This window comes from Anomaloglossus baeobatrachus, chromosome 5, assembly GCF_048569485.1.
Source record: "Anomaloglossus baeobatrachus isolate aAnoBae1 chromosome 5, aAnoBae1.hap1, whole genome shotgun sequence".
In the NCBI taxonomy this organism is placed as follows: Eukaryota; Metazoa; Chordata; class Amphibia; order Anura; family Aromobatidae; genus Anomaloglossus; species Anomaloglossus baeobatrachus.
In genome coordinates, this window is record NC_134357.1 from 541078768 (window position 1) to 541139514 (window position 60747).

The window sequence follows — 60747 nt, forward strand, 5'->3', positions numbered from 1 at the left end:
AAAGTGTATATTTTATAGAAAAGTGGAAACTAGTAAATCGTGTATAAAATGTATATGTTTTGTTTTCTTTTCGTAATAAACAGGTCTTTATGTAAGATGTTTTTGGTTTAGCAAAGACATGTATATTTTTATATAATTGACTGAATAGTGTGATAAACAGGTGTATTCTTCAATTCCAGATCTTAAATCAGAGCTATTAGCATATGGTTTTCGGTCAGGAGACTGATTGATCCTAAACGACAAGCGAGAAAGAGCCATGCGTCAACACTAGATGAGCTGATCCAATCCGCAGAAAAATCTATGGATCCACACCTCGCATTGCAGAAGGGTTGATCAACCAGAGCTGCACTGAGCGTTTTGCTCATACTTATCCTTTTCAGAAAACCCTGTACAGTCTCAGACCATTATTGCAGAAGAGAGGACTTAGAGAACCTTGAGACATGGGAAAGTCCAACTACAAAGGGTGAGGACTCGCCTAGGAGTCCTTGGTCTCAAACCGGTGAAGAAAACCACTTCCCCTTTCCGCCCATGTTTCAACGTTCAGTTAGGCAGGTTTTTCAACAGATCTTTCTACCTCTCTTACTAAGGGAACATAGTACCCTTAGAATTCAGAAATGGCAGAAGTAAGTCTTTAGGGGGGACTGTTGAGGACAAGAATTGAGTATACAAAAATACTTAATTCAGCCATTTCATAGACTCAGGTATATAGTTTAGCAGATGTGAACTAACACACATATTTGTGAATGCTTTTGTTTCTTACTAACATGTATATATGTATATTAAATATTCAGTGATTTTTCCTTAGACACAGTGTATATATATATATATATATATATATATATATATAGCTTGAAGATGGCTGCCGCTTCCTGTTTTGCACATGGGACGAAGGACAAAGAAATTCCTGGAGCCTGGACTGACCAATCCAAGAAGGATGTGCAGTTCTCTCTACGTCATGAAGCCCTGCCCTGCGATACTTGATTGGACTAAAACTTTTGTTTACACCCCCTCACTGTTCGGTCTAGGGTTTTTTCAAAGAATAAAGTTCAGTCTTGCCTCAGCTTCTGTCGTGAGAGGAAGAGTCATAATTGATTCAATTATTATTCTTTTTCGATGTGCACACACGATATTTCAATTTGGAACAACGGTTAGATCGAAAAGGGATCACTTGTATCCCATCCCTTAACAGTTTCTTCCTATTTGTGTTCTCCTTTGTGGTCAACAAATTATAATTTTCAAGTAAATATTTTTCACCTTTTAAGTATGATAATGGTTTCTCCCTTGGTAACATATTTGATGATTAATAAGATTCCTTTTGTTAGTAAAACATTTCCCACATTCTGAACATGAAAATGGCTTTTCCCCTGTGTGAGTTTTCTGATGTGTAAAAAGATGTGCTTTCTGTGTAAAACATTTCCCACAATCTGAACATGAAAATGGCTTTTCCCCTGTGTGAGTTCTCTGGTGTGCAATAAGTATTGATTGCTGTGCAAAACATTTATCACAATCTGAACATGAAAATGTCTTTTCCCCTGTATGAGTTCTCTGATGGGTAAAAAGAAGTGATTTATGTATAAAACATTTGCCACATTCTGAACATGAAAATGGTTTTTCTCCTGTATGAGTGCTTTGATGTGTAACAAGTTTTGATTTATGTGGAAAACATTTATTACACTCTGAACATGAAAATGGCTTCTCCCCTGTGTGAGTTCTTCGATGAGTAACAAAATTTGATTTCTTTGCAAAACATTTCCCACACTCTGAACATGAAAATGGCTTTTCCACTGTGTGACTTTGCTGATGTATAGCAAGATATGATTTATATACAAAACACTTACCACATTCTGAACATGAAAATGGCTTTTTCCCTGCGTGAACTCTTTTTTGTCTAACAAGTTCTAATTTCTGGTTAACATATTTCCCATACCCTGAAGAAGAAAATCTTTTCTCATCTATGTGAATTTTTGGATGTGTAACAAAAGAGGTTTTAGGGGAAAAACTTGTTTTGTATTCTGCACTTGAAAATTGCTTGTTGCCTATAGGAGAAGTTTTATTTTTTATGCCTCTTTTGTTACTATTATTTTTTTTAATACTCTGAGATAAATCAATAGATAGGATCTGATTACAAGGATCAGATGATAGATCAAGGGATGATGGTATTTCTGGAATAGTAGCATAGATGTCAGTTATATGTTGTGTGACATCAAGGTCATCAGATTTAAAAATATAAGATGTCAGATGTCCTTCTGATCTCCTGGTACAGTCATCTGCCAAAAATAAAAATTACTTTTTAATAAAATAATTTCTAATATATGCAAAGAGATTGCAATTATGTAGCAAAATACAATTATTTACTAAGACAAAAACAGTTAACAATCAAGTAGACCTCTGAGCACAGACAAGTAGATCACAATATTTGACCCTCTTTGTTCATTCTGTCTCCTAAATATTAGAATAATAAGCCACAAAAAATGCTATGTAGGCCAAAATTATATCAAGAAGGACTTCCGGAGTCAAAACTGTCACTACTCTTAGAGATGAATTCACTGATGGAATTGAGTCAACTTTAAGCTGTTTTCTACTGTTCTACTTCTCTGCCTTTCTGGCACCTTGGGTTGTCTGCATATGGTGCCCGCAAACTATTCCAACAAAATCTGAATTCCCAGACCCAATTGGCACTCGTTCCCTTCCATGCTCTGCCATGTGCCCAAACAATATATTAACCAATTTAGGAAAATTTGCAAAATACAGTACAGACCAAACGTTTGGACACACCTTCTGATTCAAAGAGTTTTCTTTATTTCCATGACTCTAAAAATTGTAGATTCACATTGAAGACATCAAAACTATGAATAAAAACATGTGTAATGAAATACTTAAAAATGTGTGAAACAACTGAAAATATGTCTTATATTCTAGGTTCTTCAAAATAGCCCCCTTTTGCTTTGATTATTGCTTTACACACTCTTGGCATTCTCTTGATGAGCTTCAAGAGGTAGTCACCGGAAATGGTTTTCCAACAGTCTTGAAGGAGTTCCCAGAAATGCTTAGCACTTGTTGGCCCTTTTGCCTTCACTCTGCGGTCCAGCTCACCCCAAACCATCTCGATTGGGTTCAGGTCTGGTGACTATGGAGGCCAGGTCATCTGGCGTAGCACCCCATCACTCTCCTTCTTAGTCAAATAGCCCTTAAACAGCCTGGAGGTGTGTTTGGGGTCATTGTCCTGTTGAAAAATAAATGATGGTCCAACTAAACGCAAACCGGATAGAATAGCATGCTGCTGCAAGATGCTGTGGTAGCCATGCTGGTTTAGTATGTCTTCAATTTTGAATAAATCCCCAAGAGTGTCACCAGCAAAGCACCCCCACACCATCACACCTCCTCCTCCATGCTTCACGGTGGGAACCAGCCATGTAGAGTCCATCCGTTCACCTTTTCTACAAAGACACGGTGGTTGGATCCAAAGATTTCAAATTTGGACTCATCAGACCAAAGCACAGATTTCCACTGGTCTAATGTCCATTCCTTGTGTTCTTTAGCTCAAACAAGTCTCTTCTGCTTGTTGCCTGTCCTTAGCAGTGGTTCCCTAGCAGCTATTTTACTATGAAGGGCTGCTGCACAAAGTCTCCTCTTAATAGTAAAATTGAAAAAATTGGGGTTACATCAACACTATAGTGAATATATATATTTTTATATATGAGAAAAATATTAAGTCGCACACTGCAAAACCACAATAAATTCTACCTAATAAATATTTTTGTAGTATTTATAATATTAAAATGGCCATTGTAATACTAGCCCAGAACCCCTTCACGGCACCCTCCTTTGCTGAGTGATTTGGTCCCCAATAAATAGTTTTTTAAGTGCCATGCAGTGTTCTGCTCCTCACTCACTAGGTGTCATGGCGACTTCAGAATCTGTTCACATTGCAGAGTCTGGCAGTCAACTTGATGCTCCTTTGTTGCTCAGCCAGAGTCAGGCATTGGCTGTTTAGTGCTCACTAGCCATTGGTGTAGCAGGAGTTAATTCCTGCTGGCTGGTGAACTGCTGCTGGGGTGACAGGTTGCTGATATCCTATTCCAGCCATCTCCACCATATAAAAAATTGGAGGAGCTTAGCCACACATGCCAATTGTAGCTCTAGCTTTGCTTCTGTGTAGCGATCCAGTTATTGGTGAACAGTTGTATGCTATTGGGTGTGTGGTGGAAATATCCTTGTCATTAGTTTATTTTATCCCTGCACTTTGTTTCTCCCTGAACATTTATTGTCTTCTCCCCTATGTGTACATGCAGTGAGTTTGAACTTTGGTTTTCCCGTCTGTTGGTTGTTGTGGGGTTCATTTCTTCTGTCCTGGCCCTACACTTGGGTGGGCCAGAAGGGGTATTAAACCAGGGCTACACAGGAGTCAATGTTATGTTGGTGGTCCAGACCTCGCCACCATTAGACATACCTCTGGGAGGAGAGACAACGTGGGTCTCTAGTCTGAGGCCCAATCTAGGCACTCCTACTTCTAGTTTTCATGTTATACCCATGACAGCAAGTTTCCTTGAACAATTGGTTAACTCCTTCGACCCCAAACCTGTTTTCACCTTCTTGACGAGGCCAAATTTTTCAATTCTGACCAGTGCAACTTTTTGAGACAATAACTCTGGAATGTTTCCATATACTCCAGTGATTTTGAGACTGTGTTTTGTGACATGTTGTACTTTGTTAGTGGAAAATTTTGATCGACATAATTTGCGTTTATGTATTAAACTATCAGAAAATTGCCAATTTTTTTTAAATTTCACAATTTTCAAACTTTGAATTTTTATGCCCTTAACCCCTTCACCCCCGGCCACTAAAACACCCTAATGACAGGGCCATTTTTTGCAATTCTGACCAGTGTCACTTTGATAGGTTATAACTCTGAAACACTTCAACGGATCCCAGCGATTCTGACATTGTTTTTTCATGACATATTGTACTTCATGATAATGGTAAATTTAGGCCGATATTTTTGCGTTTATTTGTGAAAATTTCGGAAATTTTGCGAAAATTTCGCAATTTTCAAACTTTGAAAATTTATGGCCATATATCCGAGAATTATGTGACACAAAATAGTTACTAAATAAAATTTCCCACATGTATACTTTACATCAGCGCAATTTTCAAAACAACATTTTTTTTTCGTTAGGAAGTTGGAAGGGGTCAAAGTTAATCAGCAATTTCTCATTTTTCCAACAAAATTTACAAAATCATGTTTTTAGGGACCACAACACATTTGAGGTGAGTTTGAGAGACCTAGGTGACAGAAAATACCCAAAAGTGACCTCATTCTAAAAACTACACCCCTCACACTGCTGAAAACCACATCCAAGAAGTTTATTAACCCTTCAGGTGTTTCACAGAAACCAAAGCAATGTAGAAGGAAAAAATGAACATTTTACTTTTTAACACAAAAATGTTACTTTAGCCATAAAATTTTGCATTTTTACAAGGGAGAAAAGAGAAAATGCACCATACAATTTATTGTGCAATTTCTCCTGAGTACGCTGATACCCCATATGTGGTAAAAATCAATTGTTTGGCCGCACGACGGAGCTCAGAAAGGAAGGCGTGCCATTTGAATTTTTGAACGCAAAATTAGCTGCGCTCATTAGCGGACCCCATGTCGGGTTTGAAGACCCCCTGAGATGCCTAAACAATGGAGCTCCCCCACAAGTGACCCCATTTTGGAAACTAGAGCCCTCAAATATTTTTTCTAGATGTTGGTGAGCACTTTGAACCCCTGGGGGCTTCACAGAAGTTTATAACGTTGAGCCGTGAAAATATTTTTTTTTTTGCCACAAAACTGTTGCTTCAACAAGGTAGCTTTTTTTTCACAAGGGTATCAGGAAAAAACGCACCATAAAACGTATTGTGCGATTTCTCCTGAAGACGCAGATACCTCATATGTGGTGGAAAGTAATTGTTTGGCCGCACAGCGGGGCTCAGAAGGGAAGGAGCACCATTTGACAGCAAAATTGGTTGGAATCATTAGCTGACGTGATGTTGCATTTAGAGACCCCCTGAGGTGCCTAAACAATGGAGCTCCCCCACAAGTGACCCCATTTTGGAAACTAAACCCCTCAAGGAATTTATCTAGATGTTTAGTGAGCCCAAAGGGGCTCCACAGAAGTTGATAATGTTGAGCCAAAAATACATTTTTTTTTAACCACAAAACTGTTACTTGAACCAGGTAGCTTTTGTTCACAAGGGTATCAAGAAAAACTGCACTATGAAACGTATTGTGCAATTTTTCCTGAGTACGCAGATACCTCATATGTGGTGGAAAGTAATTGTTTGGGTGCACGGTGGGGCTCAGAAGAGAAGGAGCGCCATTTCACAGCAAAATTGGTTGGAATCATTAGCAGACGCCATGTCATGTTTGGAGACCCCCTATGGTGCCTAAACAGTAGAGCTCCCCCACAAGTGACCCAATTTTGGAATTAGACCCCTCAAGGAATTTATCTAGATGTTTGGTGAGCCCCTTCTACCCCAGGGGCTCCACAGAAGTTGATAACGTTGAACCGTGAAAATTATTTTTTTTTTTTTTACCACAAAATATTTGCTTCAACCAGGTAGGTTTTTTTTACAACGGTATCAGGAAAAACAGCACCATAAAATGTATTGTGCAATTTTTCCTGAGTACGCAGATACCCCATATGTGGTGGAAATCAATTGTTTGGGTGCACAGCAGGGCTTGGAAGAAAAGGGGCGCCATTTGTCTTTTCAAATGCACAGATGCCGTGCTTCACTGATCGGCCGCTGGAGGACGCAGGGTCAGATGAGATATAAAAAGTGTCGGGGATATGGAAAAAAAAAAAAGTCATGCCAAAAATTGAGCAAGGATGCCGATACGCACATCTCTGATCAGCGCTTGGCCGCTGCAGGACGCACACACGAATGAGATGCAAAAAAACGACGCAAGATACGGACAAAAAAAAAAAGTCCTGCCGAAAATTGACCCCGGATGCCGATACATTATCTGCATCACTGATTAGCGCGCGGCGGGACGGATGCGGTGTAAAAACGGAGAGGGGATAAAAAAAAAAAATTATACTCACAGTACCCAGAAGATTTGCAGGAGGATCACTGACCAGAGGAAATGCAGGAGGAATAGAAGGCAGAAAATGGACAGCTTCTTACAGGAGCAGCAGGCAGGAAGTTGGACAGCTCATCAGAAGACCCAGGGATGGAGGCAGATGTGATCGGGCCAGTGAAGACCTCGGACGACCCGGTGGAGGCAGGTAGGGAACATCGGAGAGGGAGAACAGATGGGGAGTGGGAGGGGGAGACCGGAAAAGCAGAGGCAGGAAAATGGAAGCAGAGTAGAGATCGTGGCGGGGGGGCACATCGGCACAGGCAAGGGACATTGCGGGAGCGAGCAGGGGACATCTCGGGAACGCGCAGGGGACATTGCAGGAACGCACAGGGGACATCGCGGGAATGCGCAGGGGACATCGCGGGAGCGCGCAGGGGCTACAAGGAGAGCACGCAATATTTACAACGGGAGCAGGAGCGGTGGCATCAGCAGCGGCGGGGTGGTACTACAAGTACCAGCCAGTGCACGCTGCAGACATGTTGGGGGAGGGCTTCCCAGGCCAACACAGACCTGGGGAAGGCGGTCACATGCAGATCAGACCGCCCCACTGCACGCGGATTAGAGCGATTGTGCGTCATAGCACGATCGCTCCAATCAGTGTTGCAGGGGCTGGGGGGCACCATGCTTGATCTCCTGCTATGATCTACTGCAGCTGCTGCAGCACCTCATAGCAGGTTCTCACAGTATCACACTGGTTCAGGCATTGTTTTAGCTGAAACCAGTGCAAACGATGTGGTTGGCGGTTCAGATTTGAACAGCCAATCACAACGATCGTCGATGGTGGGGTGGCGATGCCACCCCCCTGGGGTCAAGCAAAGGTCCCCTGCTGTAAGAAACAGCAGGGGACATCATTTGAAAGCCATTGCTATGGCCACGGCAATCAAATGAACTTTAGCCAGTAAAGTTATGTCTCTGGTCGTTAAGTCACGTAAAAATAGGACGTAACTTTACTGCCCGCGATCGTGAAGGGGTTAAACCTTATATCACACAAAATCGTTAATAAATAACATTTACCACATATCCACTATACATCAGTGCCATTTAGAAACGACAATTTTTCTTTTTTTTTTTAACAAAATTTACAAAACTAATTATTGTAGAGACCACATGACATTTCAAGTGACTTTGAGGGGCCTATGTAACAGAAAATACCCAAAAGTGACACCATTCTAAAAACTGCACTCCTCAAACTGCTCAAAACCGCATTTAAAGTTAATTAACCATTTAGGTGCTTCACAGAAATTAAAACTATGTGGAAGGAAAAAAAATTTAATTTTTCCCACAAAATGTTGTCCACCCAAAAAATGGAGCATTCATTTTTTTGTGCAATTTCTACTGAGTACACCAATACCCCATATGTGGTCCAAAACTACCGATTGGGCATACGCCACTGTTAGAAAGGAAAGGAACATCATTTTGGCTGGAATAGATTTTGGAAGCCAAGTCACAGATGAAGAGCCCCAGACATGCCAAAAAAGCAGAAACCTCCACATGTGACTAACATTGGAAACAACACCTCTCAGGGAATTCATCTAGGGGAACAGTGAGAATTTTTATCCCTCAGGCAATATATTCACAGACAGAATTCTATCATTTTAGGCTGGGTATATGAAAAATTATCATTTTTCCCACTAAAATGCTGCTTTGGCCTCATGTCTGTAATTTTCAAAAGAGTTAATAGGATAAATTGCGTAACATTGTACCTCTCATTTGTTTTCCTGAGTATGCCAATACCCCATATGTGGTCAAAAACTACTTTTGAGGCACAGTGCAAAGTGAAGAGGGGAAGGAGCACCATATTATAGCGCAGATTCTGCTTTCATTGTTTGCAAATACCATGTCACATTGGCAGAGCACGAGAGGTGCCAGAACAGCAGGATCCCCCATAAGTGACCCCCACTTTCTAAATTATGCATCTCAGTAAATTCATCGAGAGGTGCAGTGATCATATTGACACTATAGCTGTGACACAGAATTTTATATAATTATGCAGTGAACAGAGAATAATTACATTTTTACCACAAAAAAATGTTTTAGCCCCAGATTTTACATTCCAAAGGGAAAATGGGTAAAAATAGCACCAAAATTTGTCACACAAGATCTGCTGAAGGTAGCAACACACCATATGTGGCTGTACAGTGCTGCTTACCACTTGGTGAGACTCAGGAAATAAGGAGTGTTGCTTGATAGTTGGAGAAGACAATTTCATAGAATATTTAGCAAAGTCCATATGTAGAGCCACTAAATGCCAGAAGAATAGAATCCCCTCTGAAGTGACCCCATTTTCGAAATTACACCCCTATGGGAATTTATCTACAGGTGTTGTGATAATTTTGACTCCATGGGTGTTTTCCAGAAACAAGCAGCAATGAGTGTTGCTGAGTAAAAATCTGCCATTGTAGAGCCCATACATTGTACTGCCAGTACAATGTCATCTCAAGTACATTGTAGTGCTTCTGGAGCCACGTACCTATAACTTAAGTGGGCTTTCATCGCTACACTACTAACAAACAAGTGTTTGCTAAATGTGGTTTAGGCACACCGTAGGGCTCAGAAGAGAGGGAATCATTTGGATTTTGGAATCCAAGTTTTGCTGGATTTCTTCCCATATTTCCATTAACAGATAACTGACCTGAATGTGAGCTTCTTTTTCATGTATTCAGTTGAAGTTTTTATTGGGAACATTTTACATAAAATTTTAGATCACATTTATCCTGTGCTATATGCTCTGAATAACCTGATTCAGATGAAACCCACGAGGGATCCATTCACTATAATGAGGCTTTAGGCTTACTCTGGACTCCAAAAAATCGAGCCGGAGCGTAAGTTGGTACACATGCAAGTTATAAGAGCATGTTCACACTGGCCATGAGACAAAGAAAACAAAAATAATATGGATATATACCCTGCTGTAACTAAATAAAAGCAAAGTGCATATAAATAAACATAGGATACTTAGTAAGCACTATTTTTGATCAAAAAAGCGTCAAGCCATCCCACCACAACAAGGTGTACCAAAATCCAGACGGTACCTAACACTCTCTAGTATTAAAACCTTACCATGTGTCAGAATTGACCTCAATCTGTATAAGGGCAGAGTGACTGGGTCACACAGCCATGGGAAGCAATGGATGTAATGTTCAGTTTAGAGAAAAGTGGGCCACACCCTATTTGTACTGAGTACAAGAACACTAAAGAAAAAACAAAAAAAGTGAGCCAGAGAGTGAGTTGGTACACATTTCTTTAGCGTTGTGTACTCAGTACAAATAGGGTGTGGCCCCCTTTTCTCTGAGCATTACCGTATTTTTTGGACTATTAGACGCACTTTTTTTCCCCCAAATGTTGGGGGAAAGTGGGGGTTGCGTCTTATGGTCTGAATATAGGGCTGCGGGGAATGAGGGTGCTGCGGTGGAGCGGGTCATCTGGGGCACGAGCAGGCTGCAGCAGCGCCTGCAGTGATCACGTGGGCCCACTCATTCCATATGCACGCCCATCCTCCCGCCCATCCCTCAGCGCTGAAGCTGGCGCTAGAGGTGGGCGGGGTGATGGGCGGGGATGCGCGCATAGAAAACAGCCATCTCGCGTGATCACCCCTGGCAACTACAGCCTGGATTGATCATGTGCGGCTGTATTCACTGCTCCCCGTGCATCATCATCATCAGCGCGGGGTGCAGTGAATCAATGTACTCACCGTTCCCCTGCAGCACTGCGATGTCCTCCTGTCTGCCGGCGCGGCTGTATGGAAACTAGCGGTTCTCACAGCAATGACGTCATCGCTGTGCGCACGTGTCCACACAGCCGCGCTGGCAGACAGGAGGACATCGCGATGCTGCAGGGATCGTGGCCGGCTCAACACAGAGCTGCCGGCAGACAGGAAGAGGAGCAACGCTGCGTGGAGCAAAGAAAGGTGAGTGTAAACGTTTATTTATTCTTTTTGTGTGCCACAGGATGCAGGACATAGCAGGATGATGGGGGTATATGATCAGGATGATGGGGGTATATGATCAGGATGATGGGGGTATATGATCAGGATGATGGGGGTATATGAGCAGGATAATGGGGGTATATGAGCAGGATGATGGGGGTATATGAGCAGGATGATGGGGGTATATGAGCAGGATGATGGGGGTATATGAGCAGGATAATGGGGTATATGAGCAGGATAATGGGGTATATGAGAAGGATGATGGGGGTATATGAGCAGGACGATGGGGGTATATGAGCAGGACGATGGGGGTATATGAGCAGGACGATGGGGGTATATGAGCAGGACGATGGGGGTATATGAGCAGGACGATGGGGGTATATGAGCAGGACGATGGGGGTATATGAGCAGGACGATGGGGGTATATGAGCAGGACGATGGGGGTATATGAGCAGGACGATGGGGGTATATGAGCAGGCTGATGGGGGTATATGAGCAGGACGATGGGGGTATATGAGCAGGATGATGGGGGTATATGAGCAGGATGATCGGGGTATATGAGCAGGATGATGGGGGTATATGAGCAGGATGATGGGGGTATATGAGCAGGATGTTGGGGGTATATGAGCAGGATGATGGGGGTATATGAGCAGGATGATGGGGGTATATGAGCAGGATGGGGCCATATAGCAGGATGATGGGAGTATATGAAACAGGATGATGGCATATAGCAGGATGATGGGGGTATATGAGCAGGATGATGGGGGTATATAGCAGGATGATGGGGGTATATAAGCAGATGATGGGGGTATATAAGCAGGATGATGGGGGTATATGAGCAAGATAATGGGGGTATATGAGCAGGATGATGGGGGTGTATGAGCAGGATGATGGCGTATATAGCAGGATGGGAGCACATACCAGGATGGCAGTATATAGCAAGATGGTGCTATACCAGGATGAGGGACATATATATACACAAGGCAGGAAGATCATTACCAGGATAGGGTACCTTAGTAGAGAATTTGGGGACATTACCCCCATAATAGTGTCAGCAGCAGATACTCGCCCCATAACAACGTGCCATGACCACATTTTTTGCTTAAAATTTTATTTTCCTATTTTCCTTCTCTAAAACCAGGGTGCGTCTTATGGTCCGGTGCGTCTTATAGTCCGAAAAATACGGTACATCCATGGTAAGGTTTTAATACTAGAGAGTGTTAGGTACTGTCCCGATTTGGGTACACCTTGTCGAGGTAGGATGGCTTTACGATATTTTTGATCAAAAACAATGTTTACTAAGTACTCTAAGTTCATTTATATGCACTATGCTTTTATTTAGTTACAGTAAGGTATATGTCCATATTATTTTGATTTTGGGTTTTCTCTTACTCTGTACTTTGTCTGGCCTCTTTTAATTGATGTCCTAATTTCCAAAAGTGCACAAAACTATGACTGACCGTGTTTTTATGTATGCTTAAAAAGATGGATACTGACAGATTATAGGCCAGATAGAGTCTGAAGTAACTCCATTTGTCTCATTATAGGGAATATTTCCTCAGCGGTTCGGTCTGAGTCACGTATTTCAGAGATTTACATAGCAACCCCGATGTAAGCACTCAGCGTGAAGCGCAGGATAAATGTGAGCCAAGCCTAATTGCGATTTTTGGGAGGAAGAATGAACAAATCAACAGTAGTTAAATCTTTATAAAATAAATAAATCTTTATTTTTATATAGTGCTAACATATTCCGCAGCGCTTTACATACATCAGGAACACTGTCCCCATTGGGGCTCACAATCTAAATTTCCTCTCAGTATGTCTTTGGAATGTGGGAGAAAACCGGAGTACCCGGAGGAAACCCATGCAAACACGGGGAGAACATACAAACTCCTTGCAGATGTTGTCTTTGGTGGGATTCGAACCCAGCGCTGCAAGTCTGCAGTGCTAACCACGGAGCCAAAATTGTTTTTTATTTTTTATGAATTTAGACAGCTTTTTGCCTAGATTTGTATTAATTTATTTTACAGAGTTTTGTGGATGAGTTACATAATGTGAGTTTTATAGATTGAACCAATCAGCTATACAAAATGAGTACTTTTTTTGATTATTTTTGTTTTTATATAAATGTACTTATTTATTGGTAAAAAAAAAAGTTTATTTTTTTATTCATTTTCTGATTTTTTAAATATATTTTTAGATAATTTAACTTTTCCTTTACTTAATCTTTTTATACGACTAACGTTTATTACTCTGATCACAGGTATAATACATTGCAATGCACATGCACTGCATTACACCTTTCAGTGTTACACTAACAAAACACCTTTTAGGCCATGGTCTAACAGGCCACTAAAGCTGGCAAATACAGAGGTCATTATTTGACTTCAGTTTGCCATGACTACCATCAATAGCCCGTGATTATGTTGCGGGTGGTGCCAGTTGAGTGGGAGAGGGAGCCCCCTCTCCTAGTCTTTTAAATCCTGTGATCGCTATTGGAGGCGGCATATGGCATTTAGGAGTAAACAGCCCTGATTGTCAGAGGTGATTGTGAGGGCACACAGGTTATGTGACAGTATGATCGCCTGTCTGCAGTAGAAAGAGATTACATGAGAGTATGTCGTGCAATAACTATTGTGACATCTCTGGAGTAAGTAGACTGTGACATGGTAGCTCTTGGCAAAGCCAAATTATCATAGAGGACAATGTTTTTTCTCAGATGAGTGTCTCTAAAAAATATTAGACATTTGCACAGAACTTTTCAACATAGTGCACTAAACCAGAGTTACACTCATTTATAACACTAGAAGTCCCAGAAAGGGGTCATATAACATTTCTACCTTTGGAACCCAGAGACGGGTCGAATGACCTGAAGGATTTTAGCTAACATCCTATAATCACCGTCTTTTGTTCTGTAATTAAGGCCATTACTGTCGCACCACAAGAGGTTGTTGTTTTCCATTGAGTTTAGCCATTTAGTTTCTAGTTAGTTCTATTCAGTTTGGACTAAGGGTCATTTGACCCTCTTTCGGGACTTCAGGGGGGAGCTCGAAATTTCTGGGACTTCTAGTGATAATGGACCACTGGGACTAGTCCTCACTAAAAAGGTAGAAAAAGTATTAGTGCTCCCAATATCATGAGATAGTTCAGGCACTTTCCGTACTTTCCTTCTTTAGGTTCATAAACATCATAGATTTCATCACATAGAGTCAATAAAGCCATCAACTATACACAGCTTAGAAATATATCATGGCATAAGTATAATTTTTTTCAGGTAGTTTATCGTGAAACTCTTTCAAGTTAGTTCTTTTCTCACATAAACTAAAATGTCAGGATAAAATGATACTCTGCTCTTACTGTACAGAAATTCTGATTTGGCCAAAATTAAAAATTATCAGTAGAGTAAATTACATTTAAGAAGATGAGTTTTTTATTTTCTGGACCCTCCAATTCAACACTGGATGACTCCAGTAAAAGTTCATTTAAAAGTGCTCAAACTAATAGAACCAGTTTTCGGTGGGAGAATGCTGCGGTCTAGCAGCAGAATGGAGACCTTTAATTGTGATATGACCGGACAACACCATCGATAAAGCAGCCACAGCCGGTGACTGAGAAGAATCTGTGATTTCTCTGTATTTAGTGGTCACTACTCACCTGGGTAGCCATATGTAGGAATCTCCTCCTTGCACCACTCATCTCCCCTCACATATGTCTCTGTAGTATTAATATGGGTCAGATCTTCACCCTGAAACAAATATTGTACAAGTCACAGACAAATGGAGAAGACACATCTATGATCCGCTCTAATCCTGCCATCTCCACCGTTCTCATTACACAAGTATAAAACATATAATACTGGAGGATAAAACAAGACTGAGCACAAGACCTTCACAGCTGACTTCACATCATAGGGAGATTTCATGGCTCCTTCTCTCCATCTACCTGATGATCCTGAGGAACATTGGGATCTTCTTGTTTACAGTCCTGTGGAAGAAGAGGATGGGGACATGTCTCTGGTGTTGGCCTCTCACTGGATAGAACTGGAGGAGACACATACAGGGACTGAATTCATTCCTTACATACAGATAATTATAGGCCGTGTGTATTTAGTCCTGTCTGTTACCTGGTGATGTGAGGGGCTGGGGAACCTCCATCATGACGTCCTTGTACAAATCTTTGTGTCCTTCTAAATACTCCCACTCCTCCATGGAGAAATAGACGGTGACGTCCTGACACCTTATAGGAACCTGACACATACAATTATACTGTCATCCCCCGATCCCTTCATAGCGTTATTGTATAATGTCCCAGCATTCCCAGCAGTGTCACCTCTCCAGTCAGCAGCTCAATCATCTTGTAGGTGAGTTCTAGGATCTTCTGGTCATTGATGTCCTCATGTATCGGGGGGTGAGGTGGTAGCCCTGTGATTGGGCTCAGGGGTCTTCCCCATCCCTCAGGCACAGGGTCCTGACAGCGCTCACTAGAGGTTTTCTTCACTACTGTGTAATCCTGGTTATGGAGAGACACATAATAATAATAAATCTCACTACAGACATTTCCAGAGTCCTCACCTCTCCAGTTCTGTCCATCTATTATTCCCATAGATAAGAATGATGTAATGTGACGTCAACAGAATCTCTCACCTCTCCAGTAAGCCGGAAGAGGATCTCTAGGGTGAGGTGTAATATCCTCTCCGCTGTCTTGTCCCTGTCCATATTCATCCTTCACGGGACAACCAGGAGAAGATCTCTTGTATAGAAGATCTCCACTGAGATATTGTAGGGATCTGAATGAGAAGATGACAATGTAACATCATAAAGAATCCCAGGAGATGTGACCAGAAGATTTTGTATTTTTAATTTCTCAATTTTTTGCAAAATCTTTTTCTTCCCTTCATGAACTTTGCCATTACTGTGCATCACAATGCAGTTTGTTCTTGTCAAACACTATTACATCACTCCAATTGCTCAAGTTGTTTAACTCCTTAGATGCTGTAGTCAATAGAGACCAACTCATCCAGGTGGTTAAACACTGCATTAGTATTTCACTGTGTGATCACAGGGTGTTGAGTGTTGCCATTGCCCCAAGCCCCGTGTCCAATTACTGTTGAATTCTGACATCACACCTTATAATCAAATGAGCAATTGTCAGGAAGTGAGGGGGGCAGCAGCATCATTTGGTCCAAAAGTGCGGACAGAGAAGCCGGAAGTTATTGGACACGATGCTCCTGCAACGTCACAGTGTCGTAGGAGCCCTGAACCACAATTACCGACAACACTGGAACCGCACCAGAACGGGAAGTGAGTACAGGGTCTTTTATTTTAACTGGGGGAAACAATTGAAATCAAAACGGTTTGTCCTAGTAATGGACAACCCCTTTAAATCTCTGATTGTGGTGATGAATATAATATAAATATTCATATATTAATAACATTGAGAACAAATACAGTATGTTGTTTTAAATGTAATAGCTTCAGCTAAACAAAATAACAGTGATCAAATGGTTAATGATTAAAAACGTTTAGAGAAACAGTGAGGGAGAGTTCACACATGCCATTTTTCTTTAACCGTAATGTGACTAGAGAATTCAATCAGTGTTATGACACTGTAATACATAGAAAAAAAGAGACAATGGGATCTAGATTTTACTATGAGCTCAAAATATGTTATAAAACTTTTCCTTTGATTTTCTTTATTCTAATATGGGACTTTGGATTTAGGCTGCGACAGGGCCGACACTGGAACTCCTGAAAGAAGGGGTTTATTATAATGATGAGCTGGACTTCATACTAGCTACACCTGATTAATGTGATATTATTGTGGAAAAGTCGGTCAAGAAATATTCACTGTATGTATTTATCACTGTTATTATTTTACATTTAAAGGGACTCTGACAGCAGGTTTTTGGCATATAATATGAGGGCAGCATGCTGTGAGAGTTAAAACAGAGCATTATCTGCATCTCTTATCACAAGGTTTGTTTATGTTTACCTGCAATCTTAGCTGAAGCTTCCTAGCAAGTCCCAGCAGCAGGTGAGCTCAGGTCCGAGTCTGCCCCCCTCTGAGATTAGCTGCTTCTGTCTATAGAAATGTGCACAGAAATGTGCACTGAAAGGGCTGGTGTGGGCGGGGGCAGCTGTATGGGCTTTGCTGCATGCAAACTCTAAAATCTTTGACTCTGTCAGAAGGGCTGCAGCCAGTAATCTAAGTGTTACATCGTTAGATTCAGAATCTCTTTGCCTACATCATGCTGCTCTCAGATAAGGGAGCAAAAGCATGCTGACAGATTCCCTTTAATACTAGAAATGATAGAGGAGTTGCTGTCTGTCTTCTATTCACCAAAAATATGTTAAAGTTATCGGTGCATAATGGGGAATCTCCACATACCTCCTCCTGCAGAGCCGCACACTAGATATATGGCTGCTCTGTGCTTCCAGGACCTGTGATGATGTCACATGGAGGGAGGAGTCAGGGGTCACATGATCAGCTCCTCAGTGTATGCAGGACTCTGCTGTGCTGGGTGTCATGGTGCTGGATGAGGGGAAGGTTATGTGTGGGGTCAGGAGGGGTTTACAGTGTGGATGGAGCAGAGCCGAGTGTACGAGGTGTACGGAGCGGAGCCGTGTGTGCACGAGGTGTACGGAGCAAAGCCGTGTGTGTACGAGGTGTACGGAGCATAGCTGTGTGTGTACAACGTATGAGAAGCGGAGCCGTGTGTGTACGAGGTGTGCAGAGCGGAGCCGTGTGTGTACAAGGTGTGCAGAGCGGAGCCGTGTGTGTACAAGGTGTGCAGAGCGGAGCCATGTGTACGACGTGTGTGGAGCTGTGTGAATGACAACTGTACAAGTTCTTACAGAAATACTCAAACTAATAGAGAGAGTTTTGGGTGGAGGAGCATGGAGTTATGGTGACCTTTAATTGAGATAATTAATTGGTGACTGAGAAGAATCTGTGACTTCTCTGCATTTAGTGGTCACTACTCACCTGGGTAGCCATATGTAGGAATTTCCTCTTTACAGCGCTCATCCTCCCTCATATATGTCTCTATAGTATTAATATGGGTCAGATCTTCAGCCTGAAACAAATATTGTAAAAGTCACAGACAGATGGAGAAGTCACATCTATGATCAGCTCTAATCCTGCCATCTCCACCGCTCTCATTACACAAGTATAAAACATATAATACTGGTGGATAAAACAAGAATGAGCACAAGACCTTCACAGCCGTCTACACATCATAGGGAGATTTCATGGCTCCTTCTCTCCATCTACCTGATGATCCTGAGGAACATCGGGATCTTCTTGTTTACAGTCCTGTGGGAGAAGAGGACGGGGACATCTCTCTGGTGTTGGCTTCTCACTGGATAGAACTGGAGGAAACACATACAGGGACTGAAGTCATTCCTTTCATCAGATAATTATAGGCCGTGTGTATTTAGTCCTGTCTATTACCTGGTGATGTAAGGGGCTGGTGATCCTCCATCATGACGTCCTTGTACAGATCTTTGTGTCCTTCTAAATACTCCCACTCCTCCATGGAGAAATAGATGGTGACGTCCTGACACCTTATAGGAACCTGACACATACAATCATACCGTCACCCCCGATCCCTTCATAGCGTTACTGTATAATGTCCCAGCATTCCCAGCAGGGTCACCTCTCCAGTCAGCAGCTCAATCATCTTGTAGGTGAGTTCTAGGATCTTCTGGTCATTGATGTCCTCATGTATCGGGGGGTGAGGTGGAGGCCCCATGATTGGGCTCAGGGGTCTTCCCCATCCCTCAGACACAGGGTCCTGACAGCGGTCACTAGAGGTCTTCTTCACTACTGTGTAATCCTGGTTATGGAGAGACACATTAATAAATCTCACTACAGACATTTCCAGAGTCCTCACCTCTCCAGTTCTGTCCATCTGTTATTCCCATAGATAAGAATGATGTAATGTGACGTCATCAGAATCTCTCACCTCTCCAGTAAGCCGGAAGAGGATCTCTAGGGTGAGGTGTAATATCCTCTCCGCTGTCTTGTCCCTGTCTCTTTCCATCCTTGACGGATCAATCATGAAAATCTTTTATATTGATGATCTCTACTAAAAGGATCCGATATTGTAGGAACCTAAATGGGAAGAAGATGATGTGACACCCCAGGAGATGTGACCTGTAGATTTTGTATTTTTCATTTTTTGATTGTTGGAAAAACCCTTTCTTCTCTTCTAGAACTTTGCAGTTACTGTACATCATGATGCAGTTTGCTCGCTGTCACATACTGTTAGGCTATGTCCACACACTGCATTTTTTATGCAGATTTGTCACAAAACCTGACTAAAACCTGAGAGCAGCAAAGTCAATGAGAATCCCGAAGTGTCATGCACACGTGGCTCATCAGTGATAGCAGAAATAATTTGCAACATGACAATTCTTTCAGCATTTTTTCACCAATTTACTTCAAAAGTCAGTCAAAAACGCTATAAAAACCATGGGTATAATAATGATTGTGGATTTGCTGCATTTTTGTAGTGTTTTTAGTTGCTTTTTCAATGTGTTTTAGACAGATGTGATTGCTATACAGATAGATAATAAAAAACTATTTTGCATCAGTTTCAATATGAGTGTCAAAAGTCCCCCGGGCGTCACTGGGGCACATTAATCTGGTAACTATTCTCCTGCAAGTGTATTCACATATTATAATGGTTATGTATGGTTGCTATTTGATTTTGCACCTTGATTTGCTCATTTATTTGCACTGGATTAGTTCTCTCTTTGTGCGACTCCTATACTTTCACACCATGAAGCAATTATTTACACACTCCCTTTTTACTTTATTTTGTCTTCATATATACATGTTTACCTAGTGACCCTGTGCATCACACCACCATCCACTGGTGGGAATGGCTGCTGTTCAAAGCATACGGAGCTTCATTCTAAGTCTCTTTCATCGTCTTTGATCCAGGTAATCAAGGAACGAAATGGAAACTGCAGGACTTGGATTTCTAATAAACACGTGACCAAAGAAAGCGTTTTCCTTTTATTTCTCTCTTTTTGTCTTTTATGCCTCCATTTGTGGACTGCGTCGGACGCAATAGACTATGATGCAGCTGCATGGGTTTATATATATATATATATATATATATATATATATATATATATATATATATATATATATATATATATATATACACACACACAATGGTGAACCAGGGAAACTCTGGAGGAGTGTTTGGGGTTTTTTCTTCAAATAAAGTATTTGTGCGTGTGTTTTTTATCTTTTCACTTACTGGGTTAGTAATGGGGTTGTCTGTCTCCATTACTAATACAAAGGATTGATTCTAGCTGACACGACACAGCTGACATCAATCCCAAGTACCAATACCTTGATTACCACCGCACCAGGGCAATCAGGAAGAGCTGAGGTGAAGTGTCAGAATTAGCACAACTAATGTAATGCATAACTTCTGGGGTGGCTGCGGGCTGCTATTTTTAGGTGGGGAAAGGCCAAATTACCATAGGCCTTCACAGCCTGATAACATCAGCCCCCAGGTATTTGCTTTACCTGTGCGGGTTATCAATGACAGGGGGACCCCACAACATTTATTTTTATTCCCTATCTACATGTTTGGAGGACAACTTTCCTGCTTAAGGCTATGTGCGCACTGGGAAATGAAATTTCCTTGCGTAAATTCCGCAGGCTCTCAAAGATCTTATCACCTGCGGAAAAAATCCGCATCAAATCCGCACCCAAATCCGCATGCGGATTGTCGCGTTTTGTTGCGGATTTGGTGCGGATTTGGTGCGGTTTTTCCGCAAGCTATTCCCTGTGTGATTTTTACATTAGATTAGGGAAAACCCGCAGCTACCTGCGGAAAAGAAGTGACATGCACTTGTTTTTGCTGCGGGATTTCCGCAGCAAAACATGCAGCTGTCAAATTCTGCCTAGTGCGCACAGGATTTTTTTTCTCCATAGGATTTGCTGGTGATTCACTGCAGAGATGTTATGAACATTTTCTGCAGCGAAACATGCAGCAAATCCGCGGAAAATCCGCGGCAAAATCCGGTAAGTGCGCACATAGCCTTAGCCCCATTTTGCTTTCTTTTGCAGCCCCCTAACCCTTACTACGACAATTTTACAGCAATAAAGTTCAAGTCCTCATTGAATTATATGGGTTCAGAGTCCAAGGTAAAGTTCAGTCCCGAACCAAAGCTGTAACTAAAGTCTGGCGAACCCGAACATCCACAGGTCCGCTCATCCCTAGTTGTTAAAAGTTATCAGTGCATTATATAATATTAATGCCCCCTGCCCCAGTAATGGGGAATCTCCACATACCTCCTCCTGCAGAGCCGCACACTAGATATATGGTAGTGATGTGTCGGTCGCGAACGATGCGACACAAAGATCCGGCTCCCTGCTGTGAACGACAGGAGCCGGATCACCAGTGTGAGCCACTAAAATATCTAAACGGCTCTTTTCGCCGTCAAAACCCCGCCCACCCGCGGCTAAACTCCACCTACTCAGCAATCTAATTGGCTGCTTGTAAGTGGGCGGGGTGTAGCCGCGGGTGGGCGGGGCTTTGGCAGCGTTACTATAATCTTAATTATGTGTTCACCTGGGGTGAACACATATTTAATAAGGAGCCGAGAACGAGCTGAAAGAGCCGGCTCTTTTTGGTGAACGGAGCCATAGGAACCGGATCACCAAAAAGAGCCGGACTGCCCATCACTAATATATGGCTGTGGCTAAATCCCAGTGGGTAGAAGGACCTGTGGGCGTGACCGCCTTCCTTAGTGGGTGTGGCGATGTTTCCTTCCTTCCACTATACTCATGCAAGGGAGGGCTTCGTCCCCCCTGCACCCTCCCCATCTGGGGGTCTTACCCCCAGACCCCCGCTTCTATTATAATCAACTCAATGATGACGTGGACTTAGCAGAATAATGTATCTTCTTGGTATGACACCTTTCTGGTCACATGGGCGCGACGTCAGCAGAGGTCCCGCTAGCCACTGGGATCTAGACTTTACCCTACATATATGGCTGCTCTGTTCTTACAGGACCTGTGATGATGTTGTGGCGCCCCTGACCTGGTCAGGCACCACTGAGTACTGCACCCATGCTGGGGACAGTACAATACAGGTAATCCAGAAGGCTGACCGAGGTGTGACTACACAGGCGCATAGTGATCAGGTCTCACACATGTACCTTTGAGAGGACCCCTGGGGATCCCAGGAGGGGGAAAAGCCTTCACCTCCACTGGAATAGTGGAGGGGGCCAAAAGCCTCCATCTCCTCTCAAGGGGTGTGGTAAGAGAGCCTGGTTGCTAGGTGGCGTAGGCAGGCACAAAGGGAAAAGAGAAGGAGGAGTAAACAGTCTGCAGCAGAGGGTGGAGGAGTGAGGAGCATGGAAGTGGAGCTCAGACAGGAGCAGCGGTGAAGGTCCCAGATGTGAGCCGGTTCAGAGCAGAGTCCAGGGAGCTCCGAAGGGAGCAGACCCTACCCCTGGGGCTGTTGCAGTCTGACAGCGTCCGCGCAGTGGCTACCGACGGGGGAGAACGGTCACCTAGGAGTGCTACCCGAAACCCATCTCCAGCTAGAGAGAGAGCACAGAGTGGGAAGTAAGGAGACTGCTAGGGAGAACCAGGCCCAAACGGGCGGCAGATCCCGGAGCGGGGATAGATCCACCTTTCCCTGCTAAACCTGCCGGTGTGGGGCCCTCAAAGCCCACACCACAACACCTAAAAGCCGCAGCCACGTAGCCACAGTTAGGGCCCACAGTTCACAGGAGGCAAGTAGCTGGAGTGATCTGGCCCAGGCAACAAGCAAACGGCAACCGAAGGGGAGAGAGGCTTCAGCAACTTCCCTGGGTGACCCCCATAGGGACTAAAAGTCGGGGTTACCCCAAACCACCAAGGGCTAAGGAAGGCGAGTTGGTAGTCACCATCAGAAGTCAGCCTGAAGGATACCTGGTTCCAGCCTGGTTCATCCCAGCTACGCCCGGGTTACTCACCCTGCCATCTGAAGTGAGTAAAACCCCTGAAAGACATTCTGCGTGTGTGGAGTTATTCTGCGCCTTGTGGTTCCACGCACCTACACAGGGTCCTGGGGCTAGCCTCACTCTCAGGAGGCTATTCCAACTAACTGCACGCACCATCAGCCCCAGGCGTCCCTCAACCTGCAGTGGCGGTCCCCACTGACCGCAATACTGAGAGTGGCGTCACGACAAATAGAAGATTCCCTACCGGTGACAAGATCCAGCCGAGTGGAGTCCCTGAAGGTAATGCACCGACACTGCACCTGCGGGGCTTCACATCTGGCGTCACGAACAGGATAAGGACTAGACCTGTTCAGACAGGTGACCATGTGCCTGGGCGGTCCGCTTGGAAAATTGGAAGCGCCGCCATATTGCCACCATGAAAAGCGCGCTGAAAAACAACAGCAGCCCGCGCTGGGAGAAGTTACCGCCCACGAAGAGGTGTGGCTACCCAGAGATCCCCTGCAGAGTCCTGACTTCGCAAGTGAAGAGAGCGGAAGCGTCCAGAGACGTCGGGACAGAAAGGGAGCCAGAAGCCTGCTGCTGGGAGAGGAGCTGCTGAAAGAGGCAGAGCGGAAACTGAACAGCTTGCTACTAGAGGCAACGACGAGTCCACTGCTGGGAAATCGTGCAGAAGAGGGCGCAGAAGAAATGGCGTCTGACCGCAGAAACCCAGAACCGGGCTCCGCTGCCTGGTGGTATCGGGAGCTGGCCCAGTTCTGCGACCGACTGGAGACCCGGGTCGTGGAGCAGATCAGAGAAGAACGCATGGAACTTCTGGAGATGGCTGCCGCGGTTCAGGCCTATGAAGGGAGAGCCGCGCGCCGAGTGCCAGACCGGGCGGTGACGACTCAGACCCCGATGCTGCCACCGATGGGTGAGTCCAGTGATGCCCCTGCCCGCGCGAGTGCCCCGACCCTTGCTGCCACGTCCGCGGTCCCTGAAGAGGCGTCCGGCGCGGCGACGCTGAAGCAGGCCGCAGCCACGCCAGGTGCGGCCCGCCAAGCCCAGGCCGCCGCAGCGATGCCCTGCTCGGCTCACCAAGACCCGGTCCCTACAGCAACGCCCAGCCCGGCCCGCAAAGATCCGGCTGCCGCCGCGACCCTAATCCACGCCGCAGGCGTAACGCTGACCCAGGCCGCCGCCATGCTAGGCCCGGCCCGCCAAGCCCAGACCGCGGCAGCAACGCCCAGTTCGTCCCGCCAAGAACCGGCTACGGTAGCGATGCCCGCTGAGGCTCCGGCTACGACAGAAACGCCAATCCAGGCCGCCGCCATGCCAGGCGCGGCCCGCCAAGATAAGAAAGTATCACCGTTTACCCCGGCCTGCAAGGCCAGAGCAGACACCGCTCCCCAGTCCAAGGAGGTCCCTGCTAGGAAGACTACGCTGGGGGAGGACCCCGCATACTGGCAGCTGAAGGCTGACCTGGAGGCCAAGTTCCCACAGGAGATGGTGGACCGGTACATGCTCCCTCCGCATACCCCCAAGAGGATTCCGGCAACCCCTGCAGCAACCACGCCAAAGAGTCCCCTGCCTGGGCCTGCTGAAGAAAGTCCATCCCCAGCACTGCCACCAAAGGAGTGCTCAGAAGAACTAAGGGGGAGGGGAGGCCAGGAAGCTGAGGAGCTGACTCAGGAGCCACCAGCAGCGGATCCATGCCCAGAGCCGGAGATCATAGTATCATAGTATCATAGTTTTTAAGGTTGAAGGGAGACTCTAAGTCCATCTAGTTCAACCTGTAGCCTAACATGTTGATCCAGAGGAAGGCAAAAAAACCCCCAATGTGGCAAACAAGTTCCAATGGGGAAAAAATTTCCTTCCTGACTCTACATCCGGCAATCAGACTAGTTCCCTGGATCAATACCCTGTCATAAAATCTAATATACATAACTGGTAATATTACATTTTTCAAGAAAGGCGTCCAGGCTCTGCTTAAATGTTAGTAGTGAATCACTCATTACAACATCATGTGGCAGAGAGTTCCATAGTCTCACTGCTCGTACAGTAAAGAATCCTCGTCTGTGATTATGATTAAACCTTCTTTCCTCAAGACGTAGTGGATGCCCCCGTGTTCCAGTCGCAGGCCTTGGTGTAAAAAGATCTTTGGAAAGGTCTCTGTACTGTCCCCTCATATATTTATACATTGTGATTAGATCCCCCCTAAGCCTTCGTTTTTCCAAACTAAATAACCCCAAGTTTAATAACCTGTCTTGGTATTGCAGCCCACCCATTCCTCTAATAATCTTGGTGGCTCTTCTCTGCACCCTCTCCAGTTCAGCTATGTCCTTCTTATATATCGGTGACCAGAATTGTACACAGTATTCTAAGTGTGGTCGCACTAGTGACTTGTACAGAGGTAGAACTATATTTTTTTCATGAACACTTATACCTCTTTTAATACATCCCATTATTTTATTAGCCCTGGCAGAAGCTGCCTGACACTGTCCACTAAAGTGAAGTTTACCATCCACCAATACACCCAAGTCTTTTTCTGTGTCTGTTTTACCCAGTGTTCTACGATTAAGTACATAATCATAAATGTTATTTCCTCTACCCAAGTGCATGACCTTACATTTATCTACATTAAACTTCAATTGCCACTTCTCAGCCCAATCCTCCAATTTACATAAATCTCCCTGTAATATAAAATTATCCTCCTCTGTATTGATTACCCTGCAGAGTTTAGTATCATCTGCAAATATTGAAATTCTACTCCGCATGCCCCCAACAAGGTCATTTATAAATATGTTGAAAAGAAGTGGGCCCAATACTGACCCCTGTGGTACCCCACTATGAACTGAGACCCAGTCCGAGTACGTACCATTAATAACCACCCTTTGTTTCCTATCACTTAGCCAGTTTTTAACCCAGTTACACATATTTTCCCCTATCCCCATTATTCTCATTTTATGTACCAACCTTTTGTGTGGCACCGTATCAAAAGCTTTTGAAAAGTCCATATACACAACATCCACTGCATTTCCCTGGTCCAGACTTGAACTTACCTCTTCATAGAAGCTGATCAAATTAGTTTGACAGGATCGATCCCTCATAAACCCATGTTGATACTCTGTCATAAGGTTATTTTTCTTGAGATACTCCAATATAGCATCTCTCAAGAAACCCTCAAGGATTTTACCAACCGTAGAGGTTAAACTTACCGGCCTATAATTTCCCGGCTCAGTTTTTGTCCCCTTTTTGAATATTGGCACCACATTTGCTATGCGCCAGTCCTGCGGTACCGACCCTGTTATTAAGGAATCTGAGAAGATTAAAAATAATGGTCTATCTATCACAGAACTCAATTCCTGTAGTACTCTGGGGTGTATGCCATCCGGGCCCGGAGATTTGTCAACCTTAGTGATTTCGAGGCGGCGGCGTACTTCCTGCTGGGTTAAGCAGGTAATATTCAAGTGTGAATTTATAGTATCACTGGTCATGTCATCTGCCATGGCATTTTCTTGTATAAAAACCGTAGAAAAAAAGTCATTCAGCAGGTTGGCTTTACCCTCATCCCCTTCCACCATTTCACCAAGACTATTTTTAAGGGGGCCAACACTATCGCTTTTCAGTTTTTTACTGTTTATGTAGTTAAAGAATATTTTAGGATTATTTTTACTTTCTCTCGCAATGAGTCTCTCTGTCTCAAACTTAGCTAACTTAATTTGCTTTTTACATATTTTATTTAATTTTCTATAATTATATAATGCCTCATCACTACCTACCCTCTTTAATTCTTTTAAGGCTTTCTGTTTTTCTTTTATTGCTTCCCTTACAGCTCTATTTATGCCAGATGTTGCCATATTCTCGCTGGGATGAAGAAGACCTGACACCGTCTACTGCAGAAGATCTGCCCAAAAGCCTCACCTGGGAGCTTGTAAGCTGCACCTCGCAGAATCCAGCCCGCAAGACACGGCGCCGCAGCAGAACCCAGTCTTCCCCTGCGCCGCCATCCCCAGAGCAGAGAGAAGTCACGGCCAGAGACCTCGAAGAAAAACGGTTCCTGAGAAGAGCCAAAGCCCAGGTCAGAGGACCCCTTTGTAGAGGAATTGTGGAAGACTTTAGCCTGAAGTCAGGATACGGATTCATCGTTGCACCTGGTATCAAAGAAGGCATTTTTGTCAATAGGAGAGACGTCAGAGCTAATTTGCCCAGAGGACATCCTGGAAGAAACTTAAGAATGGGAGATTCCGTACAGTTTACCATGCATCAAGGAGAAAGAGGCTGGTACGCGCTAGACGTAACGCCATGTCCTACAGAAAAAGAAACCGATACGGAGAAAGAAACAGATACAGAAGATACAGAGGAAAGAAAAGAAAAGGAACCCATTGATGACCAAGATGGAGAAACCAACAGGTGCCGCAGCCCTACAGGCCCAAGCCCTGGTGAGGAGGAATCCACATAAAGTACAGAAAGAAGCATAGAAGTTACCAGTTTGAAAAAGTTTGTTTTGCAACGTTTTACAAGTTTAAGTATGTGCCCACATAAACTAATGTGAGAAATGAACCTTAAGGCTATGAACGGGCTATAGCCACAAACTCTCGCAGTGTAAATAGTTACACCAGAGGGCACCACCACCACCAGAGTCAGCCTGTTTAGGGGCTTGGCTCGTCTGCAACCAGGGAGCACGTCCGTATATAGGGCCTTGGCTCACCTGCAACCAGAGAGCATGCCTGTTTATGGGGCCTGGCTCTCCACCACAAAGAGGGTACCTGGTCAGCACCAACTGTGAAGGCCGCCTCTACATCCTGCCAGAAGAGGCTGAAGGCGCGGCTCCACCAGGCCAGGTATGCCCTGAAGACCACCAGCCCATGAAAGCCGCCTCTACATCCTGCCAGAAGTGGCTGAAGGCGCGGCCAACGTGAAAGGGTTTTGGGTGGGTTAACGGACTTGTGGGTGGAGGGTGGTGATGTATGGTACCTGGTGCTTTTAAAAATGTTTTACATGTTTTAATGTTTTATGCATTTTAAAATGTTGTCTTGCAGCCCGAGGACGTGCTGGTGATAACTAAGGGGGAATGTGGCGCCCCTGACCTGGTCAGGCACCACTGAGTACTGCACCCATGCTGGGGACAGTACAATACAGGTAATCCAGAAGGCTGACCGAGGTGTGACTACACAGGCGCATAGTGATCAGGTCTCACACATGTACCTTTGAGAGGACCCCTGGGGATCCCAGGAGGGGGAAAAGCCTTCACCTCCACTGGAATAGTGGAGGGGGCCAAAAGCCTCCATCTCCTCTCAAGGGGTGTGGTAAGAGAGCCTGGTTGCTAGGTGGCGTAGGCAGGCACAAAGGGAAAAGAGAAGGAGGAGTAAACAGTCTGCAGCAGAGGGTGGAGGAGTGAGGAGCATGGAAGTGGAGCTCAGACAGGAGCAGCGGTGAAGGTCCCAGATGTGAGCCGGTTCAGAGCAGAGTCCAGGGAGCTCCGAAGGGAGCAGACCCTACCCCTGGGGCTGTTGCAGTCTGACAGCGTCCGCGCAGTGGCTACCGACGGGGGAGAACGGTCACCTAGGAGTGCTACCCGAAACCCATCTCCAGCTAGAGAGAGAGCACAGAGTGGGAAGTAAGGAGACTGCTAGGGAGAACCAGGCCCAAACGGGCGGCAGATCCCGGAGCGGGGATAGATCCACCTTTCCCTGCTAAACCTGCCGGTGTGGGGCCCTCAAAGCCCACACCACAACACCTAAAAGCCGCAGCCACGTAGCCACAGTTAGGGCCCACAGTTCACAGGAGGCAAGTAGCTGGAGTGATCTGGCCCAGGCAACAAGCAAACGGCAACCGAAGGGGAGAGAGGCTTCAGCAACTTCCCTGGGTGACCCCCATAGGGACTAAAAGTCGGGGTTACCCCAAACCACCAAGGGCTAAGGAAGGCGAGTTGGTAGTCACCATCAGAAGTCAGCCTGAAGGATACCTGGTTCCAGCCTGGTTCATCCCAGCTACGCCCGGGTTACTCACCCTGCCATCTGAAGTGAGTAAAACCCCTGAAAGACATTCTGCGTGTGTGGAGTTATTCTGCGCCTTGTGGTTCCACGCACCTACACAGGGTCCTGGGGCTTGCCTCACTCTCAGGAGGCTATTCCAACTAACTGCACGCACCATCAGCCCCAGGCGTCCCTCAACCTGCAGTGGCGGTCCCCACTGACCGCAATACTGAGAGTGGCGTCACGACAAATAGAAGATTCCCTACCGGTGACAAGATCCAGCCGAGTGGAGTCCCTGAAGGTAATGCACCGACACTGCACCTGCGGGGCTTCACAATGTCACATGGAGGGGAGGAGTCAGGGGTCACATGATCAGCTCCTCAGTGTATGCAGGACTCTGCTGTGCTGGTTGTCATGGTGCCTGATGAGGTGAAGGTTATGTGGGGGTCAGGAGGGGCTTCCAGTGTGGATGGAGCAGAGCCGTGTGTGTACAAGGTGTACGGAGCGGAGCCATGTGTGTACGAGGTGTACGGAGCAGAGCCGTGTGTGTACGAGGTGTACGGAGCAGAGCCGTGTCTGTGTACGAGGTGTACGGAGCGAAGCCGTGTGTGTACGAGGTGTACGGAGCGGAGCCGTGTGTGTACAATGTGTACAGAGCAGACCCGTGTGTGTACAAGGAGTGCGGAGCAGAGGCGTGTGTGTACAATGTGTACAGAGCAGACCCGTGTGTGTACAAAGAGTGCTGAGCAGAGCCGTGTGTGTACGAGGTGTACGGAGCAGAGCCGTGTGTGTACGAGGTGTACGGAGCGGAGCCGTGTGTGTGTACAAGGTGTACGGAGTAGAGCCGTGTGTGTACGAGGTGTACGGAGCGGAGCCGTGTGTGTGTACAAGGTGTACGGAGCAGAGCCGTGTGTGTACGAGGTGTACGGAGCGGAGCCGTGTGTGTACGAGGTGTATGTAGCAAAGTCGTGTGTGTACAAGGAGTGCGGAGCAGAGCCTTGTGTGTACGAAGTGTACATAGCGGAGCCGTGTGTGTGCGACGTGCACAGAGCAGACCCGTGTGTGTACAAGGTGTACGGAGTAGAGCCGTGTGTATAAGAGGTGTACGGAGCAGAGCCGTGTGTGTGTACGAGGTGTACGGAGCGAAGCTGTGTGTGTACGAGGTGTACGGAGCGAAGCCGTATGTGTACGAGGTGTACGGAGCAGAGCCGTGTGTGTGTGTACGAGGTGTAAGGAGCAGAGCCGTATGTGTACGAGGTGTACGGAGCAGAGCCGTGTGTGTACGAGGTGTACGGAGCAGAGCCGTGTGTGTACGAGGTGTACGGAGCAGAGCCGTGTGTGTACGAGGTGTACGGAGCGAAACCGCGTGTGTACGATGTGTACAGAGCAGAGCCGTGTGTGTACAAGGAGTGCGGAGCAGAGCCGTGTGTGTACGAGGTGTACGTAGCGGAGCCATGTGTGTACGACGTGTACGGAGCAGAGCCGTGTGTGTACGAGGTGTACGGAGCGGAGCCGTGTGTGTACGAGGTGTACGAAGCGGAGCCGTGTATGTACGAGGTGTACGGAGGGGAGCCGTGTGTGTACGAGGTGTACAGAGAGGAGCCGTGTGTGTACGAGGTGTACGTAGCGGAGCCGTGTGTGCACGACGTGTACAGAGCAGACCCGTGTGTGTACAAGGAGTGCGGAGCAGAGCTGTGTGTGTACGAGGAGTGCCGTGTGTGTATGGTGTACAGAGTGTAGCCGTGTATGGTTCAGAGCCATGTGTGTACTTCGTGTGCAGAGCTGAGCCATGTGTGTACGATATGTATAGGGAGAAGCAACGTGTGTATGACAAGTATGGAACGGAGCCATGTGTGTACGGAGCGAAGCCATATGTGTATGGAGTCAAGCCCTGTGTGTACAATGTGTATGTTGCGGAAATGTGTATGTATAGAGTGAAGGTGTGTGTGTGTACATGTATGGAGTGGATGTGTGGCGCCCCTGAGGATTCAGTCGCCACAGAGTATTGCACCCAACATTGGGTGTAATGCTAAACCCGGATCCTGAGGAGGTCAGTCCCGGTTTCACCACATTACACACTCAAATACACAACAAGTTGCCCTGTTCCCACTGGGGACTGGGCTAGGGTCGGGTAATCAAGGGGTCGCTGACAGAGTGGCATTTATAGGATGCCCTCAAGAGGGGCCCCAGTCCCACTACCTTAGAACCTAGGATGGGGGAGGTGCAGCCAGCAGCCAGCAGGAGCCAATACAACAGTTAGGGAGTTCTCCAGCAGGAGAGCAGCAGAGCAGTCGCATCTACAGGTGCTCCGGTGGGAATGAGAAGTTCACAACGCTTGCCGCGGGGAGAGGGATCTCTGCTCCCCACGGAACCGACGCCACACAGGGCAGCAGGACCCTAGGGAAGATCATACTCCATGTTGGTTTTCCAGAATCTGCCTGGACGGGGGAAGTTTCAAGCTTCCCTGACCACACAGCGCCCGACAGCACATTTCCATATAGGATCCAGGGCCTCTCATCAAGCTGGACCCCACATCGGAACCGCGACACCTGCATATAGGGACAAGAGTACATCTCGTGAAACACAGGGTCCCCTCTTAGCTTCAAGCCAGGGGATCTCATCGTCATGTAGAAGCTCGGTAGGTCGAGGCGGAATTCCTTAAAACTGCAATGAGGTGCTGGGATCTTGAATGCCGGGGGGATTTCTCTCTGGGGACCATGGACCTCTTTCGTCGATTTTCTCCAACCCGGAGTTTCCCCCAGGTCTGGGAGTAGACCATTACTTGTGCTGGAAGAAGCGTGAAGACACATAGTTTGTCCAGATTCTACAAGGATCAGAACTACTCCCTCTTCTTTCTTATCCTCTGAGGTTAGGAGTCCTTTGGCATGATTGGAGTACCTCCAAATTAGGTCCTTCTTGATGGAAGGGTGTAGACATAGGATTTTTACCGCCACGCCCAAGCAGTTTGAACAACTCTTTTTTGCTAGAGGATCCCCCGAGACAACTCTCTCTTATATACTCCTTTTTAACTAAATAAACAGATGATCGGGTCTTAAGTATATAGAGAAATGGAATAAAGAGCTGAGACTAGCCATTTCTGAAGAGGATTGGCAAAAGGCCTTCATATTCACTCATAAATTCTTCATCACCTGTGCCGCTCAGGAGAAAAACTTTAAGATACTCACCCGATGGTACAAGTATCTCAATATGCTCCATGCAATATTCCCAGATAGATAGATGATAGATCTTGGAGATAGATGTTGGAGGTGTGGGGTGGAACAATGCAGCATATCTGGTGGGACTATCCTATCATCCGGCCATTCTGGCAGTCTGTCTTTCTAGCTCAAAATAAAGTTAGTGAGGAAAATTTGGTGGGCTCTCCACAGATGGCCCTACTTTCGATCCTGCCTGGATCAATCAAATCACAAAGATTGGACCTGCTGAGATAATATCTCACAGCAGACCACATGGTGATCCCAAGATATTGGAGATCCCCCTAGGTTGCCAACCATGGAGGAATGGTTTGCGGAGATGACCAACGTCCACAAAATGGAGACACTTAATTGCAGAATCTGACTCAGTAGAAAAGTTTCTAAAGACCTAGACCCCTTGGATTCTATTTCTTGATTCTCCATCACTTCAGACCATCCTTGGAAGGCTGCAATCGGACTTGAATGCGCAAAATACTTAGCGCGTGCCCTCTCTTGGGCCCCTCCGCTGAGGATACTGGTCTCCCCATCTCCTCTCCCCCTTCTCTTGGAATTCCTTCTCTTTCACTCTCGCTCCTATTTTCTCTGTTTTCTCTATACTCTTCTATATTCTGTTTCGTTTCTACTCGAGGTTTGCTGCCCCAATTGATGGGGACTTCCTATGGTTCGGTTTACTGTTCTGAGCTATTTGACAACTCAGCTGTTGTTTAAGATGCTTGATATTGCCGCTATGGGGAGGTATCTTCGGCTGCATAATGCAATATTTGTTTGTTTTTGAATTTTGTGAAATGTTAATTTCAATTTTAATAAAAAGAGATTACACACACACAAAAAAAAATGTATCTATATATATATATATATATATATATAAAAAAAAGTATAGGTACGGTCAGGATAAATACAATAGATGCAGGGCTTATAAATTACATGCCAATAATAATGTACATACAAAAGTTAATCCAGCAGAGATAAAAAAGAATTTTCTACAGAAACACTTAAATTCTCAATTAATATATGAGTCAAAAAGCTATCCTAAGAATATGATGATTAGAAAATAAAGATAAAGTGTCAATTGCATATAACTTAATCAGACCAGTATATAGTAAGTAAAGGAATCAATATATACAAAGAGCCTCCTCTCATAAAACTAATGTGGTCATATATAGGACATCTAGACTGGTAACAATAAATGAGTTCACATACAAAGTGTCTCCTCTCATGAGGGCTGAATAAGCAATACACATAACCATAACCCCTCTGTTCAGTGATGTCCATCTTTTCAAAGGTGAACAAGGTTGATGACCACACCTTTGTGCTCACCTAAAAAGACAAGTAAAAAAAATGGACTCCGCCGAACACAGGCCAGACGGGAGTTCAAAGTGATTCCCTCTGCCTTATTACAGTGAATTTGTCCTTGAGAATTTTGTCTGAATCACAATTTTCAAAGATTTTACTGAATCCCTGGTATAAGCATTCAGTGTAGAGCGCAGGATATTGGCTTTATTTATTTATGCAGTACACCATGCGGTATAAGTAATAGGGCGGCTTTATTCCACAGGTCAATACAATTAAAGCAATACAGATTTATATATATATAGTTTTTTTTTAGTTATGCTACTATCACACTTAGGCTGAGTTCACATGTCCTGTAATCATCCGTTAGAATGGATCTTGCAGAGACCCGTTGGCAAAAAAGTTCTGCAAACACAACTTTTTTGTTCATTTAATAACATATCTGGGAATCTATGGAAAATGGATCTGTTAACGGTTTGTATTTGGGGATAATAGTAGATCACAGATTCAACATGAGCCAACAGTGTGATGCTGCAGCTAAAAAAAAAACAACAAAATTTTAAGATGTACCAAGACAAGCATTGAATTTAGATGAAAAGATCATTCCCCTATACTCTACCCTGGTCAGACCCCACCTGGAATACTGTGTACAGTTCTGGGCTCGCCAATTCAAGAAAGATATCGATATATTGGAACAAGTCCAGAGAAGAGCAACCAAGATGGTAGGAGGTCTGCAAACCATGTCCTATGAAGACCAGCTAAAATAAGTAAGAATGTTTAGTTTGCAAAAGAGAAGGCTGAGAGGAGACTTACAGCGGTCTACAAATATCTGAAAGGAAGTCACAGTGCAAAGAGAACAACCCTATTCTCATTAGCACAATTAAGTGCAAGAAGCAATGGGATGAAACTAAAAAAGAGATATAGATTAGATATTTAAAAAAAAAACCTTTCTGACAATGAGGGCAATCAGAGAGTGGAACAGGTGACCACAGGAGGTAGTGAGCTCTCCATCAATGGAAATCCTAAAGCAGAAGCTAGATAAACATATAGCTGGAGTGATTTAGGAAAATCTGCAGGGATTTGGACCCGATGGCCATTGAGATTCCTTCCAACGTTACAAGTCTATGATTCTCTGATATGTTGATGTAATTGGTTAATCAATGGAACAAAATGTCCATGTGATATATAAGGCAAGGTTGACAAACTCAAGGCCCCTTGGGCCAAATCTGGCTCACCACATCATTTTACGTGACCCATGACCTGGGTTGCCAATAAAAACTGGGTGCTTTTCTGTGCAGTCTGTGATTTTTTTAAAATTTTCCGCCAATTTGTACTGTACATTCACTAAAGAGGCTGCCATGCACAGTACAAACAGTAGATGTTAGAATGTATGGCCTCCTGGTAGGTGTGACGTCAATGTCATTTGACATCAATGTGTTGTTGGCATCCCTTCTAGCCCGGAGCACAGCACACCATGCGATGGAATGGCTGGAACGCACGCTGCCCATCTTTAGCTTTCGTTCTCTGCATCAATGAGAAGCAGCACGTGAAAAAGGGCGGGGGAATTTGGTGGGTCTTTACTGCTGTGGGTATGCGTGTGGTGGGGTTTAGAAGGTCTCTAATGCCAGCGGGAACCATGTGGTGGGGTTTATGGGGTCTCTAATGCTAGGGAGGATGCCTGTGGTGGGATTTGGGATGGATATAATACAGGTGCATGCCTTTTTTGGGATTTGTTAGGTCTATATTATGTGAAGATTCCTATGGTGGATTTTGGCGGGTGGACAATGCTGGGGAGATGCCTGTGGTGGGATTTTAATGGTCTATAATGCTACGGGGGATACCTATGTTAGGATATGTGTGTGTGTGTGTGTGTGTGTTTAGTGCTGTAGGGATATCAGTTGTGGGATTTGGGGGGTATACAATGGCGGCAGTACTCCTGTGGTGAGATTTTTGGGGGTGCAATGTTGTAGGGATGCCTGTCGTGGGATTTTAGGGGTCCTTTTCCCCTTAGAATACTGTTAGGGCCAGATGGACGGGTAGACCCTGGAGGTGGATCCACTGGGCCGAACTCCCGGATGAGGGACAGGAGTCCGGTAGCCGGAGCACTGTAGGTAGCAGGACAGTCCGTGCACTGGGAGAAAATGGAGAAGTCCCTGGGACCACGAGGTCACTGATGGTGGTCCGGGTGACGGAGCTCAGGTTCGGAAGCCGTGATGGTGTCAGGCGGGGTCCGGAACCGTTGGAGCGAGATGACGGGTCACCGCAGGGATCCGAGATGGTACGGACTGTCAGGATGGCAGATGGACAGCGTTCAGGGTTCGAGGTACCGCAGAACCGGATGGCGATGCAGGATCGGCTCTAGAAGATAGAGAGGTAAGTATCTCACAAAACACAAGGAGACCTGACTCCTAGCTTGGGAAAACACGAAGAACAGGCCCCGCTCCCTTGGACATTAACCCCCTATATACCCTGTGCCTATGTGCATCATTTCCTGTAATTTGACACTGGCCCTTTAAGAAAGGGTCAGTGACCGCGCGCGCCCTAATGCGCGTGCGCGCGGCGCGGGTGTCAGAAGCCAGGGAAGGAAGCTGAGAGGAGGACGCAGGGGAGCCGGCCAGGACCTGGGAAGCCGTCGGGCGCCGGGAGCGGAGACCAGGGGGCCTGGGAAGGACGGGTACCGGAGGTTGGAGAGCGGGGAGCAGGGCAGGTGAGCCGGGGAGCGGAGCTGAGGACCCGGGGAGCGGAGCAGAGGACCCGGGGAGGGGAGCCGAGGACCCGGGGAGCGTGACAGTACCCCCCCCCCACGCCCCCATCCCCGCAACCGGGACATGAAGGCACGGATCAGAGGAGTGCCCACGTTCTCCCTGGGCTCCCAGGACCTATCCTCAGGACCATACCCCTCCCAGTCCACCAGGAAGAACTGCCGACCACGTACGGTCTTCATGGCCACGATATCCCTTACCGCATAGATGTCGTCCTCAGCAATAGGAGGAGGAGCCGGGCTGGCGGCAGCGGAGAAGGGACCAAGGACAACCGGCTTGAGCAGAGAGACGTGGAAGGAGTTGGGTATTCTCATTGTGGCCGGGAGCTGTAGTTTGTAGGAAACCTCATTGATCTTGCCGAGGACTTTAAACGGCCCGATGTAGCGAGGTCCCAGCTTGTAGGATGGTATCTTCAGTCGGATGTACTTGGAAGCAAGCCAGACGAGATCTCCCGGAGAGAAACACGGAGGATCTAGGCGTCTCTTGTCCGCGTGTCTCTTCATCCGCAGGGTTGCCTGTGCAAGGGACGCCTTAACTGAGTCCCAAATGGTAGTAAAGTCACGGAGTACTGCATCAGCAGCAGGGATGTCCGAGGACGAGGATACAGGCAATGGGACAGACGGCTGAAGTCCGTAGACGACATGGAAGGGAGAACTGGAGGAGGACTCACTGACGTGGTGATTATGGGAGATTTCTGCCCAAGGAAGAAGCGTGGACCAATCGTCATGATGGGCGTTCACGTAGTGACGTAAGAAAGAGGTCAATATCTGATTGACCCTCTCCACTTGGCCATTAGACTGAGGATGGTAGGCAGATGAAAAGTCTAGAGTCACTCCCAGATGTTTGCAGAGAGCCCTCCAGAAGCGGGAGGTGAACTGAGTTCCTCTGTCGGACACTATGTGTGATGGAAAGCCATGCAAGCGGAAGATGTGATGTATATAGGCGTCCGCGAGTTCCTGAGCAGAGGGCAGTCCAGCCATAGGAACGAAATGGGCCATTTTAGAGAATCGATCCACCACGACCCATATGACTGTGTGTCCGGAGGACAATGGCAAGTCCGTAATAAAGTCCATCGCTATGTGCTGCCAGGGAACTGAGGGTATGGGCAGAGGCAGAAGACGGCCGTATGGCAGGTGTTTGGGTGTCTTGTTCCTGGCACAGGAGGAGCAGGCAGAGACAAAAGAGGCAACGTCCGTGCGCAGGGATGGCCACCAGTAATGACGTACAATAGCGCTCCATGTTTTCTTCTGACCTGCATGACCGGCTATTTTCGAGGCATGGCCCCAGTGTAACACTTTTTGCCTGTCAGTCTCAGAGACATAGGTCTTCCCGGGCGGTATCTGGGCCAGGGTGACAGGAGCCACCGGAATAATCTTGCTTGGACAGATGATGGGTTGAGATGTCTCTTCCTCCTGTTCCATGGGCACGAAAGACCTAGACAAGGCATCAGCGCGTACATTCTTGTTTGCGGGTCGGAAATGAAGCTGGAAGTCGAACCGGGCAAAGAACAAGGACCACCTGGCTTGCCGTGGGTTCAGTCGCTGAGCAGTCCGCAGGTATTCCAGGTTTTTGTGGTCCGTGTAAACAATGACAGGGTACACTGCTCCTTCTAGAAGATAGCGCCATTCCTCCAGAGCCAGTTTGACCGCCAATAGCTCTCGGTCACCGATGGTGTAATTGCGTTCAGGCGCGGAGAAGCTCTTGGAGAAGAAACCGCACGTCACCATCTTCCCGGAGGAGGACTTCTGCATGAGCACTGCTCCGGCTCCCGAGGAGGAGGCATCCACCTCCAAGGTGAACTGGCGGTTTAACTCTGGACGGTGGAGTACAGGAGAGGAGGCAAAGGCTCGCTTTAGAGCGCCAAACGCGGCGTCGGCCGCAGGTGACCAGTCCTTTGGATTAGCCCCCTTCTTGGTCAAGGCGGAGAGAGGAGCAGTCAGAGCCGAGAAGTGAGGAATGAACTGGCGGTAATAGTTAGCGAATCCCAGAAATCGTTGGATTGCCTTCAGTCCAGAAGGAGGGGGCCAGTTGAGAATGGAGGAGACCTTCTTGGGATCCATCTGCAGTCCGGTATCGGTGATGAGGTACCCCAGGAAGGGGAGAGAAGACTGTTCGAAGACACACTTCTCGTACTTGGCGTACAGACGATTCTCTCTCAGTCGTTGTAGAACCAGTTGCACGTTCTCTCGGTGGGTCTGGAGGTCCGGAGAGAAGACAAGGATGTCGTCCAGATATACCACCACACAGATGTAGAGAAGGTCCCGAAACACATCGTTCACTAATTCTTGGAAGACAGCTGGTGCGTTACACAGGCCGAAGGGCATCACGCAGTATTCATAGTGCCCATCGCGAGTGTTAAACGCGGTCTTCCATTCATCCCCTGAGCGGATACGGACCAGGTTGTAGGCACCCCGAAGATCCAACTTGGTGAACACACGAGCTCCTCTGAGCCGATCAAACAATTTGGGGATGAGCGGCAGGGGGTACTTGTTTTTCACGGTGATTAGGTTCAATCCCCGGTAGTCTATACATGGGCGTAGGTCACCCTCTTTCTTCTTTACGAAGAAGAAGCCTGCTCCAGCAGGAGAGGAGGATCTCCGGATGAATCCCTTAGCCAGGCTCTCTGTGATGTACGTAGACATGGCCCTTGTTTCGGCTGGAGACAGTGGATATATCCGTCCTCGAGGTGGTGTAGTTCCCGGGAGCAGGTCAATGGCACAATCGTAAGGACGATGTGGCAGAAGTACTTCGGACTCCTTCTTGTCAAAGACGTCCACGAAGGACCAATAGGCTGAGGGCAGTCCCGGTAGGGACTCGGGAACCGGAGGTCGCCGGATGGGTTGTATGGTCTTCAGACACCTCTCATGGCAAGAAGGCCCCCATCGAGTAATATCACCAGTGCCCCAGCTGACTGAAGGCTCGTGTGTCCGCAACCAGGGAAGACCCAGCAGAATTTGATGTGACATATGTGGGAGGACGTAGAGAGCGATGTTCTCGGTGTGCAGAGCACCGATACGCAGTTCAAGCGGCTTGGTGATCCAGGAGATGGTGTCAGAGAGAGGTCTCCCATCCACAGAGGCAATCACGAGGGGCCTGTCGAGTGGAGTAACAGGCACCTGGTACTTGTCCACCGTGGCCTGCTGGATGAAATTGCCTGCTGCCCCAGAATCGAGGTACGCCTCAGCCGTAAACCGCGTCTCTCCCGTTGTTACTTGCACAGTCCATGTGACTGGGTCTGAGAGAGTCCCAGCACCTAGGGTGGCCTCTCCTACCAACCCTAGGCTTTGGAGTTTCCCGGCCTCTCTGGACAGGCACGTAGCAGGTGTGTGCCCTCTCCGCAGTAAAAGCAGAGACCCTTGGCGAGCCGCTCTGCTCGACGTTGTTCAGACTGTCGCACACGGTCGATCTGCATGGGCTCATGGACGGAGACACCAGAGGCCGTTGACTGGAGTACGGCGGGCTTCCGTGGAGGAGAGGAGTGCCGTACCGGACGTCTCTCACGGGATACCTCTTTGGACCGCTCCTGAAAGCGTATGTCCACTCGAGTCGCTAGAGTAATCAGGGCGTCCAGGGTGGACGGTACATCACGTCCAGCCAGCTCATCTTTGATTCGACCCGATAGTCCTTCCCAGAAGGCGGCGGTTAGGGCCTCGTTATTCCACCCGAGTTCTGAAGCCAAGGTGCGGAAACGGATGGCGTATTGACCCACCGTCAGTGTTCCCTGACGTAACCGGAGAAGTGATGACGCAGACGCGGAGGCGCGTCCGGGTTCGTCAAAGGTGCTGCGAAAGGCCTGCAGGAACTCCTGGAGGTTCTTGGTCATAGGTTCCTCCTTCTCCCACAAGGGGTTCATCCACGCCAGTGCCTCGCCCTCTAGGTGAGACATGATGAAGGCGACCTTGGCTTGGTCGGAGGCAAACAGATGTGGCAGCTGCGTGAAATGGAGGGAGCATTGGTTTATAAACCCCCTGCAGGTCTTGGGATCTCCGGCGTACCGGGGTGGTGTGGCCAAACGCAGTCTGGAAGCATCCGAAGAGGCAGCCACAGGAGCGGGGGTCGTGGCTTGACTAGTGGAGGCTCGGGATGTTGAAGACGTGACTGCCGCTTGTAGCGTGGTCAGGCGGGTGTCCACGGAAGTCATAAAGTTCAGCATGCGGGTCTGAACTTCACGCTGGCGTTGGAGTTCCTCATGCAAGGCCGCTAGTGCTTCGGCGGGATCCATGGCCTGTTCTTACTGTTAGGGCCAGATGGACGGGTAGACCCTGGAGGTGGATCCACTGGGCCGAACTCCCGGATGAGGGACAGGAGTCCGGTAGCCGGAGCACTGTAGGTAGCAGGACAGTCCGTGCACTGGGAGAAAATGGAGAAGTCCCTGGGACCACGAGGTCACTGATGGTGGTCCGGGTGACGGAGCTCAGGTTCGGAAGCCGTGATGGTGTCAGGCGGGGTCCGGAACCGTTGGAGCGAGATGACGGGTCACCGCAGGGATCCGAGATGGTACGGACTGTCAGGATGGCAGATGGACAGCGTTCGGGGTTCGAGGTACCGCAGAACCGGATGGCGATGCAGGATCGGCTCTAGAAGATAGAGAGGTAAGTATCTCACAAAACACAAGGAGACCTGACTCCTAGCTTGGGAAAACACGAAGAACAGGCCCCGCTCCCTTGGACATTAACCCCCTATATACCCTGTGCCTATGTGCATCATTTCCTGTAATTTGACACTGGCCCTTTAAGAAAGGGTCAGTGACCGCGCGCGCGCCCTAATGCGCGTGCGCGCGGCGCGGGTGCCAGAAGCCAGGGAAGGAAGCTGAGAGGAGGACGCAGGGGAGCCGGCCAGGACCTGGGAAGCCGTCGGGCGCCGGGAGCTTTGACCAGGGGGCCTGGGAAGGACGGGCACTGGAGGTTGGAGAGCGGGGAGCAGGGCAGGTGAGCCGGGGAGCGGAGCGGAGGACCCGGGGAGCGGAGCAGAGGACCCGGGGAGGGGAGCCGAGGACCCGGGGAGCGTGACAAATACGCTTGTCAGTGTATCTGCATATTCTTGTCCACACAAATCATTGAAAATATATTTGCACAGCGGTCTGGGTAAAGGGCAGTCTAATTAATCTCCAGTTCACCGCACTTCCTTTCGAGATTTCCTCAGCTCCTTGAATCTTCACAAAAGTTGTGGCTGCAGTTATTGCAGGGCTCAGAAAGAGGGGTATAAGCATCTTCCCACACCTGGATAATTTGCTTATAATTGCCTCATCAACAGAAATCCTCTCAATTTATCTGGATTTGGGATTCAGACCTAATCAATTGGGAAGAATACTATACCTCTCCATCCCTAGGAAGAATATTCCAGGGGTATATTCTGGACAACAGAAGCATGTACCTGGCAATTCCAGTACAAAGACTCCAAGCAGTCAAGGCTGCAGTCAAATTAAGACAACCTAGACCAGTGTCCCTTGTAGCAGCCAGCAAGGTGATTTCAAGTGGACCAGATGGCACATGCGACCTTTACAGCTGGAAATACTGCAAAAACGGACAGACATTTACGATCTCTCGGCAAGTTGGATTCCGATGTGTTCTAGAGTCTTTGCTGAGATGGTGGCTTCACTTCAGAAACAACAAACTCTTTGCTCCTCATATATGGATATACATAGCAATTATATATATATATATATATATATATATATATATATATATACACATCTCTAACAAGATAGGGTGCCCACATAAATGGTAGCGACAGAGTGAAGTGAACATGGTCTCTGAGAGAGAATCTCCTTTTGTCCAACCTCAGAGAGATAAGAGCAGTTCGTTCAGTTAGCTCTTCTTTTTTATCCATCCATCCATCCAGGGGAAAACTGTAATGATCATGTCAGACAACCTGACATGAGTATCCTATATAGACCACTAGGGAAATGCAAGATCTATACCAAGAGCACTTCAAGTGACACTAATCTTTATCTGTGTAGAGACCAGACTGAAAAGGTTGACAACGTTGCATATCAAGGGGAGCTTGAATGTTCTAGCAGACAGGCCAAGTCGCAATTTAACCCTTCCAGGCAAGTGGTCGCTGGACCAAAACATTTTCTGCTGCATTACAGAGTTGTGGGGGGACTCTCATATCGATCTGATGGTGACCAAAGTAAACACGGAAGTAGAGTGGTTCTGCTCCATCTTAAGAGCGACAGACCATGGGCACTGGATGCTCTTGAAGAAGTTTTGATTAGCATATGTGTTTCCTCCTATACCAATGATTCCCAGACTTCTGCAAATGATCAAGGGAAAGAATGCCTAGTCTAAAAGAAACATTAGAACCAAAATGAAAGTATCCAGCCAAGGTGCCCAGATTCTTCAGGCCTGGCTTCTAGCATGTTAATACGAGAAGGGGTCTTTGTCTCTGGAGCTTCTCTATTCGGTATGAGACTCACTGATCTGGTTTATATAAAGACCATTTGAGAATAATTGAGAATGCCTAAATAGGAGTATCTTGTCTCATCTATAGTTCCTTGTATGAAAAAACATGGAGATAGCGCTATTCTTCAGTGTAAAATATGTGACCTGGCTGTAGCCCTAATATTTTTGTGCATGAGGTCTCTGTATTGTCTTACCCCAACATTACAAATTGAGATAAGGAAGCTGGGAGATGGAAACATGTTATTTTAAATGGAATGGACCACACCAGATGTTTCAATAAAGAAGGAATGGATCATATAAGTAAATAGGAATTTGCAATAGGGACATGTTTATTATTGTAATATAGAAAATTTAAAAAAAAAAATTCACACACGGAGATTATGGCTTGAAAAAGAATCATAAATGGCTGATCCCTGAGATTGGGAGTTAGGAAGAAGAGAGGAGGAAACGGGAAGTTTTTGTGAGGTTTAAGGAAAAGTGTTGCAATACTCCATATATATTCCATACAGTGAATATATAAATATATAACTGAAATTTTCTATGAACATGGAATATTTCATTTAATTTTATTTTTAGATAACAGATGTATCTTAGTAATTGCATGTTTTAATTCCAATGTAAGTTCTAACTTACTTTCTCTTTTAAGTTTTTGTCGTTATTTGTCTCCCTGTTAGATGTTGTCTTGTACAGTTAGTTTCAGTTTCATCCTGGTTGAGTTTATATTTTGTTGACTACAAAGGAAATTTTCGAGTAAAACATTTCTCACCTTCTAGGTATGATAATTGCTTCTCCCTTTGTGAGATAATTGATGCTTAATAAGATTTCTTTTGTTGGTAAAATATTTCCCACACTCTGAACATGAAAATGGCTTCTCTCCTGTGTGAGTTCTCTGATGTGTAAAAAGATGTGATTTCTGTGTAAAACATTTCCCACATTCTGAACATGAAAATGGCTTCTCGCCTGTGTGTGTTCTCTGATGTGCAACAAGTTTTGATTTATATGCAAAACATTTATCACAATCTGAACATGAAAATGGCTTCTCCCCTGTGTGAGTTCTCTGATGTGTAAAAAGATGAGATTTCTGTGTAAAATGTTTCCCACATTCTGAACATGAAAATGGCTTCTCCCCTGTGTGAGTTCTCTGGTGTGCAACAAGTTTTGATTTATGTGCAAAACATTTATCACAATCTGGACATGAAAATGGCTTCTCCCCTGTGTGAGATCTCTGATGTGTAACAAGTTTTGATTTATGTGCAAAACATTTATCACAATCTGAACATGAAAATGGCTTCTCCCCTGTGTGAGTTCTCTGATGTGTAACAACATTTGACTTCTTTGCAAAACATTTCCCACATTCTGAACATGAATATGGCTTATCACCTGTATGACGTCTCTGATGTGCAACAAGATATGATTTATCTGCAAAACATTTCTCACATTTTAAACATGAATATGGCTTCTCCCCTGTATGAGTTCTTTGATGTATAACAAGGTTTGTTTTATGTGCAAAACATTTCCCACATTCTGAACATGAATATGGCTTAACCCCTGTGTGACTTCTCTGATGTGTAACAAGATATGATTGATAAACAAAACATTTACCACATTCGGAGCATGAATATGGCTTCCCTGCGTGAACTCTTTTTTGTCTAACAAGGTCTAATTTCTGTTTAAAGTAGTTCCCATACCCTAAAAAAGAAAATCTTTGTTCCTCTTTGTGAATTTTTTGATGTGTAATAAAAGACGTTTTAGAGGAAAAACGTTTTTCATATTCTGCACTTAAAAATGACTTGTTGGCTATAGGAGCAGTTCGATGTTTTAAGCCTTTTTTGTGTTCATTATTTTTCTGAGATGAATCAAAAGATAGGATCTGTTTAAAAGGATCAATTGATAGATCTGTGCTGTAAAGGGATGATGGTATTTCTGGAATAGCGGCATAGATGTCTGTTATGTCTTGTGTGACATCAATGTCATCAGATTTATAAAGTGAAGATGTCAGATGTCCTTCTGACCTCCTGGTACGATCATCTGTCAAAAATAAACATAATGTTTGAATAAAATATCCTGCATTATATTTTTTTACATTGGTAAAATATCCAAGGCATTACAATAATTATTGACTAAGACGAAAACAGTTAACAATCCAACAGTAGACCTAAGAGCACAAACCAGTAACGTATAATGTTCAACCTTCTTTGTTCACTCTGCCTCCCAAATATTGGAATAATAAACCTCAAAAAAAATTGTCACTACTACTATAGATGAATTGACTGAGTGAAATTGACACGTCTTTATCCCCTTCCTGATGGGCCAATTTCTGTTTTTGCGGGTAATTTTTTTCCCACCTCTTCCCAAAGCCATAACTTTTTTTTTTTCTGTCCACATAGACATACTGCTGCTTGTTTCTTTGCGGAATGAGTTGTATTTTTCAATTATACCATTTTACCACATAGTATACTACAAAATGGTTAAAAGTTCCAAATGGGGGAGAAATTGTGAAAAAAAAACCCACAATTTAACCTTGCAATAAGATTCTCATTACTACTATTGTGGCAATACCAAACATGTCAATTTTTTATTTATTTTAATGGTGTAAAAAAAAAATTAGAAGTTTGTAAAAAAAAATAAAAAATTGGGTGGTTGTGTCCCCATTTACCGAGACCTGTAAAGTTTACATTTTTCTGCCAATGGAGCTGTGTGATGGCTTATTTCTTTTTTGCAGGGCGAGATGTTTTTATTGATATCATTTTGGGTTAGACATAATATTTTCATAGCTTCTTAGAGCATTTTTTGTGGTGTAGCAGTGACCAAAAATACTTTTTTTTTATGTATTGATCAGACTTTTCTCAGTGCAGTGATATCACATGTGTATTTCTAATTTTTTTTTATTATATTTATTTTTAAGGGGGAGGAGTTATTTGATTTTTTTTTCATATTTTCAAAGACTTTTATTTTTTACTGTTCTTAATACAGTGAAGGAAATAATTATTTGATCTCTTGCTTATTTTGTAAGTTTGCTCACTGACAAAGACACGAACAGTCTATAACTTTAAGGGTAGGTTAATTTTAACAGTGAAAGATAGAATATCCAAAATAAAATCCAGAAAATCACATTGTATAAGTTATATAAATTTATTTGCATTTTCTGCAGAGAAATAAGTATTTGAATCCTCTGGCAAACAAGACTTACTACTCTTGGCAAAACCCTTGTTGGCAGCACAGCAGTCAGATTTTTTTGTAGTTGATGATGAAGTTTGCGCACATGTCAGGAAGACATTGCACTGTTCAGTTTTTCCCTAAGTATACCACTACCCCATAAGTGGTAGAAATTTACTTTTGACGCACAATACAAGGCTCAGAAGGAAAGAAAAGCCATATTGTAGTGCAAATTTTTCAGATCATGTGCCGCGTCAAAAGCATGGTCCATCTCTCCTCTCTGCTGCCACCGCGCTCAACGCTGGATTTTGGCTCAGTGCGCATGATCAAAAGTTTCGGACTTCCAGTCATGCGTACTATGAAGCCTGGTGTACGCATCCCGGCTTTAAACTGGTGTAGTTCGCATGATCGGAAGTCCGTGGACGTTCTGATTGTGCGCAATGAGCTGAAAACCAGCAGTGGCAGCAGAGAGGTGAAAGTGACCATGCCTCTTATGCTGCGCATTCATTAGCATGTTAGCATACTCATAGGGGTGTGCTTATATGCTAACGGGGCCGACTGGCAAAGAGAACTAACGCCCTTGTGACTAGTCTCATTAGCATATCATAACGGAGCTTTATAAATACTTTTTCTAAAGATCTCTTTATCTATGCTAGTATATACAGGAAAGTTAGGCAGGGATTAGCAATATACACCCAGAGCTGCTTGTGGTTCTGGGTGCATATTGGACCTGAAAGGTTCCCTTTAATGCTGTGATCACTATTAGTGGCGGCATTAAACAACTCTGAATGTCAGAGCTCGGCTATCATTTAAGCTGAGCTCCCGGCGGCAATCATGTGGAGACAGCCTATCTGCCAGCATGAGCACCACGACTTAGCTGTGCGGCACAGAGATAAGTCTACTTCATGGTCGGGAAGGAGTTATGATAAAAGTTTATGAAGAGGTTAAGCCTTTTAAAACCTTAAAAATATAAATGTACGTTTGAAAAATTCTGCCAATGAAAAGAAGAAATATGGTAATTGCTATTTACTAAATATTTTGTGTGGTATCAGTATTTGTTTTAAGGGCATACAAGATCAAATGTTTGAATTTTTTAACTCAACATTTTTGGCAAATTTCAGATTTTATTTTATAAATAAAATAAAAACAAATGAATGAACCTAAAATTACCACTAGCGAAAAGTGCAATTTGTCACTTAAAAAAAAATCTCAAAATCACTTGGGTCAATTTAGGCATTTTAAAGTATATAAATATGTATATGTAAAGTAAGGATCGAAAACATTATGTATTTCATAACATAAAGTCAATAGAGACTTCAATCATGCATGGCATAGGTGTAATGTTTTTTTTGTGTAGTTTATCATGAACTTCTTTGAAATTAGTTTACTCTTTTCTCACAAAAATTGAAATGTCAGGGTAATAGGATACTCTGCTGTTACTGTACAGAAATTCACATTTGGCCAAAATTAAAAATTATGTGTAGAGTAAATTAAATTTAACAAGATGAGATTTTTATTTTCTGGTCTCTAAAACTCAACAATGGATGACTCCAGTACAAGTTCTTACAGAAATACTCAGACTAAAGCCTTGCTCCCATTTGCGTATGGCATTTGACGCAAGAGCATCCGTCTTAAACGGAAGTGGGAGCAAGGCCTAATAGGGATAGTGGAGTGGTATAACAGCAGAATTACGACCTTTAATTCTGATATAGCTGGACTACACTATCGATAAACAGTGACAGTTGGTGACTGAGAACAATCTGACTTCTCTGCATTTAGTGGTCACTACTCACCTGGGCAGTTATCTGTAGGAATCTCCTCTTTACTCCGCTCATCCCCACTCACATATTTCCCTGCAGTATTAATATGTGTCAGATCTTCAGCCTGTAACAAATATTATATGTCACAGACAGATGGAGAAGTCTCATCTTTGATCAGCTCTAATCCTGCCATCTCCTCCGTTCTCATTACACAAGTATAAAACATATAATACTGGTGGAGAAAACAAGACTGAGCACAAGACCTTCACATCTGTCTACACATCATAGGGAGATTTCATGACACCTTCACTCCATCTACCTGATGATCCTGAGGAACATCAAGATCTTCTTTTTTACAGTCCTGTGGAAGAAGAGGACGGGGACATCTCTCTGGTGTTGTCCTCTTACTGGATAGAACTGGAGGAGACACATACAGGGACTGAATTCATTCCTTACATACAGATAATTATAGGCCGTGTGTATTTAGTCCTGTCTATTACCTGGTGATGTGAGGGGCTGGGGAACCTCCATCATGACGTCCTTGTACAGATCTTTGTGTCCTTCTAAATACTCCCACTCCTCCATGGAGAAATAGACTGTGACGTCCTGACACCTTATAGGAACCTGAGACATACAATGATACCGTCATCCCCCGATCCCTTCATAGCGTTACTGTATAATGTCCCAGCATTCCCAGCAGTGTCACCTCTCCAGTCAGCAGCTCAATCATCTTGTAGGTGAGTTCTAGGATCTTCTGGTCATTGATGTCCTCATGTATCGGGGGGTGAGGTGGAGGCCCCGTGATTGGGCTCAAGGGTCTTCCCCATCCCTCAGACACAGGATCCTGACAGCGATCACTAGAGGTCCTCTTCACTACTGTGTAATCCTGGTTATGGAGAGACACATTAATAAATCTCACTCCAGACATTTCCAGAGTCCTCACCTCTCCAGTTCTGTCCATCTGTTATTCCCATAGATAAGAATGATGTAATTTGACGTCATCAGAATCTCTCACCTCTCCAGTAAGCCGGAAGAGGATCTCTAGGGTGAGGTGGAATATCCTCTCCGCCATCTTGTCCCTGTCCATATTCATCCTTGATGGGTCAATCAGGAAAAGTATTTTATATAGAAGATCCGATATTGGAGGGACCTGAATGCGAAAAAGATGGAAAATCATAAAGAAACCCAGGAGATGTCACCTGTAGATTTTGAATTTTATGATTGTTGGAAAATTCCTTTCTTCTTCCTGAGCTTTGCCGTTACTCTATCACCCCAATTGTATAAGTTGTTTAACACCTTAGATGCTGTGGTCTATAGCGTCCGTCTCATCTGGGTGGTCAGACGTTCCATCAGCCTCTCGCTATGTGATCGCAGGACGTCGATTTGACAATGCAATCAGAAAAAATAACAAACATTCGGGAACTTGGAGACTGAGAACATGAAAGTGATATTTTCCCAAGTAATGTGATAGTACTGTGGAAAAGTGGTACAAATATTAACTCTACGTATTTGTTATCACAGTAATTGCACAGTTAATACTGGAAATAACAGAGGAGCGGCCGCCTGTCTTCTCTTCACCAAAAATGTGTTATTAAAAGTTATCAGCGCATAATGGGGAATCTCCACATACCTCCTCCTGCAGAGCCGCACACTACATATATGGCGGGTCTGTGCTTCCAGGACCTGTGATGATGTCACATGGAGGGGAGGAGTCAGGGGTCACATGATCAGCTCCTCAGTGTATGCAGGACTCTGCTGTGCTGGGTGTCATGGTGCTGGATGAGGTGATGTGTATGTGTGGAGTGTGGATGTAGCAGAGCCGTGTGTGTACGGACCAGAGCCGTGTGTGTACGAGGTGTACGGACCAGAGCCGTGTGTGTACGAGGTGTACAGAGCGGAGCCGTGTGTATGATGTGTGTGGAGTAAGGCCGTGTGTGTGTGACATGTACAGAGCAAACCGTGTGTGTACGAGGTGTATGGCATTGAGTCACAGGTGTACATAGAGGAGATCTGCTCTCTCTTTCAAGCCACACATCCAAGCCCTCTTCACCTCCTGCCGCCTCCAACTCAAAAATATTTCCAGGATTCTTACATTCCTTTCCCAAGAAGCTGCAAAACCCCTAGTACATGCCCTTATTATCTCCCGCCTGGATTATTGCAACCTCCTGCTCTGTGGCCTCCCTTCTAACAGTCTCGCACCCCTACAATCTATTCTAAACTATGCTTCCCGACTAATCCACCTGTCCCTCCACTACTCCCCGACCTCTCCTCTCTGCCAATCCCTTCACTGGCTTCCCATTGCTCAACGACTCCAGTTCAAAACCCTAACCATAACCTACAAAGCCATCCACAACCTGTCTCCTCCTTACATCTGTGTACTAGTCTCCCAGTACGTACCTGCACGTAACCTCCAATCCTCAGAAGCTCTCCTTCTCTACTCCCCTCTCATCCCCTCTTCCCACAATTGCATACAAGATTTCTCCCGTGCATCCCCCATACTCTGGAACTCTCCACCACAACATATCAGACTCTCGCCTACCTTGACAAGCTTGAAAAGGAACCTGGAGACCCACCTCTTCCACCAAGCCTACAATCTGCAGTAACCCTCATTCTGATATAGCACCGCACGACCAGCTCTACCCTCACCTATCACTTGTAGACTGTGAGCCTTCACAGGCAGGGTCTTCTCCTCCTGGAGCAGTCTGTGGCTTGTATTGTTTATGATTATTGTACTTGTCCCTATTATATAAACCCTTTTCACATGTAAAGCGCCATGGAATTAATGGCGCTATAATAATAAATAATAATAATGTACGACGTGCTTGGAGTGGAGCTGGGTATGGAAGACGGAGCAGAGTTGGATATGAACGACTTGTACAGAGCGGAGTTGCGTGAGGACAACATGAACAGAACAGAGTCGTGTATAACGTGTATGTAGCGGCGCCATGTGTGTGTGACATGTACAGAATCAAGCTGTGAGTACGATGTGTATGAAATGCAGCTGTGTATGTACAGAATAGAGATGTGTGCAATGTGTAGGGGTCTCTCAGGTACACAACCCAAAGTGAAGTTGTGTTTCCCCCTTGTCATATCCACCTTTGGCCTTACAGTCCCATATTTCTGGGTCCTATTCTCTCAATTTTTAAGATTTGGAGTATCTTAGTAGACATTTCTTCCATTCCCTAAGGCCACGTTCACACATTCAGCATTAGGTCAGAGTTTTACCTCGGTATTTGTAAGACAAAATCAAGAATGGCAAAATCAAAGGAAAAGTGAAACACTAGTACTAGTAGTGATTTTGGTGCCAACAATGTCTAAACGGATTTATATTAAGTTTATCGTGTCGCTTAAGAATTTGACTTTGGTTTTGCCAGAATGGTTCTAGTTTCTGAAATATTTAATAATTAATTAATGCAACATGATGAAAAGAATTCAGAATTGCAAGAATATATTATTTTTCTTAGAAAGAAAAGTAAAAAGTCTAACATCATTGTAGCGGGGTGGGGGTCCCCCAGGACGACAAAGAGGCAGTGACCCGAAAAAGTCCGATCCAAACAGCTTTATTGTCATGGTAGCACAAGATCCACTCCCTTATAATTAACTAATAAAGAAAAAACAGACACAATAATTGTGGAAAAATTAGGCCGTGGTGTTTATTAAGGGATTACCAAAATTCAAAATGATCAATAAATAAATAAATACATAAATTACATAAAACCTCAAGTCTATTAGCATAAATTGAATGTCCAACTCCACCCAGAACTAACTGGGCGATTATCCCACTAATAAACAGCACGACAAGCCTAACAGCTCCGTCCAAAGGGATGGGAGGGCGGGTGCTTCTTTCGTCTTCATCCAGCGGCGACTAACAGCTGACGCCGCAAGAACAGGTATTAAATAGCGTCCCAATTCCCGCACTTTTTCTTTATAGCCAATGAGATTCGAATAAAGCCCTCTCCAAACCAAACGGGCCAAACCAGTTCAAACCAGCTCGTGGCAGCCTTACCACAGCTTAACTTCAAAATTTAACCCTTACCGGACTTCCATAAGAAACACAAAACCTAATACTAAATACACATAAAAAATTGCTAACAAGGGGAGATCTGTGCGACCATGTGTCCCCCAAGCTAGGTCGCTATGGGGGGCCCTGACATGGTAGCACAATATCCACTCCCTTATAATTAACTAATAAAGAAAAAACAGACACAATAATTGTGGAAAAATTAGGCCGTGGTGTTTATTAAGGGATTACCAAAATTCAAAATGATCAATAAATAAATAAATACATAAATTACATAAAACCTCAAGTCTATTAGCATAAATTGAATGTCCAACTCCACCCAGAACTAACTGGGCGATTATCCCACAAGCCATGACACGAAGCGTCATGGCCCCCCCCCAAAAAACCACAGCCATTTCTCTACGATGGATTGAATCCCGACATTGAAAATGTCAAGCCCAATGTCCGATAAGTGAACTAAATCCGACCGAAAAATGCCCGGAACAAAACCTTCTAAGTCCACGTGTCTAAAAGAAAAACCCCCCAATCTGAACATAAACCTACACATAGACCTATTAACCCTTTTTCTGACCTTCTCGAGAAACCTATACTCTTTATTGTCCCAAGCTAACCGAGGGACAATCTCAGAAAAAATAAAAACCGTACCTGGAAACCAAATTTTAAACAACGCAAAATCAACGCGCATTTCTGACAACAAAACCAATGTCTTAATTTTACCCAAATCATTTCCACCAGCATGGATAATAATAGCATTAGGACTAGGCCGCTGAACAACTAACTCTTTTAACCTACATTTTACATCCCTCCAAGCTAACCCTCTAAACCCGAACCACATTACTTTTAACTGTTGAGAATTAAATGATAAGTTCAACGTGTAGGTTCTCTGTGATGCCCTCTTCTGGGCCCAGAAGATATATGAATGTCCCAAAATCCATACAACTAAAGGACCTAAGAGAACAGAAAGTAAATTAAATAAACAATTTCGGCCGTACATATAATTTGTATCTGTTCGACTCCCATCTTCCTAACCTCTTAATTTCACTGGCCCCTAGACCTACTCTAGCTGCTTCAGAAGCAGCTCCAATCCTAAAAGAATGCGAAGTAATCTTAAAGTCACTTAAACCTAATTTAAAAAGACAACTCTTTAAAATAAAATTAAATTGAAAAATTGTCGTTGGAGTAAAGTCCTTATGAATAAAAAGAACACCTACACCATCGGACCTTACTCCAAGCCAATTCCGAGCATTGCGAACTGGACAGATAGAACTGTCAGGAATTTGATTTAATTTTATAACACACCCTTTACCTGCTTGGTCCGTCTTCGATCTCCTAAGGAAAATTAAAAATGAAGAATTCACAAAACTTACATCTTCAAAAAGAATACCACCCTGAACAGATTTATTCGGAGACACCAACTCCCCGATGCGAAATGCACCGAAAAATGCTAACACAAACGCAGCTCGGAATAAACAAACCTCATAAGCATCCCTACAAACTGAAGGTAAAACCTCCCATAGTCTTTCAAGCAAACTAAACGAAATTGGATGCCTCTCGTCCGGCTTAAACACCATCCTCTTATAACCTTTCAAAAACTGCTTGACCGGAAAATAGCTAACTAGCGTAGGGTAACCAGCCAGCTTTAGAAAAAATGAAACACCAGCCAATAATTTGGTAATAGCAGAGAATGACCACTTCTTACCCACCAAGCTATTAATTAACAACAAAACTGTACGTAAATTATCCACATAACAATCCACACCTAAACCCTGACAAAACCCCGACCAGACTCTCCATGCAGCTGAGTAATCAGCCCATGTTCTTGGAGCCAAGGATCTTTCAATATACACAGGCATCAAGTCCAAATCAGATCCCAAAGGTGCTGAGGATATGCCACCCCTTCCACTTAGGCGTCCGGAATCAGAGCCCGAAAATCCTCTAACTGCAGATGAGAAAGAAAAATAGCCGCCTCATTGTTCATTCTACTAACATGTCGAGCTTTCAACCAAATGTTCCTCTTTAAACAGAATAACACTAAATGCCGCAATAACCTTGCCGCCCAAATACACTTTGAAGACAGCGTATTAATAGCAAAAACCACTCCTTGGCATTCTGACAAAAATAAAATCCTCATATTCTGTAAATCGCAACCCCAAACCACAATAGCTACCACAATAGCAAATAACTCCAGTACTACCCTGTTATCCAAAACGCGACTATCAACCCAAACGCTATTCCACCTCTCTGCTGACCAAGCTCCTTTAAAACAACAACCATAGCCAACCTCAGTCGACACACCAGTAAATAGCTGTAATTGCTCAGATGAAACAAAAGCCTGCTGCATATAGCTGCAACCATTAAAGGTTTGCAAAAATTCTGACCATATAAACAAATCCTCCTTCAAGTCTTTATTCAAACGAACATGCGCACCTGGAGAAAGCAAACCTTTAGTGGCCTCGTAAAGACTTCTGGAAAAAACACGACCCATCGGAATTACTCGCAAAGCGAAGTTCAGAAGACCCAATAAAGACTGAAGCTCTTTCAAAGTAGTCTTATTTTTGGATAACAACAAACCCAGAGCTGACCTCAGCTTAAGTACCTTCTCTTCTGGTAATCTACACTCCAACCTCCTAGAATCCACAGTAATTCCTAAAAATTCCAAACAATAACAAGGACCCACCGTCTTTTCCTCTGCCAAAGGAATACCAAACCTAGAACAAAAATCCATAAACCTATTCAATAAAACCAAACAATAACTATCAGACGCACTACCTACAAACAAAAAATCATCCAAATAATGCAAAACCCCTCCCTTAACTGAACCAAAACTAACGCACCAATGAATAAAAGTAGAAAAAGCCTCAAAATAATAACAAGATAAAGTAAAACCCATTGGTAAACACATATCAAAATAATATTCTTCATTAAACTGAAAACCTAAGGAATTAAAACCTTCAGGCTTCACAGGCAACAGCCTAAAAGCAGATTTTATGTCTGCTTTAGCTAATAAAGCGTTAACCCCTTGACTCCTGATCAAATCAACAGCTTGATCAAAAGAGGCATAATTGACTGATGACCTTGACTTATCAACATCATCATTCAACGATGCCCCCCTAGGAAAAGAAAGATGATGAATCAATCTAAATTCTCCTAACTCCTTCTTAGGCACAATGCCCAATGGAGAGAGTCTAAAATTTCGAAAAGGAGGGGATTCAAAGGGGCCTGCTATTCTCCCCAATTGAATTTCCTTCAGAATTTTTTCTTGCACCACTTCCTTATGTCTATCCACTGACACCAAATTATTGACCCAAATGCAACCTACTCCCATAAATTCAGGAACCTTAAAACCCTCATTAAAACCTAATGAGATTAAATCAGCTTTCTCCCGATCTGGGTACAGATCGAGCCACGGCTGCATGTTTACCAGCCTCACTGGCGTCGATGCTCTTGAGAAGCATATCCTTTGCGCCAGTTTGTTGCTGGGATTGAGCCATACGCTTGTAGCATTTGGACATGGAATGAGTGCCCCCACAGAAGGAGCACTCATGCCGAAATCTACAATTATTAAGCCACTTACAAGCCCCTTCATTGAAAGCAAAGCAAACACCCTTCTTGCTAGAACTCTGCTGCACTGAATAAGGTTGCCTGACCCCTTGGTTTCTCAATGGAAGCATCAAATTAATCCATAAACCAACGTCTTTAACACCCCATTTCATAGCAGGGTGCACCGACAATTTTTGTCTAAAGGACTCATCATACATGAGCCAGGCCATACCACCGAAATTGCGATAAGCCTCTAAAATGCTATCAATATGCTGGAAAAGGCCACTACAGCAGCCCGGGAACCTTTCACCCAAAACAGCAGAGTAGATGCCAAATGCTTGCAACCAATTAAGAAAGGACTTGGGAACAGTATGTTTCCTGTCCTCTTCATTTTTGTCATCTCTTTTCTCACTCCTAACTGGTTCTCTACCAGCAGGGAGCAAAGAAAAGACATCCACATATTCCCTATTCCAAATGCGCTCTTTCAGAGCAACATTTAGATGAAAGCCCAAAGGGGACATGTCACAAGTTAAAGCCTCCTTTAAACATGAATCAGCAACACCCACTGCTCTGATTGGAACAACAGGCTCACTGATCACATTCAAAGGAGCCCTATTCACATTCACCTCCCCTAAAACCTGCTTAACAATCTTCCTACACTCAGATAACATACTATCATTAAAGGGTAAACAGACAGTATCATTAGAAAACTCACCATCCTTGGCGTTCAACCCAGGATCGGCAGCGATGCAGGGATCTTCCGCACTCCCAACCTCGTCCTGAGGCGAGCTCGTAGCCTGCCAGGCCACAGGGGACCCGCTTCCGACCTCATCTTCATCAGATGACCCCGATCTCGATCTCCATGCTGCTGCTGCGGCCACTTCTGGACAAGCTCTCCGCTCCTGCGGATAGTCCAAAGCTCTTTTGCCGGCCGCAGCAGCTCCCTGGGCCGCCGCTGCGCTTTTACGGCAACGGAGGCTAGATGTCTCAGCCGAGCGCCGCCATCTTGCTTCGTCGCTCGACCCAGGGTGATGACGCATGACCTCGCGAGATCTCGGGATTCCTCTCACAGGGGGCGGCGACTTCTTCCTCTGCATGGACTTCCTCCTAAGCGGTGACTTCCTCCTCAGCGACGGCCTCTTCCGATTCACTGAAGATGGCGGCGAGTGGACCTCACGACCTTTCCTCCGCCTCTTCTCCGGAACGCCGCTCCCGACAGCTGAGGGATCCGACACCACCACCAGCGGGACTGCTGCTCCAGCCGACTCCACCGCCGAACCCGCTGATTCCGACCGGCTAGCATCTTGACCCGACGCCTGCAAGCAGCTCCGCAGCCAGTCTTCTCCTCCGGCCTCCGATGCCCTCTTCAGCAGTTGATCGAGGAGCTTCTCCATCTGCTTCTTTCGTCTTCATCCAGCGGCGACTAACAGCTGACGCCGCAAGAAGAGGTATTAAATAGCGTCCCAATTCCCGCACTTTTTCTTTATAGCCAATGAGATTCGAATAAAGCCCTCTCCAAACCAAACGGGCCAAACCAGTTCAAACCAGCTCGTGGCAGCCTTACCACAGCTTAACTTCAAAATTTAACCCTTACCGGACTTCCATAAGAAACACAAAACCTAATACTAAATACACATAAAAAATTGCTAACAAGGGGAGATCTGTGCGACCATGTGTCCCCCAAGCTAGGTCGCTATGGGGGGCCCTGACATCACTGAACAGGTAAATGTCCTCCAGGACACAGCCAGGTTACTCACAGTCCATACGGTTCCCCGTCACACAGGCACTGCTTGCGTAGGAGACAGTCTTACTATACCCCGTTTTGCTATTCCCGGTTGTCCACAGACCTGTGTTATAGTTCCACACAGGCCTGAACTCTCCTCAGCTTCCTGCTCTGCAGCTTACAAAACAACTCTGCCCCACCCAGGCCTTTACAAAGACCTTTTAAATGAGAACTGTGGCCATGAGCCACCTGCATAACCCGGCCTGGAGGTTAGGACTGACCACTATGTAGGGCTCTAATATGTTTCTGTACGCATTCTGGGAGATACCATATTTTTCGGACCATAAGACGCACTTTTTTTCCAACAAATGTTGGGGGAAAGTTGGGGGTGCGTCTTATGGTCTGACTATAGGGCTGCGGCCGGGAATGAGGGTGCTGCGGTGGAGTGGGTCATCGGGGGCACGAGCAGGCTGTAGCAGCCTGCTGTGACAACGTGGGCCCGCTCATTACATATGCACGCCCATCCTCCCGCCCATTTCTCAGCGCAGAAGTCGGCGCTGATAGGTGGGCAGGAGGACGAGCGGGGACGCGCGCATAGTAAAGAGCCGGTTCGCATGATCACCCCTGGCGATTACAGCCTGGAGTGATCATGTGCGGCTGTATTCACTGCTCCCCGCGCGTCATCATCAGCGCGGGGTGCAGTGAATCAGTGTACTAACCCGTCCCCGTGTGTGGAGCCGTCCCCCTGCAGCACGCGATGTCTTCCTGTCTGTGCCGGTCAGCTGATCTGTGCTGATCAGCTGATCGGCACAGACAGGAAGACATCGCGATGCTGCAGGGTAACGGCTCCATACACACAGGTCAGTGGTGCAGAGAGGAAGATGATCGGTGCTGCAGGGAGTGAGGAAAAGGTAAGTATAAACGTTTATTTTTTTTCTCTCTGCTATAGGATACAGGCCATATACCAGGATGGTATATGAGCATGATGGGGGCATATAGCAGGATGGGAGTATATGAGCAGGATGGATGGGGGGTATATGAACAGGATGGGAGTATATGAGCAGGATCGATGGGGGAATATGCACAGGATGGGGTATATGAACAGGATGGGAGTATATGAGCAGGATGGATGGGGGAATATGAGCAGGATGGATGGGGGGTATATCAATAGGATGGGGGTATATGAACAGGATGGGTATATGTGAGCATATACAAGGCAGGAGGATCATTACCAGGATGGGGTACCTTAGTAGAGAATTTGGGGACATTACCCCCATAACAGTGTCAGCAGCAGATCCTCGCCCCATAACAGTGTGTCATGACCACATTTTTTTGCTTAAAGTTTTATTTTCCTATTTTCCTCCTCTAAAACCAGGGTGCGTCCTATAGTCTGGTGCGTCTTATAGTCCGAAAAATACGGTACATACCGTCCGTCACATATGAATGGCCCCACTATCTCACATCATACAAAAATAGAAATGAAAAATAACAATGACAGGAAAACGTTTTGTATGATTTGATTAATACAAAATTAATTGTTATTAATGTAAATGATTAAAAAATAATGCTGTTTAGGTAATTTCTATTTATGCATGTCATCAGGACAATCACATTGGAAACAAACTTCAACATTAGTCTGCCATCATGTGTATGTCTAATCTGCCTTGAGATCTCTTCTCCATCACTTTCCTATCCTGGTGGAACCTCTCGCCTTGTTCCTCAAAGTCTCCAAGGTTATCTGGAAATATGTATAAATGTCTTTGGAGATAGTGGATCTTTACGCTCAGATTAGCTTCCAAATTTCTGAAGTTAGCAAGCATTTTGTGCATCAATTCTTCATGATTGTCTGCTCTGTGATTACCCAAGTAGTTCTTCATAGCAGAGACAAGACTCTTCCAGGCCGAAGCCTCAGTGTCATTCAAGCATCTGGTGAAAATGGAATCGTTCATGAGTTTACGAATAAGAGAACCATCAAAGATTCCAGCTTTTTGTTTTCCCATGCTCAGTCCAGGGAATGATCTATAAATGTACAATTACCCGATTTGTCCAAAGCCCTAAAAAATTGCTTCATCAATCCTAGCTTAATATGAATCATTAGGAGAATAATTTTGTTCTGTTCCGCCAGGGGCTTGTTGATGATATTTGCAGTACCAACAATCATGTCTTCAGTTGTAGACCATGACACGTTTGTCAAATGACCTTGCTTTGCCCCACTATCCCAAAGGCCCATGAAGCATGGGCCTTTGGGATAGCAAAATGAAGCATGGGTATTTTGTGTCCAACCAAGAAGTTCACCATCTTCAGATCAACACAAATCGACCACTGATGTTCATGATAAAGGATTTTCTGTAATACAATTTTCACATTTTCATACTCTTCTTTAAGTTTTGTTGAGTGAACAATGGGAAGAGTTGCATAATGGTCACCATTGTGCAAGAGAACACATTTCAAGTTTCTACTGAAGCGGTCTATAAAAAGCCGCCAGTCTTCTGGTCGATATTCCGTTAATCCCATTTGAAGTACAATTCCTGGGTTATCATTACCATATACAAGTTCTTTCTCTTGGTTGAAATATGAGACAAGCCCCTCTTCTTTTGTCTGATAGGCTGTAATTTTAACTTCTGTCTTTATAAGATTTTGTTTATTAAGTCTGGACACAAAACGTTCATATGTTTACGCTGGTAACGAAGGTAAATATCGGGTAACCAAGGTAAGGGCTTCTTGGTTACCCGATGTTTACCGTGGTTACCAGCGTCCACAGAAGCCGGCTCCTGCTGCCTGCACACGTAGCAGAGTACACATCGGGTAATTAACCCGATGTGTACTGTGGCTAGGTGTGCAGGGAGCCAGCGCTAAGCGGTGTGCGCTGGTAACCAAGGTAAATATCGGGTTGGTTACCCGATATTTACCTTTGTTACCAAGCGCAGCATCGCTTCCACGTGGCGCTGCTGGCTGGGGGCTGGGACACTGGTTGCTGGTGAGCTCACCAGCAACTCGTGTAGCAACTCTCCAGCGATCCCCGACAGGTCAGGTTGCTGGTGGGATCGCTGGAGCGTCGCAGTGTGACATCTCACCAGCAACCTCCTAGCAACTTACCAGCGATCCCTATCAGGTTGGATCGTTGTTGGGATCGCTGGTAAGTTGTTTAGTGTGACTGGGCCTTAAGAATAGAATAATTTACAACACAAAAATAACAATTGGCTGGGAAGGGGTGGGTGTCTCCACGGTGATACCTGTCTCTGAGGATAAGGTTTTGAAGTTTGTGGGGTTACCTCTGCTCCCAAGGGTCAGGGGTACACCTCAACGGTCAAGGCAGGGAGAGACACTATCTGTTGCCTTCAGGGGGATTACCTATTAATAAACTCATGGATGGTATTAAATGTTCAGGTACGGACCTGTGTGTGAATGATTACATATGGTTGTCCACTAAAAACATCAGGTGGAGGTTTTCATCTGGGGGTCTGGGTGTAGATTTATTGGTGTGTATAGAGTAGCAGCTTGAGCTACCCCCAGTACTGAATATTCATGACATTTTCCATAGGTTAACGCTTAGGAGATTTGTCGCACCTCTGGAGCCTTCTCTATTATCACTACCTCTGGTTTGAATTTCAAGTAACAATGAAGCGCAGGTGACAATGGAAATGAACGCCTCTAGGTTGGTGCATTAGTTCCGTATGTCTTAATTTGACAAGTCCGCTGCTGAGGGTCCTGAGGCCCCTCGTAGAAAAGGAGGCACTGTAACGAGTGTCTCCCGTCCTTGGAACACTTCTGACAAATCTAGTATCTGAGGTTCACATTGCCTTGTGAAATCTGTTTTTTAAATGTATTTACTCTCTTTTGGTGCAGCAAGCGTTAATGACATTGCTGGTAGTTCCCGCTTAGTCCTCTCA

The 60747-nt window shown here is 45.2% G+C and overlaps 2 protein-coding genes across 2 annotated transcripts; both read right to left on the reverse strand.

Annotated features, from left to right (window-relative positions):
- Nucleotides 1-1257: 1257 nt before the first annotated feature.
- Nucleotides 1258-48666, reverse strand: LOC142312941 (uncharacterized). Its single transcript, XM_075351929.1, has 7 exons — nt 48589-48666; nt 48280-48459; nt 48074-48197; nt 47893-47990; nt 47607-47697; nt 43468-44685; nt 1258-1802 (listed from the first exon to the last, which is right to left on the reverse strand). Exons 1-7 carry the CDS (start codon nt 48664-48666, stop codon nt 1258-1260), a joined length of 2334 nt encoding a protein of 777 aa, XP_075208044.1.
- On the reverse strand, nt 15158-15798 carry LOC142310557 (gastrula zinc finger protein XlCGF66.1-like). Its single transcript, XM_075348077.1, has 3 exons — nt 15695-15798; nt 15381-15560; nt 15158-15298 (listed from the first exon to the last, which is right to left on the reverse strand). The coding sequence occupies exons 1-3, from the start codon at nt 15770-15772 to the stop codon at nt 15158-15160; spliced, it is 399 nt and encodes a 132-aa protein (XP_075204192.1). The 5' UTR covers nt 15773-15798.
- Nucleotides 48667-60747: the final 12081 nt, after the last annotated feature.

Bases quoted from the DNA above. Each gene is read 5' to 3' on its own strand.
- LOC142312941 (XM_075351929.1), bottom strand. From the start codon at position 48,666: ATGAATATGGACAGGGACAAGATGGCGGAGAGGATATTCCACCTCACC. The intron at 48,198-48,279 runs GTGACACTGCTG...TGTATGTCTCAG, and splicing joins TTGAGCTGCTGACTGGAGAG to GTTCCTATAAGGTGTCAGGA. The intron at 47,698-47,892 runs GTAGATGGAGTG...TATTTGTTACAG, and splicing joins ATGTTCCTCAGGATCATCAG to GCTGAAGATCTGACACATAT.
- LOC142310557 (XM_075348077.1), bottom strand. From the start codon at position 15,772: ATGAATATGGACAGGGACAAGACAGCGGAGAGGATATTACACCTCACC. The intron at 15,561-15,694 runs GTGAGAGATTCT...CTCCATAACCAG, and splicing joins TCTTCCGGCTTACTGGAGAG to GATTACACAGTAGTGAAGAA. The intron at 15,299-15,380 runs GTGACACTGCTG...TGTATGTGTCAG, and splicing joins TTGAGCTGCTGACTGGAGAG to GTTCCTATAAGGTGTCAGGA.